Raw genomic sequence first — 72,089 nt, 5'->3', positions numbered from 1 at the left:
CCAACTCTAACCCACCAAAACCAATTCTCCAACTCCTTTAATGGGAGGCTGAGGCCTCCTTATATAGCAGGTGGCTGGGGTTGATTGACCTTAATTGATCAATCGCCCCAGCCACCTGCAGTCCATGAGCAGGCAGGGAGGGACAATTAACCCCCTCCCACAGGCAGTAATAGTAATTTGATTTCACAATATACACTCACCTAAAGGATTATTAGGAACACCTGTTCAATTTCTCATTAATGCAATTATCTAACCAACCAATCACATGGCAGTTGCTTCAATGCATTTAGGGGTGTGGTCCTGGTCAAGACAATCTCCTGAACTCCAAACTGAATGTCTGAATGGGAAAGAAAGGCCATTTAAGCAATTTTGAGCGTGGCATGGTTGTTGGTGCCAGACGGGCCGGTCTGAGTATTTCACAATCTGCTCAGTTACTGGGATTTTCACGCACAACCGTTTCTAGTGTTTACAAAGAATGGTGTGAAAAGGGAAAAACATCCAGTATGCGGCAGTCCTGTGGGCGAAAATGCCTTGTTGATGCTAGAGGTCAGAGGAGAATGGGCCGACTGATTCAAGCTGATAGAAGAGCAACTTTGACTGAAATAACCACTCGTTACAACCGAGGTATGCAGCAAAGCATTTGTGAAGCCACAACACGTACAACCTTGAGGCGGATGGACTACAACAGCAGAAGACCCCACCGGGTACCACTCATCTCCACTACAAATAGGAAAACGAGGCTACAATTTGCACAAGCTCACCAAAATTGGACAGTTGAAGACTGGAAAAATGTTGCCTGGTCTGATGAGTCTCGATTTCTGTTGAGACATTCAGATGGTAGTGTCAGAATTTGGCGTAAACAGAATGAGAACATGGATCCATCATGCCTTGTTACCACTGTGCAGGCTGGTGGTGGTGGTGTAATGGTGTGGGGGATGTTTTCTTGGCACACTTTAGGCCCCTTAGTGCCAATTGGGCATCGTTTAAATGCCACGGCCTACCTGAGCATTGTTTCTGACCATGTCCATCCCTTTATGACCACCATGTACCCATCCTCTGATGGCTACTTCCAGCAGGATAATGCACCATGTCACAAAGGTCGAATAATTTCAAATTGGTTTCTTGAACATGACAATGGGTTCACTGTACTAAACTGGCCCCCACAGTCACCAGATCTCAACCCAATAGAGCATCTTTGGGATGTGGTGGAACGGGAGCTTCGTGCCCTGGATGTGCATCCCACAAATCTCCATCAACTGCAAGATGCTATCCTATCAATATGGGCCAACATTTCTAAAGAATGCTTTCAGCACCTTGTTGAATCAATGCCACGTAGAATTAAGGCAGTTCTGAAGGCGAAAGGGGGTCAAACACAGTATTAGTATGGTGTTCCTAATAATCCTTTAGGTGAGTGTATATTATGGACTACTGTTCCTTATTGAACACATGAACATAAATAAACTTGAAATGCACTTCTCTCAAAGTTAAAATTGGAAGTCAATTTAGTGCTCCTCTTTTTGAGTTGATCGTTGTAAAAAGTGCTAGATTGTTCATTCCACCATTAATATCTACAGGGTTTAAAATGCCCTATACAGAATTTACCCTCCCTTCATTTTATATCAGACTATTTGGCCCAGTTCCTGATGTTGTACTTGTGAATCTTTTGTCAATACAGATCAAGGAGGAATTCAGGAGAATTACTACAATTTCCCTGGAGCAGAGCTTCATGTACACACTTGATCACTACACACCAAAACTTATTGCCCTGATGAAGGCCAAGGGAGCTGTCTTGGGGACCAAGCTGAGGCCGTTCCTGGACAAACTGAGTCAGGTGTGTTTGTTCAAAATTGTGCTTGTTCACATTTTTTTGCAGGGAGATGGACCTACTGTCTTTCTCACTCTCACACACACACACACTGCCCCATGTGTACACATACAACTAAAATCTGAGTGACTCCAGCCAGGCTTCCTAATCAACCAATTGACCCGCTTGATAGGGAGGGTTACCCTCCTCGTGGTCGCTATAATGTGGTTCTCGCTCTCAGTGGGGCGTGTGGTGAGTTGTGCGTGGATGCCACGGTGAATCGCGTGAGCCTCCACACGTGGTACGTCTCCGCGGTAACACGCTCAACAAGCCACGTGATAAGATGTGCGGATTGACTGCCTCAGACGCGGAGACAACTGAGATCCATCCTCCACCACCTGGATTGAGGCGAGTCACTACGCCACCACGAGGACTTAGAGTGCATTGGGAATTGGGCATTCCAAATTGGGGAGGAAAATGGGATAAAAAAATAAAAATAAAATAAATCCTCGCACTGGAACACTGATAAAGGCCAACAAGATGTTATATCATCTAGAAGAACAAATTAAATGGATATTTGTCAATTATTCAAATTCAGTACAATTACAAAAATTAAACGTGCTCTAGAGTTACAAAGCCATAGGGTTTCCTGGCACTGTAAAGGTGCAGAGGCACACAATTTATGGCTGAGAGCAACAGCCAAGCAACATTCATTTGGAGGCAACAATCTGTGGAGTGCAGCCATCTTGCTACTTGTTCTACAAATGTTCTAATAATGCTGTCTCACTGTGAAATAGACTCAATTTAACGTAATCTGAACTATGTTTAATGATTGTCGTTTTTAGCATCTATGTGTTCATTCTGGCCTGATACTGAAGTCACTTTGAATGATTCAAGCAATTCTAATTTTATTTGTTTCTCAATAGAATTGTCTTAATTTTTTTTTAATTGTATGCAGGAGGACAACCGCAGTGACGCCACTCAACATGTTCTCAAGATCCTGATTGTCCATGGTGCTGATGGAGAGGATCCAATGGATGTATTCATCCTTCCTGAAGGCAAGGAGATGTTGCAAGGATGCGGCAGTACTGCTAAAGCTTGTGCGTTGCTTATGGGTCAGATTTATGCCCTCAACAAAAATGTATGCTGCATTTGTGCCGTTTCAGATGGCAGTAAGATTTTATTTGAATATTTGAAAAACACCAATCCAGTTCTGTATTGGATGCAGTAGATTTCTCTTTAAGAGCAAAGTAATATGGACACAAACAAATCCTTGCAATATATACTGACAAATCAGTAACTGTTTTAACTTTGATAGAGTATAATACTTGGTGAAAATAACATTAGGTAGGGGTGGGATTGGGTGGGTGAGGTACTGATATGGATTTGACCAAGTAGTTAGGAGGCATTGGTTGTTAATGTTGCTAATTCTAAAAATATTTCTATTTAGAACTTTGGTCAATACTACCTAGCTCTGTCAAGTTAAAACTTCATCTCCTGATGTTTTTGTTATGTGATATGCCCTTCTATATTGTATGCCTCCTGGGGTAAAAAAACAAAAACATTTTGAAATAGTGCATACTGTAGGATAAAATAATAATTAGCACTGATATTTTTATTTTGTTTTTGATAAATTCATATTGATTAATGGAGATTGAATTGTTTTACAGGTCATGTGAAGGTGACTGATTCATTGTTTAATTTTGACAAAATAAACTGTTTAATTGTAATGTATTTTAGTTGTGTGATTTGTGATAAAAGTATATTAAATACATAGAGAAAATGATTATATTTATTTGGTAACACTTATCTAAAGAACATTAGCAACACTTACATATTATTAGTGAGTAATATAACTTCATACAACTAAGTAATTGAAAGTGTCAAACAGAAAAAATATAAAAAAGCTACTTATTTACTCCATAGAAGTAAATAGTAAGATTTACATAATATTTTGATGACAGCGACATTCCTGTAAATTGACTTTAAATACATATAACTTATAACTTAAATATAATTAAGTAACATGTACTTAATATCTTCACGAATGTTAAGTTTAGTGTTTAGTAGATTTTACTTGATATTACAGCAGTAGAATTTTCTTAAAAATTACTAGTGCAAATTGTTACGAGGATTTTATCAAGTATATCCTAGAAGTTATTTCTTTCAGTGCAGAGGAAAGCCAGATTAGTGAAGTGGGGTCTGAGGAGCCCATTCCTATGCAGAGTAGAGTAGAGGACTCAGTCCAGTCAGTTGCTGTTCAGCTTACTAATGAAGGAACTGTAGAGCAACATACAGCTAGAATGGGATAAAGGGAATTTTGTGCCCTCACTGTGGAATTATAAAACAATTAGTATTTCTGCATTGAATATTGTTTGATACTGTATTTTGCATGATTGCTATCTGCCTCCTTAGATTTGTTACCTAGAAAATATATATATACATTTAAAATAGCTTCTAAAACATTAAAACATTGCCAGTTATATTAGCGTGTAAATTAGCACTTGAATTAGATGAAAAAAATAGCTTGCATGTGATGAAATTAAGCATATCAGTGATACGTTGGCCTATTTATTTATTTTTTGTAGAATTTTGTCAAGTGTGACGTTTCTTGGACCTATCAAATAAACACCAAAGATATAAAGTGACAGTTGCTAAAATGAAAAGGAGAGCAGGAATCCCAGAGAGGCTTGGGATGTCACTGCTGATGTCATATGTCCGAGAAGATAAAAACAATGCTTCAGTTTCTAAACAAATTACAGAATTGTGGCATTCAGTTTAAAAACTTGAAGGCCAATAAGTCCAGGATAACAAGATTGTGAAGGTATTTTATTGAAAGTGTTTGTATATCGGTATTGTGACCACACCTTGTCATTTTTATCCCACATTGAATGTGTATGTTTAATTTAAATACACTAGTGTACTGCAGTTTATTGTTGAATTGTTTTTGCATACCTCCCCACCAATAAAGACTCAAACATTGAGAAATTCTAAGACTGATGCAATTTTAATATTGTACAGCAAGGATTATGAATATTTCAGTTGAAAACACCTTTCATACCACTTTACTTAGCAATTAATCTGAAAGTTCATATTGAAACGAGCACTAAAATAATGCAGATGATTTGTCACAGTTTGTATAATCATAATTAAAGGGTTGGGTATGTGTTATGTAGTTTGTACAAAAAAAAAAAAAAAATACACTACAAGATTAGGCACTGAACCTTTTCATGCTTTTTACAGTGAAGGGAATAATAGCAATGTGAGGTAGAGGTTCGCTAAACCCGAAATTCCGAGACCCGACCCAGGACCCGAGCAGGTCTGGGTCCAACATTTTTATTTTTGACTCGGATCTGGGTCGGGTCTGAGATAATTGCGATGGTTCTCAGGTATATGCAATTTAATTGTATTTACTAACTGGACCCGTTCATTAATTATTAAATATGTTTACATTAAATTATATTACTGAGGTCATGACAACTGTGCAAGCTTGGTATCTTAAATTACTCTGTCTGTCAATTAATTGTAAAACTGTAGGCACGTGTTTATCTCGTGCGTCTGGTAGCTGCTGGAAAGAGAAAGAGGAGGAGATGCACGCGCAGTACTATGCAATACGCACTGGTATAGGCTACTGTTGATTGACAGAAAATGGAGGGTGAGCCAGCTAAGGCCTTTTTCAATAATGTAAAAAGAAAGTTAGAAGAGAATGAGTACACAGAAAAGAAGCCAAAAAAAGCAGTGTAGTAAGTATGGGAACATTTAAATATTGTAGTGGACAGAGAGGATAAGAATGTTGGCACTGTCAAATGTACCGCGTGTGAATAATTTTAAAAATTTGATGCAATCAAGACAGGGACCTCACATCTATTGAAACATCTGAGGTCCTGTCAAAAGAAAACGACTGTGGTTCAAATGCCAATGACTAGTTATGTCAAGGTAGGTGGAATACCTGCTAAATGGAAAGAGGCAATTTTGGACATGGGCGTCGACAGATATGTGGACGGACGATTACCGAAAAGTCAGCTACACGTGCATTACGTTGCATTTTATTGATAATGAGTGGGAGTTCCAAAGCAGAGTTATATGCACATGTGCTTTCCCATATCAATCAAAAGAAGAAGGGGGAAAATGAGGATAAGGAGGAAGATTTGCAACCGGTAAGAGTGTGTCTTCAACAGTGCAAAACTTATTTCAAACATTCAGGGTTGCAGCTGCAACTCTCGTGATCCCTGAAACAAGAGTGTGAAACAAGGTGGAACACTAAACTTGCCATTGTGGAGTCAGTATTGCACTCTTTCGAGGATGTCCAACAAATTCTTCTGTCTAGGGGAGAAATTCAAAAGATAAGCAGCATCACCAAAGATCTGCTCCAGACTTTGGTTCATTTTTTGTTACCTTTTAAACAAGCCAGTGATGAGCTGAGTGGATCAAATTATCCTGCCATAAATCTTTTGGCACTGTGGAAATCCACAGTCCTACACACTGTGAGATCGCTCCCACTGACCCGAGACCACTGGAAATCCTCAAGTTCAGGTGCAAACGCCTACTGAATGACCACATTGTCCTGGGCCTGCATGCAAAACTGGGAGTGATGCTGTCACCAAAGTTTAAACAGCTCAGAATGTTCACCAGAGAGGAGAGAACAGAGATCTATCAAATAGCTCGAGATAAGGTGGCCAGCTTTCCCAGAGAGCCTGTCATCCCAGCAGCTGAAGGCACAGCTCAAGCCACAGAAGAAACAGAAGGAGACCCAGAGCCTTCTTTTAGCCAGTGGGAGGACGTGGAGGACATGGCGGGGGAGAGAGAGAGGATGAGGTTGACGCATATTTGAAACACAAATCAGTTATGCCAGAGGAAAGAGACATTTTATCATTCTGGAAGCACAATGGAAAAAACTTCCCAGGCCAGGTTGGCACGAAAGATTCTGTGTGTTCAAGCTTCAAGTGTAAGCTGTGAGTCAGCTTCTAGCATCTCTGGACGAGCGCTGGAAAACAGGTGCACCTCTCTTGGGACAGCGAGTGTCAATGCGTTGCTTTTCCTAAACAGCAACCTCGAATAAGGTAAGATATGTAATTCTAGTTTAGGCCTAAATAATTGTATTATCTATTAAAATATGTTTTCTTGTTTGATCATAATTTGTAATGCTTTTTTTAACATTGACTAACAGGGATTTTATATTGTGTCACCTCTCATTAGATGCGCACCAGCTGAGGGAGATAATTTTTTGTTGAAAATGTATGATAGCACAGGCCTAACATTATTTATAGGGCAAACAGTTTAACTGTTTTTGTCAAACTTGCAGTGCAATTTTTCAAACTATTTAATTCTTTTTTTTCATTATTCTTAACCTACACAATATGGGTAGGGCTATTTAAGTTTACACAGGGCAACTGTTCACACGGTTCTCGTTAAATGTGAAGTACATCTTCGATTTGTACTTTGTTTTATCATGGCATATTCTAAAGGCAAATTGTATACACCATTTTTGTAAAACCTGCAGTGCAAATTCCAAACTGTATTTTATTTTCATTTTGTTTCATTATATTGTTACAGTACCTACATATTTTAAGCATAATTATTCATATTTTCTGGGGGTTAATTAAGCCAGGCCAACTGTTTATACAGTTGATGTACAATTGTCGATTTTTCTTTCAATTTCCTTTTCTTTTATACGTTTTGCACTATTCCTTGTCATAGGCTATTGTTGGCGTTGCCTGTTGCTGCACAATTTTAAGGTTCTGTTTATGCTTTCAGTACTGAACCGGCCTTTTGGGCCCGAACGGGCATGGGTCTGCTTAAAAAAAAAAATCCACGGTATTTTTCGGAACGGATCTGTTTGTCGTCGGGTGAATTCGGAACGGATCTCAATTTTGGGGGGTTTAATTTATGCAAATTGGGTCGGGTGAAAAAGGCTTTGGTTCATTTCGAAACGGGTCAAATTTTTCGACCCATGAAGACCTCTAATGTGAGAGGTATAATATCTTGGTTTCAAAATAATTACCTTTAGCTCAACAGTTTTTCATTGGATTCTGTCGTCACATTGCTTTTATAACGTCATAGTGTTCTTACTCTCAAGGAGAAATCCATGACATGTGCAAGACCCTGCAAGAAGATGCCACCATTTACTTTCCTGTGTAGGAATTTGCTGAACATCTTCAGAGCAAGGCGACATGCAATGTCAAAGAACAGCTGTTCAGAGTAAAGAGTTCACAGTAAGTTCTATATAACTCTAGCTTGTGTTATGAGGCTTTCATTCTGCAAGCACAGTAATACAAATCACCATGTATTCAATCTTTAAACATAAGCTTTTATACTTTGTATTTCTAACTTTGTACTCATTTTAGGTATATTCTATTTTACAGATGCCTGATTCAAGATGTACTGGAACTGATTGAGGACCAGAAACTGCTAACAAGATACAACCTCTTCACCAATAACATGGGACAATCAATGCTCGTTCACCACCTTAACCTGATATTAAAGGAAGAAGAGGCAATTGTTCAAAAACTAATTTAGTGCAGGAACCTTTTTTACCATACCAAGTGTATAAACTAATAATCAGTCTCAGAAATATTCTACTTTTTTAAAAACTGTCCAACTGATATTAAAAGTTAATTTGCATTTTGAGGCTGGTCTTTTCTTTGATAAACATCTTGCTGCAATATAACACTGATTGATATTTTTAAATTTTGTAAAATGACCTGGCCCCTTATTGTGTTCTAAAACATAGTTGTGCTTGGAGCTTCTGTTTAATGTAGAACATGCTCTGTGTATTGCTTTTCTGTATGGATGTAATGGTGTAATCCTCCTTTTATTCCCCTTAGAAATAAAGCAATGGAAAGCAGTTGTGTGAGCCTTGCAGAGTGCTGAATGTAATTCTCTACTTGCATGGAATTCATAAGATTTACTCCATTGGTCCTCAAGCATACTGATGCATTTTCCACTGCGGTCAGTTTCTGTGGAAGCTTGGTAATCACTGTGTTCACCGATAACTGATTTCACACTCTGTATCATTAATATCTGGTAATGGTATGCGTGTCTTTTTCAAAATATTTACCAACTGAAGACAGCTACATGGCATTTCAAAACTGCTGGCATTACACGTGCATTGTCTTGATCTTACATCAACCACACTGTGTAGTCCACTAAAAGGGCTCTTAACAGTGAGGTGAGTATCATCCATCATGTAATTTTCATTTTCTAAAATAATATGTGCTGCACTTTCACAAAGCTCAAGACTGGGACCCTGGTGCTCCTTCATCTGAGCAGATGTAGATGTTTGCATTGCCTCCCCAGTCCAGAATGAGCACAGCTACAGATCTGTTCATGAAGTATCACAGTGTACATGAAATCAGGCTTCCAATAATTTGGAACTTAAGCCTCATATTCCGAAACCCATTTAGCATTTCTGTAGCCTTAATTACACTTTCATTTAATTTAATTTCCCCGTCATTCCTCACCCTCTCTGCCTGTTGGAGCATGTTCAGTTATCCAAAGTAACTGAGGACCTTGTGGCAAAGCAGGTACAGAAGATCATCCAAGCATCTGTTTCTGCATCCATGAAGGAACTGGTATTTTACAGTTAAAAAGAACCTAAAGCCAGAGTATGTAGTCAATTGCAACAGTGAATAATGATCCTGTGGTTACATCTTAGTTATACTAAACTACAACTAGTGTAGTGCTTTAGTACAGTCTTCGGGACTAAACACAGGATCTTCCACAGCTCTCTGTTGCATTTCACCTGATTAAAAGGTTGGTATTTAGAAAAATAATAAACAAAATGGACAAAGAGAAAACAGGCCCTCTCCAACCCCCTCCCAACCATCCCCCCCAACTACACCTAAAGGCTCATGTCAAAGGTATATTATTTTAAATAGGTGATTCAGCACTGATTTTAATGTATTATTAATGTTTTATTGGTTAATGGCTAAATGAATTTTACAGGGAACTACTTCATTTCAAACTACTTTATTACTACAATTACTCAACGAAGGCTACTTATCATTTTAAAGAAACAGTATAAAATCTAGGATTGTAATTTTTGATCAGGGATGTTAACATTAGCAACCTTTCAGAAATGTCGTTAGTCTCTGATTCTTCATGATTAAATATTCGTCCAAAGTTTGCCCAAAAGATTACCACAGCTGATCCAGTTTTCCCAAAGATAGCGTTGAACTCCATCAGGATATCCCACGGATGCAAGTAAACCGAATTATTTTATGAATTATTCTTTCTGTCAAAACAAGATACAAAGAGCTATGTATATTCCTTGCTCCCTTTCCAGTAGCCCTTGACTGTGACCCTACATTTTGACACCACTTAGCTTTCACCGTCCAGGATGTAGGACCTCACTTACTGTACTTGTGTAAATTGTAAATTGGAATTTGTAAAATGTATTATTTTGAATTGCTATGTTTTAGCTAAATTGAATTTGTAATGATTGATGCCTTGTACTTAACTGTATTTTTGCACTTATGTTGTAAGTCGCCCTGGATAAGGGCGTCTGCCAAGAAATACAAAAAAAATTAATAATAATAATAATAATAATAATAATAATAATAATAATAATAATATAGCTTTAAACTTTAACATTGCATATATTCTCATTTTGGATAGGTGAGGTAAATGTTATTTTAAGCTGTCCACCTAAAGTTGAGAGAACAGCATAAAGAGGAGAGAATTGCTCAAGAGCTGTAGATCAGGCAGGATGGATGTGGTTATAGAACACTTACAGTATTTCAGCTCTTAAGTTTGTACATGGTTTTGGTTGCATCCTTTCAAAGTCCACTGTCTTGAGGCCTGCTTAAGGTGGACTCTTTTTAATTCAGCCATCGGTGAACTGCCTGAGTATGATAAAATTGTAATTATTGTGATGAGACATAAAGAGGATAAATAAAACACATATTGTACATTTATATAATACAATAATACAAGCTACCTTCTAAAATGGAGAAAAGGAAAGCCATACCTGTAAAACATGGAAGCAACAGAGAAGCACAGATGTGTTTGGAAAAACCTGTTGTATTGATTTAATTAACTTGATGTCCCTGTCAACCATCCAGCCTCTATAAAGAAACAATATTGTCAACAAATAGATACATACTTAGTACAAGAGAAATAAAGAGATGTATCAGCCTTATTGCAATAGACATACATATTAAATGGTGGAAAATGTATTACAAAATTAATAATAAAAATAACCTTGTGCAATCATATCCTAAACCAAAAATATAAATAGAACAATTATTTCAATTTGGTATGAATTTGATTCATGATTTGCATAAGTATACTTTCTTTGAAAATAAAAATACTACTTTGAAATATATTTTACCTTGGTAAAACCCCTGCATTTCAACTTTTAATAACTTCCAAACGAATTTGAAGATGTTCCCAGTGTTTGTCATATTTGATGAAAACCATATTTCCAAAAGGATCAAGAGGGAGGGATCAATAGCATTTACTTTCTTTTTATTTATATCTTCAAGGTTGTGAGCATAATGTTTCCACTTTTCACGTATCACAAGGGATTGATTGGATCCCTTTGAGAGGACTTGAAAGGATATGTATGCATCACAGCCGTTAGCTCTCGTAAGGGTGGGATTACCAGATGATGAGCCTCTTGATTTTCGTTGCTGCTCACAAGGATAATATGTCATACCTCCTCTTTTGTTTAAATGAGAAAAAATACCCTTGCCATCTTCCAACAAACTTTGAAGTTTCTCTTCAATTAATTTTGGAACCTCATTGGAATCGCCTTCTGTTTTAAATGTTTTTGGCGGACTCTGGTACATTATTAGACTGCTAGCGGGTAAGAGGAAGATTATAAACTGCCATTTTAGACTATATATATATATATATATATATATATATATATACACTACCATTCAAAAGTTTGGGGTCACTTAGAAATGTCCTTGTTTTTGAAAGAAAATAAAAAAATGTGTCCATTAAAATAACATAAAATTGATCAGAAATACAGAAATACAGTGTAGACATTGTTGTAAATGACTATTGTAGCTGGAAATCTGGAATGGAATATTTACATAGGCGTACATTATCTACAGAGGCCCATTATCAGCAGCCATCAGTCCTGTGTTCCAATGGCACATTGTGTTTGCTAATCCAAGTTTATCATTTTAAAAGGCTAATTGATCATTAGAAAACCCTTTTGCAATTATGTTAGCACAGCTGAAAACTGTTGTGCTGATTAAAGAACCAAATAAACTGGCCTTCTTTAGCTTAGTTGAGTATCTGGAGCATCAGCAATTGTGGGTTCGATTACAGGCTCAAAATGGCCAGAAACAAAGAACTTTCTTCTGAAACTCGTCAGTCTATTCTTGTTCTGAGAAATGAAGGCTATTCCATGTGCGAAATTGCCAAGAAACTGAAGATCTCGTACAACGCTGTGTACTACTCCCTTCACAGAACAGCGGAGACTGGATCTAACCAGAATAGAAAGAGGAGTGGGAGGCCCCGGTGCACAAGGCAAGAGGACAAATACATCAGAGTGTCTAGTCTGAGAAACAGACGCCTCACAGGTCCTCAACTCGCAGTTTCATTAAATAGTACCCGCAAAACACCAGACTCAACGTCAACAGTGAAGAGGCGACTCTGGGATGCTGGCCTTCTAGGCAGAGTTGCAAAGAAAAAGACGTATCTCAGACTGGCCAATAAAAAGAACAGATTAAGATGGGCAAAAGAACACAGACACTGGACAGAGGAAGATTGGAAAAAAGTGTTATGGACAGACGAGGCATTTGGATCACAAAGAAGAACATTCATGAGACGCAGACCAAATGAAAAGATGCTGGAGGAGAGCTTGATGCCATCTGTCAAGCATGGTGGAGGCAATGTGATGGTCTGGGGGTGTTTTGGTGGTGGTAAAGTGGGAGATTTGGGGTAAAAGGTATCTTAAAGGAAGGCTATCACTCCATTTTGAAACACAATGCCATACCCTGTGGACGGCGCTTGATTGGAGCCAATTTCCTCCTACAACAGGACAATGACCCGAAGCACAGCTCCAAACTATGCAAGAGCTATTTAGGGAAGAAGCAGTCAGCTGGTATTCTGTCTATAATGGTGTGGCCAGCACAGTCACCGGATCTCAACTCTATTGAGCTGTTGTGGGAGCAGCTTGACCGTATGTTACGTAAGAAGTGCCCATCAAGCCAATCCAACTTGTGGGAGGTGCTTCAGGAAGCATGGGGTGATATCTCTTCAGATTACCTCAACAAATTGACAGCTAGAATGCCAAAGGTCTTCAAGGCTGTAATTGCTGCAAATGGAGGATTCTTTGACGAAAGCAAAGTATGAAGGACACAATGACTATATTTCCTATTCAAACTAATTTCATGTATGTTTGCATGGAAAACAAGGACATTTCTGTGTATGACAGAGATCCTACTAGATCATTATTAAACTCGCCTCCAGAGATCGGCATTGTCACCAGTTCTCAGGAACTACTCAACTTCTGTGCAGATTTGCGCAGATCTGCAGAACCCATCAACCTCATTGGAGGAACAGTGCAGAACTGCGGACATCTGCGCCACAGGAACGTGACCCGCTGCGATTCACTGCGCAGGCATGACGTGTGTCACCTACAGAACCGCCCCCTTCGGCCCTGCCCCTTCACCCATGACCTCCACTATCAGGTATTGAATCTTTGTAAGGAGCAGAAGCAATTTTGGAAAGAACGTGTAACCTATACATTTAAGTTAGGTAAACATCAATTCAATTAAATAAATTCAATTAAAAAATATGTTCAAGTAAAAATGACAATCCTTCAAGCGGGAAGGGGATTTGAGCCTTGACATTCCCGGCAAGCTGGGCCTGTGTCCATTGCCATATCCCCTCCCACTCCCACACAGTACTGACAGTATATGAGTTATTGTGATTTATCCTGTATTCATTTTTCAGTTTCAATTCCCACGCACTGTTAACCATAGAGATCCTCCTCGATCATTGCTGAACTCACCTACAGAAAGAGAGAACTCACGTCCTTCCACATACATCTGTTCCAGTAGATCCAGTCTTCACACACAGCTCAGACAGGATGGGTTCAGTCTTTTCCCATTGGCACCACTGCATTCAAATACACTTTGCTTTAGCTAGGAATGCAGGTGGAAAAAACGGAAGTAGTAATACAGGGCCTGTATATAATATCCTCAAAGTGTTTTTCTACTCCTTAACTATGTCTCTGCTTTCTGTTTTTCCTCTCGACCTTCTCTGGCTCATTCCCAGTGTATTTAGCGGCAGACAGGAACTGCCAGGTGCTCACAATAAAAATCAACAATATAACTTTTAAACTCAACATTCGATCTGTGTGCCATCAGGAGCCAATAAGGAGACTCGATTCTAATTGTGATTGACACATCTCCTACAGCACCTCTGTGATAAAACCGGCAAAACAGTCTCTAAAAACATTACTAGACATGAAAGACAATGTAGGCAGGAAGGGGTTTAAAAATAATAATAACCACCATTTGTGACTGGGTGTTACATGTGACTTTTGTATTTGAGCTGTCTATAAATTATTTTTGGGTGGGGGGTGGGGGCATTTATTCTCTCAACATTGGGGGGACGCGTTCCTCCTGTCCCCCATAAACCTACGTCTATGATGGTAGGCATAGGAGAAGTTGCAGTAAAATGTGCTAATATATAAATAAGTAGGCGGGAGCACAGAGAAGCATAGCTAATATGAAAATTACACCTCCAACCCATCCAAACTAAAAACATACATTTTTTTTTAACTGTGGCAGCATCAAGCCATTAACAATTTTAAATTAATTTAAATGTTCATAAATGTATGCTTCAGCCACATCACTGGGGAGTTTGTTCCAGATTGTGACAACTCTCTGTGTGAAGAAGTGTCTTCTGTTTTCCATCTTGAATGCCTTTTGTGACCCTGGGTCCGTGTCTTCCTGCTGATCTGGAGAAGCTCCTCTGGTTTGATGTGGTCGATGCGTTTCATGATTTTGAAGACTTGAATCAAGTCCCCACGTAGTCTCCTCTGTTCCAGGGTGAAAAGGTTCAGTTCCTCAGTCTCTCAGTAGGACATTCCCTTCAGATGTGGAATAAGTATGATTGCTCTCCTCTGAACTGCCTCTAGAGCAGCGATATCTTTCTTGAAGTGTGGAGCCCAGAACTGTCCACAGTATCCAGATGAGATCTAATTAGTGCATTGGGGTTCAACTCTGCTTGCTGAGAATTTGGAAAATAATTAGATTTCTTATCTTCCTAAGTGTTGACTACATTTCCCCAATCATGGTATTCTTCCTGATTCTAAATACTTTTCTGTTCAGAAAAAACATGACAATATAATCTCTGAGCTGTCCTTTAATAATCGTATTGAGACATATTTAATCATATTAAATTAACATCCAGGCATTATAGTAGTAGGCACAGTAGTTCACTCCAAAGAGTTAATGTAAATAATCTTATTAGAGTCCCGACCATCACAGCTACACCTTCAGTAGTTGAAGATGTAAAATTATGCCTTGGCTTACTCAATATTTGCTCGTTGTTAACTCCTTTTTTATCAATTACTTAATTTCACATTATAAACTTGACTTTCTGTTTCTGACAGAGACTTGGCTTAGTTTAGATGATAACATCTCCTTGATTGAAGCCTCTCCTTTAAATTATACTTTTGTTCAGAAAGCTCGTTCAGAAGGGCATGGGGGTGGGCTAGCTTCTATTTACCAAAATTACTATAATTGCAGTCAAAAAAATGGTGAGGAATTTTCTTCGTTTGAATCCTTGTCTCTGGTATTAGCTAGCCAACCACCTATTTTAACTGTAATAATTTATCACCCACCTGAACCTAGTCAGTTATTTCTGTCTGAATTTACTGAATATATGTCTATACTGTCAACTAATTATGATAGGATTATTTTACTTGGAGATTTTAACCTTCACATTGATAATAAAGCTGATTCAAAGGCTATTGACTTTTTAAGGCTCCTGGATTCTCTTGATTTTATTCAGCATGTTTCAGGGCCTACCCATAATCATGGCCATACCTTAGATCTTGTCATCTCTTGGGGTCTAGTTGTTAATATCTCATCCATAATTGATCCTAATATCTCCGATCACTCTTGTATTTTATTTGAAGCCATTGTATTGGTACCCAGAAAGAGTGGGGCCCACACTATTAAAAGTCGTGTTATTAATTCTTCAACTGTACGAAGGTTTTCTGAAATAATAAGTTCAACTCCATCACCTCCTTTGCAGTCTCTGTCTACTGAATTACTAGTTGACACAGTTAACCACCTTTGTTAACCACCTTTCTACTACTAATCTTCATACAGTTGCTCCAGTCAAGGTTAGATTAGTTTCACTTAAACAGCATGCTCCCTGGATTAACAATACTATCCGTCAAATGAAAAGAGACTGTCATCTATTTTCATATTATGAAAGATTATTTATCGAGGTACAATGAAGCTATAAGATCTGCAAGATGTGCATATTTCTCCAAATTGATTGAGGAAAATAAAAATAACTCCAGGGTGCTTTTCTCAACAATAGATACATTGATAAATCCTTCATTTTCACCCATCCACAACATAGAAGTGTCTTCTAAGTGTGAAGAATTTCTCAATTACTTTGAAAATAAAATAAAGATTATTAGGGAACAAATTCAGTCTGGGTTTCGTTCAAATCACAATACAGAAACTGCCCTGGTAAGAGTAATAAATGACTAATTAAATGATTAATAAGTGCAGATTCAAATGCTATATCCATTCTTGTTCTTTTGGACCTTAGTGCTGCATTTGGTACTGTGGATCATTCCATCTCAATTGATCATCTTAAGGGATGGGTGGGCTTAGATGGTAAAGTACTGAACTGGTTTAGATCCTACCTTACAAACAGACAGTCTTTTGTTTCACTGGGGGAGTCTGTGTCTGGTTTAGCAAATATTACCTGTGGTGTCCCTCAGGGTTCGGTTCTGGGTCCAATTTTATTCTCTTAATACATGTTACCTTTAGGTCAGATTATTCATAAACATGCTGTAAATTTTCACTGCAATGCTGATGATACACAGTTATACATCTCTGTGAAACCTGGGGACATTAGCACAACATCAGCTTTACTTGAGTGTATCACTGATATTAAAACTTGGATGTCATAATTTTTTTTGCAGTTAAACTTTGATAAGACAGAAGTGTTGATAGTAGGCTCTCAGCAACAAATTGATTTATAAAAAATACATTTGGGGGACTTAACTCCTAATTTGAAATCTGAAGTTGGAAATTTGGGTGTTATCTTTAAGTTAAATATGCGACTCGAAAATGATTACAAAAGTATGTTTTTATCATCTAAGAAACATTGCGAAAATTAGATCATTTCTGTCTTTTTCTGATGCTGAAAAAGTAATCCATGCTCTTATCTCATGTAGACTGGACTACTGTAATGCTCTTTTCTCTGGACTTACTAGCCAAGCTTTATTAAGGCTGCAGCTTGTGCAAAATGCAGCTGCAAGGGTCCTTACCAAAACCAAAAGTAGAGCACATATAACTCCTGTACTTGCTTCTTTGCACTGGCTTCCAGTGAAATATCGAATTGATTTTAAAATTGTATTGCTTACATTTAAAGCATTACATGGAATGGCACCAGATTACCTCTCAGAGTTGTCCCTTTATCAGCCTCAGCGTGCTTTGAGGTCGACTAATAGTGGCCTCCTCTGTATTCAGATGGTGAGGCTCAGGAGGAAAGGAGAGGTTGCTTACTGAGTTTTTGCTCCGCAGCTGTGGAACTCTCTCCCCGAGCATGTCAGAGGCTCACCTACAGTAGCTGCTTTTAAATCTAGACTTAAGACCTATTTTTATAATTTAGCTTTTTGATTTTATATATTGTTGTTTTTAGTGGTTTTAAATTGTTTTGTTTTTTTGTGTGATTTATGATGTTTTTTTATTTTGTTTAATTTATTTATTAATTTGTCATGTTCTTAATTCTGATTGTAATCTTGTGTTCTGTTAGCTTCTATTTTTGAACCCTGTGGTATGAAAGGCGCTCTATAAATAAATTATTATTATTATTAAAATTATTATTGTACCGTCTGAACATTACTGCCCTTGTTCTAAATTCTACACTTTTGACAATATACCCTAACATTCTGTTTGCCTTTTCTATTGCTTCCCCACATTGCTTGGATGGAGAAAGTGAGGAGTCCACATAGACCCCTAGGTCTCTCTCATGCGCTATAAACTTTACAAAACCACAAAGTCTTAAAAGGACACACGGTTATTGAAATGACTCTTATGGGAGGTTGGCCTTGTTTTGGGCTTATTTCCTCAAAAAAATTTGGCAACCCTGCGAGAGGGGAATTTCCCAAATGAACTTGATATTCACTGCAAACACCTCCACTCACTATCTTCTCTCTTCTTTTTCTTTGCCATGTTGGATCATGGATAGCAAAAGGTCATAGGATTGCCCAAGACACAAGGAGCAAAGAACGGAGTAGGGAAAAGGAATGGAAGTATTCAACTCCTTTGGATTTTTTCACATTTGTTGTGCAGGCCCTACAATCTGGAATTTGTATGCATTTAAATGTCTTTAGATGTTTTCCCTGACACAACGAACCCGACATTCGGAAACAAAATGTGAAAAGTTCCTGGGGATGAATACTTCCTATAGCCACTATATGGAACATCAGCAGGGGGGCTACGGAGAGGAAATGAGGGCTGAGCAGCATTGTGGAAGAGAGCAGCCAGACAGATGATATTTAATTATAATTTTACTTAAAAAAAAAAAAAAAAAAAAAAAAAAAACTTCCTATATTACAGCCTTGTTCCAAAGGGTACAAGTATAAGTAACAACATGGTCATATATTTATAAATAATTCTTAAATACATACATATATATGGAATGAGTACATATTTGCTCTTATAGTTCAAATTATTTCTCATGATTCTTTGTCTGGCGTCAATATTGGTTTAATATGTACATTAAAGTCTTCCTTTTACTATAAGCTAATACCAATAAAACCAGATGTATTCAAATTAACACATATTGTAACACCAAGCCTAATTTCCTGGATTAATGTCTGTATTTTTCCATGTTTATTCTGATTTCTATCTGGAGAATTGGCTGACACAGTGAAACTGGAGAGCCACAAGTTCAACCACCATCAATTCTCTTCTCAGTTACAAAGGGGGAAATAACTACACTTAGTATAGTGTTTTCACTGTATTTCAAGGTCCATTTAAAACAGATGTACTAACAAACCAGTGAATTTCAATTAAATTAATGTAGTAATTCATTTTCAAATGGAACTGTCATAGTGAGTGACCATATGGCAGGTTCACATAGGGCTAAACCAAATCACCACTTTGACCTACATGCAAATTGCGAAGTACAAACCTGTAACCTATCATTTCTTAATTTATTGTCAGAAGCCACTTTCTACTACTTTTAAGGAACAAGTGTGTAATTTATGATTTGCAGGTGGGTCAAAGTTTTGATTTGGTCTAGCCCATACAGTAGCTAAGATCTAGACGTCTTCTGTGCACATTTCTGTTCCCTTTTATGGTTAGTGAGTAAGACTGTGTCAGGATCTTATTTACTATCAAACTATTTCTTATTTGGAAACTCTATATTTGTATTTTTCCATGCAACTATACATGTGGAATATATTGGACCCATGAGGAAAAAGTATAGTTAATTATGCTCCTTGACATTTAATCATAAATCCCATTTCAGGCATTGACATTAACTTGGGAATGTTTTCTGTGTAAAAAAAAAAATGCAAACCGAGCAGAACTTAAAATGACCCCTTGTATATTACAAAGTGCCATGAGAGTCAGAATATATATATATATTATTTTACATATGTTTTATTGTTAATAATAGCACAAGAGTATGGTCTCCAAGTTCAGACAGTGAAACAGAAAATAATAAAGGATGGCAGGAGCCTATTACTTCCAAATCCCTTTAATTGAAAACTGCAGTAGCCTAGTGTCCCCTAACTATTTCAAAAGTTTCTGACAAAAAAAGAAAGTACTCGCTACATGTGAAAAAACTGGAAATGGTCATCTTGCTAAACTTGATGGTGTTGGAAATGTTTATTTTTCATATAGTGAATAGCTAAGTCAGTAAGGAAAAAATTCTCCTTTGAAAATATGGGTAAGGCAGTTAAAACAAAATATAAATACATTAATTTGAAAAGTAGACTACAAAATTGCACATGGAATTATGGTATTATTGTTATTTGGTAATCCTGAGACAAATGTTAAACAGGTTTTTGAAGGGGCTCCAAAATGACTGAGCTGGTGAAGTCTTGCAAAGCCTCATGAAATCCAGCAATTTCTTGAAGCTTCTGCGAATTGGTAATTTCTCCCAGATATCCATGACTCTTCATATAAATAAGAGCCTCTTAATTTCAGTCCTTAATTTAGCTCCTCTGAATTTTCACGTGACCACGTGTTCTTTCAGTATTTATATTTGAAATAGTCCTGTTGACTTTGAAATGGTTGACTTTTAAATAATTTAAGACTTAAATCACATCCTTTTCACGAACCCATCTAATAAAGACTGCATCCCTTTGACCATGATAGTGTGGGACATTCCCGTGAGACCCAGAATTTTAATGTCTAGGACATCAACATCCTTTTTTTTTTAAATCTGTAATGTGGTAATCAGAATTGAACAGCCCAAATGAAATCTTACCAAAAATTGCAGTGCCCACTACAATTAATGTTCCAACCAATATCTCTTATTGTGATTTTCTTTTTTTTTTTTTCTTACTGACCTGCCAAAAGTGGAGGAAAGGTGTGTTGGCGTTGGTGAAAAATACTCCTGGACCACTAATCTGTTATCATTATAATAACTAACTGAAAGTTGATGCTTCTGAGATTTGTTGTACAGTATGAACACCCTTTATATATTTTGGAAAGACAACTGAGTATTTCAGCTTTTCCTTGGCTATTTATGCATGGAGCTGACTTGTATCCATAGATTCATATTCTGAAAATAAATAATACATTTCCGGAATAATAAAATAATAATTCTGTTTTCAGGAGAAAAAGTACATGCAGTGAGGGAAAAAAGTATTTGATCCCCTGCTGATTTTGTACGTTTGCCCACTGACAAAGAAATGATCAGTCTATAATTTTAATGGTAGGTGTATTTTAACAGTGAGAGACAGAATAACAGCAAAAAAATCCAGAAAAACGCATTTCAAAAAAGTTATACATTGATTTGCATGTTAATGAGGGAAATAAGTATTTGATCCCCTATCAATCAGCAAGATTTCTGGCTCCCAGGTGTCTTTTATACAGGTAACGAGCTGAAATTAGGAGCACTCTCTTAAAGGGAGTGCTCCTAATCTCAGCTCGTTACCTGTATAAAAGACACCTGTCCACAGAAGCAATCAATCAATCAGATTCCAAACTCTCCAACACGGCCAAGACCAAAGAGCTGTCCAAGGATGTCAGGGACAAGATTGTAGACCTACACAAGGCTGGAATGGGCTACAAGACCATCGCCAAGCAGCTTGGTGAGAAGGTGACAACAGTTAGTGCAATTATTCGCAAATGGAAGAAACACAAAATAACTGTCAGTCTCCCTCGGTCTGGGGCTCCATACAAGATCTCACCTCGTGGAGTTTCAATGATCATGAGAATGGTGAGGAATCAGCCCAGAACTACACGGGAGGATCTTGTTAATGATCTCAAGGCAGCTGGGACCATAGTCACCAAGAAAACAAGTGGTAACACACTACACCGTGAAGGACTGAGGAAGGACTGCAGCGCCAACAAGGTTCCCCTGCTCAAGAAAGCACATGTACAGGCCCGTCTGAAGTTTGTCAATGAACATCTGAATGATTCAGAGGAGAACTGGGTGAAAGTGTTGTGGTCAGATGAGACCAAAATCACGCTCTTTGGCATCATCTCAACTCGCCGTGTTTGGAGGATGAGGAATGACCCCAAGAACACCATCCCCACCGTCAAACATGGAGGTGGAAACATTATGCTTTGGGGGTGTTTTTGTGCTAAGGGGACAGGACAACTGCACCGCATCAAAGGGACGATGGACGGGGCCATGTACCGTCAAATCTTGGGTGAGAACCTCCTTCCCTCAGCCAGGGCATTGAAAATGGGTCGTGGATGGGTATTCCAGCATGACAATGCCCCAAAACCCACAGCCAAGGCAACAAAGGAGTGGCTCAAGAAGAAGCACATTAAGGTCCTGGAGTGGCCTAGCCAGTCTCCAGACCTTAATCCCATAGAAAATCTGTGGAGGGAGCTGAAGGTTCGAGTTGCCAAACGTCAGCCTCGAAACCTTAATGACTTGGAGAGGATCTGCAAAGAGGAGTGGGACAAAATCCCTCCTGAGATGTGTGCAAACCTGGTGGCCAACTACAAGAAACGTCTGACCTCTGTGATTGCCAACAAGGGTTTTGGCACCAAGTACTAAGTCGAAGGCGTCAAATACTTATTTCACTCATTAACATGCAAATCAATTTATAACTTTTTTGAAATGCATTTTTCTGGATTTTTTTGTTGTTCTTGTGTCTCTCACTGTTAAAATACACATCCCATTAAAATTATAGACTGATCATTTCTTTGTCAGTGGGCAAACGTACAAAATCAGCAGGGGATCAAATACTTTTTTCCCCTACTGTATATATATATATATATATATATATATATATATATATATCAAGGTACAAGCCAGACACCTGCACCACCGCAACACAATGCATAATGAACAAACTATATACAGGGCGGCCTCAAAAGGCAATGTGCCTGTAGGCCACATGACAGACCCTGGGACACATTGCTGGGCTATCAGTAAATCCAGGAGCAGCTTGCGTGGGTGCTTGACTGGAAGGCACTCGACTGGAAGTCCGGTTGAAGGGAAGACATGGTTCAAATAGCTCCATCAGGATATGCTTAACAGGGGCAGACTGGGAGAGGAAATCAGGAGCCAGAGCTCGTAGGCTACTGGGGCTTGACTGCAGCCAACACCAGAAAATAGGGTAGTTAGGAAAGAAACCATGAAATATGTGAAGTATAGAAGATAGGACAAGCAAAAGACTGCAGAGTATAACTATAGGATAAGGATAGATAAGAATTAATATATGGTAAAGGACTTGGTAAAAGGTAGAAAAGTACTGGGAATATAATAGGAGAAAAAATAAAGAGAATAAAGGGTTGAGCTGAAGACCCTCTGAGACAGACAACCCAACAAACACACAATGTAGAAAACAAATAGATAAATGGGATTTAAATGGATGCAGTCCAGGAAATGTAATTGGGAACAGGCTGAAGAAAAGTAACAAAATAACGGTGAAATGAACTGTGCTGCAAAGTAACAAAATAAATTAGTAATGTCCAAGTGTTGATGAAAATAATCCTGGAAAAACAAATCAATGTCAAAGGAATGGAGTGAGCAGAAGTCCAGTGAAACAGCAATGAAGGTTAAGGAGTTTGATTGGAAAAATTGAGAGTATTGCAATTGTCTTGGTGAATAATCCAGGAATGATGAGTGAAGGTGAATGCAGCAGTTGTGATGGAAGTCAAAAACAAAGCAACACACAAACTGTAACACAACACTCGACAGGATCCCACTCAAGACAAAACAATAAACACCTACATAAACAACAGTGCTACTAGAAAACAAAAAAACAAAGAAGTATATACATGTCTGACTGCACTTTTGGTAGGTTTGATCAAAGTAAATACAATAGAAATAGGATGACATAGAAAGGTTAGCAAAACAACAATAGTAATGGAGTCAACCCAGCTTTGACTGCCCTATATATACTAAACAGGTGCTGCCTAGGCTGTGATTGGATAATGGAGGATTTGAATAAGCCAATGGGGGAAGAGATAGAACCAGAGGACTGTGGGAAGTGAAGTTTTTACCTGGCCAGGCTGCTGTCTCTAGTTAAAAGGACAGGTGGGTGTTTAATCACCCACTTGTGTAACATTGTGAGTGTTACAAATGTCCACAATCCAATGCAAGAGGCGCTGCTTTCCAAGAGCCTGGCCGTGTGTCCGTGCTCCATAAGACACAAACAGTTGGTCTGAGTGCCGAATGTCCTTAGTGCGTTCCAAATAGGGCCCGCACAGGGCAGAGCAGAAGAAGCCGACTCTCTTGCTCCGAAGCGAAGGGAGGAGGATGAAAAGCCATCAACTCAATAGGCCTGTTGATATTAAATGGAGACAGCACTTTTGGGAGGAACACAGGGTTAGGCTGCAGCATGACCCTGGAACCATCTCCCGCAAACGGACACACGATGGGTGTACGGACAGGGTATGTAACTTGCTCACATGTCTTGCAGGGGTGATTGCCAGCAAAAACGCAGTCTTAAGTGACACCAGCTTCAGCTCAGCTGAGTTCAGTGGCTCAAATGGGGCTTGGAAAAGTGCGTCCATGTGAGCAGTGAAGGGGTACGAGGAGGCCGAAGCCGTCGAACTCCCTTCAGAAACTGCGCAGCCAGGAAATGAGACCCAGGAGGCTCGCCATCAATCCGGACATGACATGCGGAGATGGCTGCCAGATACTCATTTAGCATGGACTAGGACTTAGCTTGGTCCAACAGCTCTTGTAAAAATTGTAATATGACCTCAATTGGACAATTAATTGGGTCTTGACCACCGTCTTGGCACCAGGTGCTAAACGTCTGCCAGCGGTAGGAATACTGCGACCTCGTAGAGGGAGCTCTCACTGACTGAATCGTGGCAGGCAATCAAACGCTCCCGTTCAGGGACCAGGCCCAAAGCTGGAGGAGGCCTGGATTGGGGTGCCAAAGCGTGCCCTGCACCTGGGACAACAAGCCCGCTCTCACTGGGAGCTGCCAAGGATCTCTGTTGAAGAGGGCAATCAGGTCTGCAAACCAGAATCTGAGAGGCCACCGTGGGGCTATCAGCAGAACTGTTGTTCGTTCTCTCCTGACCTTCTCCAGGACCACTGGGAGAAGGGGGAAGGGTGGGAACGCGTGAAGAAGACAGTGTGGCCATGCTTGGGCTAGTGCGTCGATCCCTAGGGTTCCTGAGTGTGTGGACTCTGCCGAGGCAAAGAGGCGCCATTCCGAAACTGGGGGGCCTCCCAGATAGAGGAGGTCCGCCACCATGTTGGATAGGCCGGGGAGGTAAACTGCTCTGATGGAGCGGAGCCGTAGCTGCGCCCACAGAAGCAGATGGCATGTTAGACAGTATAGTCTGCGTGACCGGAGACCTCCTTGCCTGTTGATAAAAGCAACAGCCGCTATGTTGTGCATCCGAACCAGCACGTCTGTCCTGTAGGACTGGAAGGAAATGAGACAGTCTGAGGAACACTGCTTGTAACTCCAGGACATTGATATGGAGGGCCCGTGCGGGCTCTGTCCACTTGCCTTGGACACCACGTCTGTCGCAGACTGCTCCCCAACCTTGTTTCTTCATCACCACTCGGTGGCAGACTGGTCCCAGTGGCGCACCAAGGGTCAAATTGTAAGGGTTCCACCATCAACCGAGCACCTTCCAGCACGCCGGAGTGACTGTGACTTGGGATGCTCGATCATGGTGAAGATGCATCCTGAGAGACCTGAACCACCACTACAGCGTCCTCAATCAGAGGAGGCCAAGGGGGGGGGGTCTGTGATGCTGCCGTTAGGAGGCCCAGCAGCCTCTGGGAAGGGGACACAGTGATCCGAGCTCTCAGTCACAAGAGGGAGAGACACGCGTGTATGGAAGCAACTCTCTCTGGCGCCATCGCATAATTGAAGATGTGGACCTCCTGGCAAGGGGGCGAACACGTGTGTGGGGCTAGCGACAGGCCGAAGGGGAGAACAGCAAACTCAAATGCTAGGCCATCGTAGGCGAAGTGGAGGAACTTCCTGTGTACCTGCGCAATCGGGATGTGAAAGTAAGCAACAGATCTACCGTAATTAACCAGTTGCCGGGCTTGATGGCCTGGGACATGGTGCGCAGGTTGAGAGTGCTGAAGTGCAACACCCTGAGGCGGCAGTTCAAGTGTCTCCAATCCAAGATGGGGCGGAAACCAACATTTTCCTTGGGTACTAGGATGTGTGGGGATTAGAATCCCCCGTGCTTCCCCAGTGGGCGCGCTTCGCAAATTGCTCACTTGTCCAGGAGTGTGGCGATTTTGACGCAAAGTGCCAGACACTGCAGCGGGTCCCTCACTCAAGTCCACACCACACCTCAGAAGGGGGGTGGACAGGCCTGAAACTACAGGGAGTAGCCAACTGTTATAATCTGGAGTTGCTGGGAGGTGTATGGGTGGGCCAGAGACTACATGAATGTCACAAGGCCGAAGCACAGGACGGGAAGGGGGCGGAGGTCCGCCAGCCGTCCTCCTGACACATGCCATGCCAGACTGCCAGGGACCAAGATGTAAGGATTAAGACTTGCATCGTCAAATGGTTTCAATTCACAGGCACAAACCTCTTTAATGAGATAAAGAAAGGACACCACATCCTCCATTATAACATCACGGAACACTTTATAGACAAATGGAAGAGAACCTGGAAGAACAATATAATTCTGTCTGACCACAATTGACAGACTTCAAAAGAAAAAAGCAAATTTCACGAGATAATAATCAGATAATTTTCCTTAAATGAAAAAAAAAAAATCTTTAAGTTATTTTTAACCCATTATATGTCTGTTTTTATCCCTGTTTTTATGAAGTGTTCAAAATATTGAAATCCACTATTTTTGGCTTACCAGAAAATAACCTTTGTTGATCCTCTCAACATAAATATTCTCTAATGATGGATTTTTGGCATCAGGTTTGGGAATTCATCAAAAAAAAAAAAACTACTTAAAAAAGAAACCAAAAAAGCAACACCATTGACATAATGATAGATGAGACTGAAGTCTGTACTAACCAGCACCAAGGTTAAAAAATGTTAAATGTTACCTTGATTGCTGTCAGTGTTTGTTACATTTTCCCTTGTTAGAAAACAAATTCCATCTCACATTCAATGCATTAACATTACTTACACATTTGAGAGGATTGCTCCTGACACAAATATTTAAAGATGGTCCAAAGGTACTCGTCCAAAGGGGATTACATAATCATGAATGACAGAGAGTGAAAAATACAAAAATTGCAATCTTTATCCACAAGTTGCACAAGTTGAGTGTATCTTACATTTTTCTCCATTGAGCATGTTCAAATAAAAATGTAATAATTGGTTTTGTTGCATAATCACTATTTGTCAAAAGCTTAAACTATTTCAAGTTAAAAACAATCCACTGTTGCATGTTTGATCCATACAATCAAAAGTAAGACGCAGATCAAATAATGGGAGGAAAAGAGCCATGTGGTGAACAGATCTGCAATCATGTAACATTGTTTCTCAGAAAGCGAATGTGTAGCCAGTACAGGTCTGTTTGGAATATGTGCAAATCAAAGGCATGCTATGTGTTATTCTACCTCATTTCAGAGTATTTGTTTTTAAAATATTAGCTTCTTGGCAAATTCAGCAAAACAACAAACCGCTTCTTTGAGGAATACACCTTGGTGGGAATTTTCCCCATTACAGAATAATGTGGAACACATTATATTCACTTCTAACAAGTCAAATTAGACAACAGGTATTCCCCCTTAAAGGACTCTGCTGCAAAAATAAAGCTGTGGCGGCTGGAAGGGCTATTTTGCAGAAAATCAACATGGAGTCTCTTAACGAGTATATCCAAAACCTGTATCGAAATCCCTTGACTAACTTAGACAGAGCACCAATGTGACAATATGACAATGTGGTAAGAAAAAACAAGACATTGCACTGCAGACAAGGCAAAACAACTTCAAAAGAAATGGCTAGAATACTTAATTTCCATGGGACAGAACAAATCACAGTGTCATATGGTCCCAACCATAATTCCTGTGGATTTCATAGAAAAGTTTAAACTAGGATAGTACTAGGGTTTGATTCCAGCCTTGAGTGTCTGGGTACTCTGGTTTCCTCCCACTACCTAAAGTCATACTGCTTTAAGGAAAGGGCCAACTAGTTCTAAAATCATGTTTGTATGCCTGTTTATGTGTTGTCATGGTGTATAAGTAAGATACAGATACATACCACTCTTCCAGATTGAGTCTATCATATAAGCAACTTTAAAAAATGTAAAGTTCAAAACTTACTAAATAATGGCGGGTGTCAAACGTCAGCATATAAGCTCTTTCAGGTTAGTTTAGATGTGTCATGTCATAGCATCCTGGATAGTGGAAAAACTATGAATCACCAGATATGTCTTCCCAGTGGCAACTAGTATTATCACATGAATCCAGTCAATTATTTTTTTACCTCCAACAACAGAGGAGATTCATCTGTAGGGGAGATTGCAAGTAAGCAATCACACATTCAAAAAATTAAAATTAAAAAGCAATCTCCAGCGATCACTTTGATAGCCTATGTTGGTTTGTAACAATTGACTAATGCACAGTATTGTATCTTAGTGTGTGTTTGTGTGAGTGTACGTTTGGAACATACATTTATAACTAGTTTTTTTTTCATTGTGTGTTTTTGTTCTGTTTGGGAACCTACAGAACTATTCATGCTGACATGAAGAAGAGAGTAATAATAATAATATGAATTATGTTATTACTATTATTGTTATTGTTATGATTAGTTAGTGTAATAATAGATGTTGTATGTGTAAAGCTGACAGCACAGCTATTCCCATTATTGCTTTTCATAGGCACTATAGCTACTGAGGGTTAATGGAGCTGGAAGGGAAGGCACTTGATAAAACTTGTCAGAATTAGGCTGTGCAGTCACACAACCTGTCTGAATCACTATATGATAAAGCAAGCAAAAATAAACCAGGATTGGCTGTATATCTAAAGCATTCACTATTGTTTCCTGGGACAATAAAATGTGCAAAAAGGCTTAATACAAACATTCATGATTTAGGTATTGTTACATTGTACTAATTTATAATTTAACATTTTGTGAGTTAATTCAATTACATGTTGAAATATAGGGAAAAAACATCTATGTAATAATCAACACAGATTGTACAATGTGTTAAAAATTACATTACATTAAAGAGCGCCATTCAAGTAAACTTACTTTATTTTTTTTTTTTAACTGAGTCATAAATACAATTCCCTTTCAAAAACCCATATATTAATACTAGCCTACTGGGTAATGAATTATAGCCTATGGTAATGTTCTAAACCACAGGATTATGCATTTAATCACAAATATGCATTAAAGTATAAATTAAGCCTAAGAACAAATGTAGCCTGTTTTCAACAAAGGCACTCTCACTAAGCAAAGATTGTGTTCTTTATTGGGGGGAAATGGAGGAAGTCTTAAGTTATTTCATGACAGTCTCATGAATTAGTTTGCGTGATTGTTGAATTTGGTGCTTTGGAACCAACTGAATAGCGCTCACTTTAACGTGCTTCACCAAAGAAAAATTACACTTTTTTCCAGGCACTTGTGGAATGATACGTCATGAATGCACACTCATCATAGTGTGATTTAAACTTGAATGTAAATAGCCCCATTTTGAAGGACAGCTCCTTCATGTGGACTGTCAAACCGGTTGCCAAGTCTGAGCTGGTAGATAGGCTGAAACTGTTCTAAATGGTCTGAAATATGTGACTTGGATTCTAAAGTGGAGAATCTGCTTATTTAACAAATACAATTAAAGAGGTTCTATTTATAGCAGCACAACACACTATCATACTTCGACAGAGTGTTTAATTTTCAAACAGCAATAAAATTATGAATTTACTGCACGCTGAACACAATGTCCAACACCAGATATAGAATAGGTGTGTAGACCTTATCCTTACATCAAGAACCCCAAGATAGATCTGCATCTTGAGGAAGGAAAAGTGCTCCAATGCAAGCATCAGAAAAGAATGAACAGGTTATATTGATTAGTTAACGGTTAGAACATAATAGAGTAGCTATTGTGGACAAAGTGCACAGAGGAAACGTTTCAGTCAAAGGTTGACCATCATGAGTTGAAGCATCTTTTTGATGGCGTGAGATCAGTTCTGCACAAACCTCTCTAACTATAATCTATTCATATACATGCTATTCACTGACACCAGGAGACTAAAGACAGTGCTATGTACTATTAAGGAGATAAACAATACAAAATAGTATATATCATGTGTGTGTGTGTGTGTGTTACTGTAATTAAACGTATGGTTTGTATTGTTATTAGCTACTGTATCCAAAACGCAGATATAAATTATTTCGCTTTTGCTTCTCTCTCCTCTCCTGTCCAACTTCCTGTCTGCTATTCAAGGTTCCCCGTGACCTCATAGATGTCATGTGACTCCTTCTTGCTCTCTGATTGGATAATTATTCAGGGTGATTTCATACTATTTAATGCGATTTCATAAAAATATGGCTCGGCTCTATTGTTTAAAATAGCATGAAATTGCAAGAAATCGGATTTCGTATGATTTCACTGAAATTTTGAGGAAATCGTGGGTTGTATTCGGATTGCGTGGAAATGTCATAGTGTATAAAGAGCAGATTTCCAATAAAATCTAGTATCTCTGGTGGCATCGGCGTTGTGGGTTCGATCCTGCCTTACCCAGACCGCAGTCCCACAGAGGTGTGATTTTTATTTCTTAGAAGATATTTTATTATATATATATATATATATATATATATACACTCACCTAAAGGATTATTAGGAACACCTGTTCAATTTCTCATTAATGCAATTATCTAACCAACCAATCACATGGCAGTTGCTTCAATGCATTTAGGGGTGTGGTCCTGGTCAAGACAATCTCCTGAACTCCAAACTGAATGTCTGAATGGGAAAGAAAGGTGATTTAAGCAATTTTGAGCGTGGCATGGTTGTTGGTGCCAGACGGGCCGGTCTGAGTATTTCACAATCTGCTCAGTTACTGGGATTTTCACGCACAACCATTTGTAGGGTTTACAAAGAATGGTGTGAAAAGGGAAAAACATCCAGTATGCGGCAGTCCTGTGGGCGAAAATGCCTTGTTGATGCTAGAGGTCAGAGGAGAATGGGCCGACTGATTCAAGCTGATAGAAGAGCAACTTTGACTGAAATAACCACTCGTTACAACCGAGGTATGCAGCAAAGCATTTGTGAAGCCACAACATGTACAACCTTGAGGCGGATGGGCTACAACAGCAGAAGACCCCACCGGGTACCACTCATCCCCACTACAAATAGGAAAAAGAGGCTACAATTTGCACAAGCTCACCAAAATTGGACAGTTGAAGACTGGAAAAATGTTGCCTGGTCTGATGAGTCTCGATCTCTGTTGAGACATTCAGATGGTAGAGTCAGAATTTGGCGTAAACAGAATGAGAACATGGATCCATCATGCCTTGTTACCACTGTGCAGGCTGGTGGTGGTGGTGTAATGGTGTGGGGGATGTTTTCTTGGCACACTTTAGGCCCCTTAGTGCCAATTGGCCATCGTTTAAATGCCACGGCCTACCTGAGCATTGTTTCTGACCATGTCCATCCCTTTATGACCACCATGTACCCATCCTCTGATGGCTACTTCCAGCAGGATAATGCACCATGTCACAAAGGTCGAATCATTTCAAATTGGTTTCTTGAACATGACAATGAGTTCACTGTACTAAACTGGCCCCCACAGTCACCAGATCTCAACCCAATGGAGCATCTTTGGGATGTAGTGGAACGGGAGCTTCGTGCCCTGGATGTGCATCCCACAAATCTCCATCAACTGCAAGATGCTATCCTATCAATATGGGCCAACATTTCTAAAGAATGCTTTCAGCACCTTGTTGAATCAATGCCACGTAGAATTAAGGCAGTTCTGAAGGCGAAAGGGGGTCAAACACAGTATTAGTATGGTGTTCCTAATAATCCTTTAGGTGAGTGTATATATATATACATATGATTTACTGGAGTTAAATAGTATCAGAGTAGAACGAACAATTAGAAGGCGATTCATAAGCATTTTAAACACCTTCCTTATTTAAAAGGTACTACAATAATAATAATAATTTAGCCTTACCGCAATATCTTTGGTGATTTACGCAATTTTTTTAATGAAGCGTTATTACATTCAGTGCATATGTGGATGACTTATAATAATAATAATAATAATAATAATAATAATAATAATAATTATTATTATTATTATTATTATTATTATTATTAACGAATAGATTTCTTGTATTAAGTTTGGCTAAATTCGATTAATGATCCACTGTAACTGGATATCAATGAGTTAATTTGCCTTGCTTTGTGTGACATTTCCTACTAGTCTGAACCAAGTTATTGAAATGCAATTCTGATTAGGAGAAGCTAAAATGCTTATTAATCACCTTCTAATTGTTTGTTCTACTCTGATACCATTTAACTCCAGGAAATTGTACATATATATATATATATATATATATATATATATATATACACACCAATCAGCCATAACATTATGACCACCTGCCTAATATTGTGTAGGTCCCCCTTTTGCCACTAAAACAGCCCTGACCCGTCGAGGCATGGACTCCACTAGACCTCTGAAGGTGTGCTGTGGTATCTGGCACCAAGACGTCAGCAGCAGATCCTTTAAGTCCTGTAAGTTGCGAGGTGGGGCCTCCATGGATCGGACTTGTTTGTCCAGCACATCCCACAGATGCTCGATTGGATTGAGATCTGGGGAATTTGGAGGCCAAGTCAACACCTTGAACTCGTGATTCATCAGACCAGGCCACCTTCTTCCATTGCTCCATGGTCCAATTCTGATGGTCACGTGCCCATTGTAGGTGCTTTCGGCAGTGGACAGGGTCAGCATGGGCACCCTGACTGGTCTGCGGCTACGCAGCCCCATACGCAACAAACTGCGATGCACTGTGTGTTCTGACACCTTTCTATCAGAACCAGCATTCACTTTTTCAGCAATTTCAGCTACAGTAGCTTGTCTGTTGGATCGGACCACACGGGCCAGCCTTCGCTCCCCACGTGCATCAAAGTTCACCGCTTTTCCTTCCTTGGACCACTTTTGATAGGTACTGACCACTGCAGACGGGGAACACCCCACAAGAGCTGCAGATTTGGAGATGCTCTGACCCAGTCGTCTAGCCATCACAATTTGGCCCTTGTCAAAGTCGCTCAGATCCTTATGCTTGCCCAATTGTCCTACTTCTAACACATCAACTTTGAGGAAAAAATGTTCACTTGCTGCCTAATATATCCCACCCACTCAGTGGTCATAATGTTATGGCTGATCGGTGTATATATATATATATATATACACTCACCTAAAGGATTATTAGGAACGCCTGTTCAATTTTTCATTAATGCAATTATCTAACCAATCAATCACATGGCAGTTGCTTCAATGCATTTAGGGGTGTGGTCCTGGTCAAGACAATCTCCTGAACTCCAAACTGAATGTCTGAATGGGAAAGAAAGGTGATTTAAGCAATTTTGAGCGTGGCATGGTTGTTGGTGCCAGACGGGCCGGTCTGAGTATTTCACAATCTGCTCAGTTACTGGGATTTTCACGCACAACCATTTCTAGGGATTACAAAGAATGGTGTGAAAAGGGAAAAACATCCAGTATGCGGCAGTCCTGTGGGCGAAAATGCCTTGTTGATGCTAGAGGTCAGAGGAGAATGGGCCGACTGATTCAAGCTGATAGAAGAGCAACTTTGACTGAAATAACCACTCGTTACAACCGAGGTATGCAGCAAAGCATTTGTGAAGCCACAACACGTACAACCTTGAGGCGGATGGGCTACAACAGCAGAAGACCCCACCGGGTACCACTCATCTCCACTACAAATAGGAAAAAGAGGCTACAATTTGCACAAGCTCACCAAAATTGGACAGTTGAAGACTGGAAAAATGTTGCCTGGTCTGATGAGTCTCAATTTCTCTTGAGACATTCAGATGGTAGAGTCAGAATTTGGCGTAAACAGAATGAGAACATGGATCCATCATGCCTTGTTACCACTGTGCAGGCTGGTGGTGGTGGTGTAATGGTGTGGGGGATGTTTTCTTGGCACACTTTAGGCCCCTTAGTGCCAATTGGGCATCGTTTAAATGCCACGGCCTACCTGAGCATTGTTTCTGACCATGTCCATCCCTTTATGTCCACCATGTACCCATCCTCTGATGGCTACTTCCAGCAGGATAATGCACCATGTCACAAAGGTCGAATCATTTCAAATTGGTTTCTTGAACATGACAATGAGTTCACTGTACTAAACTGGCCCCCACAGTCACCAGATCTCAACCCAATAGAGCATCTTTGGGATGTGGTGGAACGGGAGCTTCGTGCCCTGGATGTGCATCCCACAAATCTCCATCAACTGCAAGATGCTATCCTATCAATATGGGCCAACATTTCTAAAGAATGCTTTCAGCACCTTGTTGAATCAATGCCACGTAGAATTAAGGCAGTTCTGAAGGTGAAAGGGGGTCAAACACAGTATTAGTATGGTGTTCCTAATAATCCTTTAGGTGAGTGTATATATATATATATATTTATATACATACTCAGCAAAAATCAAACGTCCCTTTTCCAGGATACTGTATTTTAAAGATAATTTTGTGAAAATCCAAATAACTTTACAGATCTTTTTTGTAAAGGGTTTAAACAATGTTTTCCATGATTGTTCAATGAATCATAAACAATTAATGAACATGCACCTGTGGAATGGTTGTTAAGACACTAACAGCTTACAGATGGTACGCAATTAACTAGGACACTAAAGAGACCTTTCTACTGACTCTGAAACACCAAAAGAAAGATTCCCAGGCTCCCTGCTCATCTGTGTGAACGTGCCTTAGGCATGCTGCAGGGAGGCATGAGGACCACAGATGTGGCCAGGGCAATAAATTGCAATGTCTGTACTGTGAGACGCCTAAGACAGCGCTACAGGGAGACAGGAAGGACACCTGATCGTCCTCGCAGTGGCAGACCACGTGTAACAACACCTGCACAGGATCGGTACATCCGAATATCACACCTGCGGGACAGGCACAGGATGGCAACAACAACTGCCCGAGTGACACCAGGAACGCACAATCCCTCCATCAATGCTCAGACTGTCCACAATAGGCTGAGAGAGACTGGACTGAGGGCTTGTAGGCCTGTTGTAAGGCAGGTCCTTACCAGACATCACCAGCAACAACGTCGCCTATGAGCACAAACCCACCTTCGCTGGACGTGATTTCCTGCAAGACAGGGGTGTCAGTGTTCTGCCATGGCCAGCAAAGAGCCCGGATCTCAATCCCATTGAGCACGTCTGGGACCTGTTGGATCGGAGTGGGAGGGCTAGGGCCATTCCCCCCAGAAATGTCCGGGAACTTGCAAGTGCCTTGGTGGAAGAGTGGGGTAACATCTCACAGCAAGAACTGACACATCTGGTGCAGTCCATGAGGAGGAGATGCATTGCACTTAATGCAGCTGGTGGCCACACCAGATACTGACTGTTACTTTTGATATTAACCCCCCCTTTGTTCAGGGAAACATTATTTCATTTCTGTTAGTCACATGTCTGTGAAACATGTTCAGTTTATGTCTTAGTTGTTGGATCTTTTTATGTTCATACAAATATTTACACATTAAGTTTGCTGATAATAAAAGCAGATGAAAGTGAGAGGATGTTTATTTTTTTTGCTGAGTATATATATATATATATATATATATATAAAATATATACACCTTCTGTTTTAAATGTTTCTGGCCGACTGTGGTATATTATTAGACTGCTAGCGGGTAAGAGGAAGATTATAAACTGCCATTTTAGACAATATATATATATATATATACCGTTCAAAAGTTTGGTGTCACTTAGAAATGTCCTTGTTTTCCATGTAAACATACATGAAATGAGTTTGAATAGGAAATATAGTCATTGACAAGGTTAGAAATAGTGATTTTTAATTGAAATAATAATTGTGTCCTTCAAACTTTGCTTTCGTCAAAGAATCCTGTGAGGAAAGAAGAAGATCTGTGAGGCGTCTGTATCTCAGACTAGACACTCTGATGTATTTGTCCTCTTGCTCAGTTGTGCACCGGGGCCTCCCACTCCTCTTTCTATTCTGGTTAGAGCCAGTCTGCGCTGTTCTGTGAAGGGAGTAGTACACAGCGTTGTACGAGATCTTCAGTTTCTTGGCAATTTCGCACATGGAATAGCCTTCATTTCTCAGAACCAGAATAGACTGACGAGTTTCAGAAGAAAGTTCTTTGTTTCTGGCCATTTTGAGCCTGTAATCGAACCCACAATTGCTGATGCTCCAGATACTCAACTAGTCTAAAGAAGGCCAGTTTATTTGGTTCTTTAATCAGCACAACAGTTTTCAGTTGTTCTAACATAATTGCAAAAGGGTTTTCTAATGATCAATTAGCCTTTTAAAATGATAAACTTGGATTAGCAAACACAATGTGCCATTGGAACACAGGACTGATAGTTGCTGATAATGGGCCTCTGTACGCCTATGTAGATATTCCATTACAAATCAGCCGTTTCCACCTACAATAGTCATTTACAACATTAACAATGTCTTCACTGTATTTCTGATCAATTTGTTATTTTAATGGACAAAAAAATTGCTTTTCTTTTGAAAACAAGGACATTTCTAAGTGACCCCAAACTTTTGAATGGTAGTGTATATATATATATATATATATATATATATATATACAGATAGCAATAAGTACAATCTATGCAAAAATTCAAAATGAAATACAAAACAAATTGCAAATTGCAATACATATGTATACAAACAATACTAATATTTGTTAGAGATAAGAAGCTAATAAAACAGTTAAGCATTAAAATAAATATTTTTAACAAAAATAAGGATAAACAAAAGCTGTTTAACAAGTTTAGCAATACAATAACTGCTAATTGATGTTTCTGCTTTTCTTCAGGTTATTGGTTTCTTATGTTCTATGTGACCATAGTCTTGCCTTATAAATTCTCATAAATCCAATGTTCTTCCTTCAAGAGATGAAAGCAAGTTCAGTTCAATTTGTTTGAGTATTGTATGAAATAAAATACTTTCCAAAACAATTTGTCATTAAAAGATTGAAATGCTTACTCCTGTTCCATGCATGATTGTCCTGATGAAATCATTTCAAACATGTTTTCAATCTTTTGTCTTTTATATAATACTGCAATGTGAAGATATTTCCAGTAGAGTAAGCTTACCCATTATATAGCAAATGACCAGTAACACCGTGCTCTTCAAACAGATGATCAGGGATTCATGCACTGGAACTATTTGAATTGTCTTTGAATACCTTCCGTTATATTTTCTGCAACTCCATTTAGAGAAAACAAACAAACAGACAAACACAATAAAAAAAGTTTTAATTCTAAAGAGCTAAAGTTATACATTTTTTTTTAAATCCCTTTTGAATGCTTTTATGTAATTAATTGAATATTATGACTGTATAAATCAACTCCTAATGCTTGTTGGGCTAATTTGCTATATATATATATATATATAATTATATAAGGTGCAAACGTTTATTTGATGTACTGCTTTGAGAAACATAGGTTATAGAACTATGAATCCCTTTGTAAAGTGAAAGGGAATTGTATACAATGGCAAATTGTATGGATACATCTGGTGTACAGATGCTTTTGGAAGACACCTCACAAAGGTGAGAGAAAAATATATAATACATGCTAGTACCTATGATTATAATTTAAAACACATGTATGCTATGCTTAACTATTTGGATCAGGCAGGTTCACAGTTTAAGTGCCTTCCAGGTCACTTTTATTCAATAAAAGCTGAGTTTATAACCTGATGGAAACTTTTAGTTTCCAAAGAAACTATGTATAAAGTTTTGAAGCCATCAGTCTTTTTTGTTTTCTTCTTCCTAAAGCTGCCTACCAGCTCTTATACTTTAGTTAATTGCAAGCCAAAGGGACTTCATTATTTGTATTGAATCAGTTTATATGTGTCCAACTTGGCATTTCTATGTTTTAACTGGTGCCAAGGATATTATCAAATTTCCTGTTATTATTCCCAATCAACACATTATAAATACATTAATCAAGTGTTTAAAGCATTTACATACACCTTACAACTACCAGGTCATTTATTTTTCTTGTTTATAATGGTATGTTATAATGGTTTTCTTTCTTCACTGTGAGAGCCTTTCAATCTGGCAAAGGGGGCTATTGCAATGGAGCAGATGGTTAAAGCATTGTAATAAAAAAGGAATAACATAATAAGGTAGTTAAGTGTTCAAAGGGATTGTCTTATTAGTTGTTTTCTAAAAATTTGGGGAATTAAATGAAAGGCAGCTGCATGTTATACCTCCACAGTGCTCTGTGTGGACACCTACTTTCTGAAAAGTGAAGGGAATTCTATATATATTCAAGTTCAAAATATTCAATATTCAAGCAAAACACAGGACTCAATGTCAGTCAATGCCAATCATGATGCTAAACTTGATGACTATCAAATAAACACACATACACTCACCTAAAGGATTATTAGGAACACCTGTTCAATTTCTCATTAATGCAATTATCTAACCAACCAATCACATGGCAGTTGCTTCAATGCATTTAGGGGTGTGGTCCTGGTCAAGACAATCTCCTGAACTCCAAACTGAATGTCTGAATGGGAAAGAAAGGTGATTTAAGCAAATTTTGAGCGTGGCATGGTTGTTGGTGCCAGACGAGCCGGTCTGAGTATTTCACAATCTGCTCAGTTACTGGGATTTTCACGCACAACCATTTCTAGGGTTTACAAAGAATGGTGTGAAAAGGGAAAAACATCCAGTATGCGGCAGTCCTGTGGGCGAAAATGCCTTGTTGATGCTAGAGGTCAGAGGAGAATGGGCCGACTGCTTCAAGCTGATAGAAGAGCAACTTTGACTGAAATAACCACTCGTTACAACCGAGGTATGCAGCAAAGCATTTGTGAAGCCACAACACGTACAACCTTGAGGCGGATGGGCTACAACAGCAGAAGACCCCACCGGGTACCACTCATCTCCACTACAAATAGGAAAAAGAGGCTACAATTTGCACAAGCTCACCAAAATTGGACAGCTGAAGACTGGAAAAATGTTGCCTGGTCTGATGAGTCTCGATTTCTGTTGAGACATTCAGATGGTAGAGTCAGAATTTGGCGTAAACAGAATGAGAACATGGATCCATCATGCCTTGTTACCACTGTGCAGGCTGGTGGTGGTGGTGTAATGGTGTGGGGGATGTTTTCTTGGCACACTTTAGGCCCCTTAGTGCCAATTGGGCATCGTTTAAATGCCACGGCCTAGCTGAGCATTGTTTCTGACCATGTCCATCCCTTTATGACCACCATGTATCCATCCTCTGATGGCTACTTCCAGCAGGATAATGCACCATGTCACAAAGGTCAAATCATTTCAAATTGGTTTCTTGAACATGACAATGAGTTCACTGTACTAAACTGGCCCCCACAGTCACCAGATCTCAACCCAACAGAGCATCTTTGGGATGTGGTGGAACGGGAGCTTCGTGCCCTGGATGTGCATCCCACAAATCTCCATCAACTGCAAGATGCTATCCTATCAATATGGGCCAACATTTCTAAAGAATGCTTTCAGCACCTTGTTGAATCAATGCCACGTAGAATTAAGGCAGTTCTGAAGGCGAAAGGGGGTCAGACACAGTATTAGTATGGTGTTCCTAATAATCTTTTAGGTGAGTGTACGTAAATGTAAATAAAAGTAAATAAGGAAATTGATCAAATAACAGAACCTAGCTAATATAAGTACTGTGCTATTATAAAAGTAAATACTGTACAGTTTATCAGTCTCATCTTAACCTGCAATAGATATCGATTGACATAAGAAAATAATCTCACATCCAACCAAACAAGCTATGTATAAATAAGTCATACATTTTGGCTGTACATTTACAATAGTGCTTGTAAAGATAAGCAGAGTTATAATAATAAAGAAAGAAAGAATAATCAGAATTTATAAATGTATACATTAAAATTCTACTCTGTGGTCTAATCCAGGCATATATGAGGTGCTCTGATTGATAGTAGCACCACCTTGTGGTAAAGAAAATAAACTAAAATGAATACACATTGCACTGTGTTGTTGAGAAAAGAACAAACCTCGTTCCGTTCTGTGTAAAAAAAATGTAAATAAATAAAATAAAGGACTGAACACCCATTGATATTTTTTACATTCACAAAATTACTTGATTAGATCATTCAAAACTATTTGTTTGTTTCTCATGCCATACTGATGAAGGCCAATGAACCAAAACATAAAATAACATGTTCAATTTTAATCAAAATAAATAACTAAAGAGGCCTCCACCCAGCAAAACAAGTGCTGTCTCGAGGCTGTGGACATATACTGTTGCACCACGGGTAGTATCAGTGCACAATCCTCACAGACTCGCTTATTGTATTCAGATAAGTGTTATTCTCTAGTCTTCCTTAGAATTGATTTCTCTAAAGTTTGAAATACTATAAAATCCTTCTCTATGATTAAACGTGTTACATAAACCCGACAAGGTTGTTGTATGTTCAGGAGAGCTACTGTATTTACTTTGAAATGTTTCTATTGATGGGATTGATTGAATGATTGATTGATTGATTGATTGATTGATTGATTGGAAGATATTGAAAGCAGGAAGTGTCAGTCAATAGGACAAACAATGTATGCACATTCCCCATCAATATATTCATTTTGATTATTACTACTACTATTGCAATTGTCACACAAAGTATAAAATGGAGATAGACATTTGAAATCACTTCCAAAATAAGCTGCCTCATCCAGCCAAAAGAGGATGTTTAAGATATAAGTTTCAATGGAAATATCTGGCTTGGTGGACTCTCATTCCTTTAGCCGAAACTGAACTCTCTGAAATGCACACATTTTCCATATCTGAATTAATTGTTTAAAATCACTAATGCCATATTTTATTGTGGTATTAGTTTACTATAAGGTGCTAATGCTGTTAATATCAAATGCACTGATATTAGGAAGCATGGGAATTTGAGCATTTGTGTAAATATTCACTGATTGTACTTTATACCATTTAACTTTTCTTCAGTATTTTACACGATTTATACTGCCAATACTGATAACCATTTAGTTGCGTATACATTAGCTTAAATCATTTAGGGTAAAAACACAAAGTTGTATCTGTACAAAAAATACAATTCAACTATTGTATAGATGCCATGTTAAAAGTATTTTTATTGAAAAGTCTTTATCCTGAATACAATCTTAATTACTGTATGACAATTCCAATTAAAGATAATTAAGTGTGAAGTCATGAGATTCTGTAACAGCACAATCGTGTTTATTAAAAATATCCATTATAAAGAATTATTAAAGCCCATAAATACAAATAAGATTGTGAATACAGTTCCCCCAGTATATCCATGCAAAAAAGAAATTGAGTGGTCAAAAAAAAAATATATATATATATCCCTGCAACTTTTCTTGCAGATCACTCACAAACAGGATACCACAGTGAACAGCAAATGAAAAAATAATAATAATCTGGGCTGAGCATTACTCTGAGTTACAGCACAATGCACAATACCCCAATTTCTATATGTGAATAAAGGGAGGACCTTTTCTAAATTTTTAAGGTAAACAATGCAGATTATAGATAAAATATATGAAACCAAATCCTATTTTACCAACTCAACCTTTGAAGAAAGAAACATGGCCCAGCACTTCGCTACAAGTCTTTCTTCCAGAGAAAGAAGAGGAACAAAATAAGAGTTATAACATACTGTTACAGTACAACCTCCTAAGAGGATTTCCTATTCATAAGTCTTAATTGAACATACAGTCTTATATTTCGTATGACTCATTACAGAATCATAAAAGGAGGCTTAGATTATATTACACAGCAGTCGCTATGGAAGAAACCAAATAAGCAAAGCATTTTAATTCATGACACAGGCAAGATAGGCACTTAGAACATAGAATTATCATTTTAAAAGTAGCAGACACAGACATGTAAAACAACACGTAAAGCTGACCTGATTGTGCATGGAAGAAAGCGTGAGGTAAAAGGCACTCTACTTCAAATAAGTCAAAACTTGCCAAATGAAGATGTCGCAAACGATTCCTCTGAAATATAAAGTGCATCGTGAGACTACCATTTGAGAAAAAACACGAGTCAAGTTTTCTGTGCAGTTCTGCCTCAGCTGAGAGCTAACAATACAATGACAAGTACAGAACTGGGCCCGGACTTGCATTGCACTACTTTATCGAATATGGCTTTTTGTGACATTCCTAGTGATCCTGGCATACAGGTCCCTGTTCTGGACAAGTGTTTAGCTCCATTGACGAGGTGCAACGAGGTCAGTAGCTGAGTTTTTGGTTAGTGGCTATACAAGTGAACATCACATCTTATGTAAGAATTCCTATAGATGTGAAGATGGACCATGTATTATTACTTACAAAAATCAGCTTTGATTATTCCATTCCTGACCACTGTTAATCACAAACCATGTTAATCAATCAGGTAACTTAATTATCTGCTTGATTACAACCAATGCATCCATTTCCAGAAGATCTTAGATTAGTTGTTTTGGGGGGAAGGGACCTTAAAACAACATACTGGAATACTGAGTTGGAGGAGCACTGGATTAATTCATGGACCGTATGGCTTTGGGAAGCTGAAATGCATACAAAAGTAAAATAAACCCTGATCTGGGCTAGTCAACATAAAAGGAAACAAACAATATAATTTTCATTGTCCCAAAGTGGAAGGAATTTCTGTGAATTCTAATGTAACTTATTCTGGAAGTCTGAATAACCCTTTTTATCGTGTAATGTGGTTAAATATCAGTAACGGTCTGCGTGGATGTTCAATGAGGTGACAGAGTAAAGCGTATTTACTGCAAATTATACTGCAGTCAAGGCTCCACTCTGCTAGCAACTACAACTTGACAGTGTGAGATATAATTGATTGATTGGGATTGCCCAATCAATCAATTAATGTGACAGGGATGAATATTCCACATCATCACTGTCTCTTAATAAATAAGATGTACTGTAAGAGCCCTTGTGAAATATTTATACTCTGCTCCTTCATGCAGGTTAAATGTGGGTGGAAAGTTTGTAAGCTTTCTACTTTGCAAGCAGTCGTTAGCTCGAAGGTCTCAAGTATCCCAGTGTTTGAAATACAAAATGAGTCAGTTATATGATCTATATACAGGTTATTCAATGGATACCATTCCAAAGATGTAAGATTTCAGATGGCTTTAAATGCTACTTTTAAAACATTCTAAAACTGAAATCCTTTTATGGAAGGATAAAAGGTTTTCTGTTACTTTAAGGTTCACTTTGTGTTCAGTAGAACTTGACAGGTTTTCCGTGTTTTAGTGCAAGCAGCGCAATAAAGAGCAGAATTTGAAAGCTTAGCACAGAATTACAAACCACATCCAGGAAAATCTGACAATCCAAACAAGAGAAAACAAACAAAAATAGACCATGTTTATCAATAATACGCCACCACAATGGCACAATTTGTATGCAGCCATCTATTGTGGAGAGTGAAATAAATAGTGAACATGCAAAACAAAATGTCCATTTTCATATCAGTGGCACCTGAAGCCACTATGTCATCATTGGTTTAGGTCAGTCTAATAGAGAACTATTTTAATTAATTTCCAAATTGTCTGTGAATTGATTTCCTCTTGTGGAAAACATGACTGTTATACAAAAGCTACAGACATGTCAAACAAATCCAAATTCTGCTTTCCCCAGAATTGTGCATGTATTCAATATGTTGAGCATTAAAACTGATTATCATAATGACACAATCAATTTAAATCAACAAATCTTTTAATCTGTTCTCCTGCAAGGCTCTAAGATACTTAAAATAAGCGTCTTCTAACTCTTCCAGGGAACTCAATCTGTTTTCCCAATTAATCAATTAAACGCATTTGCTTCTGAATTTAATCAAAGAGCTTGACTTTCAGGAGAACGTGCTGGAAGTCACTCTTCTGGCAAAAATACAGCAACTTGATAAAACTGGTCTTTTTTTCATGTACAAGTTATTTACAGCACTGGCAGTGTAAAGCAATGTGGTGCGACAAAGACGATTACTGGAGACTGAAGGAAAGTACCATAAGAATGTGTGCGTTTCATTACTAAATTCTGGCTGGTCTCGAAGACGTTCTGAGGCTCACCGGAGTTAGACAGAAAAACAGGCCCGACCTATCTAACAAGGGAAACACACAGATGAACAACGAATGGCTTGAAAAGTGAAAGGATTAGAAGAGCCCTAGCCCTCATATCATCTGAGAAATTCCAGGTAAAACAGCTCCTCTCTTCACCCCTCTTTTGGCGATGCAGAGTCAGAAAAGTTCGATGCAGTGAAGTGGACAAAGGCGGAAGCCAACCTGAAGCTTTTCCAATTATGCTGGATCTTGACTCCACAGCCTTTGTAGTGATGAATGTGTCCTGAAGCTGCTAAAGGGGAGTAGTAATCAATGCTGTGGAAGTGTTTCTGCCACCTGGGCCACCTCGATCGCAGGAGGAGAGCTGCCCCCTGCTGGACCGCACCAGCACGCTGCGTGGTTCAGGCTGCTGGACTGTACCTCGGAGCTACAAAAAAAAAAAAAAAAAACAGAGTGTAGGGTGTTTACAACCAAGCGGCACTTCCTCATGCATGACCTGCTGACGTCTTTCCGAACTGGCTGCATTAATGTGTGTAATGTCCCTGTCAATGTCACCAGCATTCCAGGTCAGTGTTCAGTTCTCTGGCTGTATGCATATTAACATTATTTTTTCTGAGAGAAAAACAACAACGTTAACTGTAAGCTTATAGTGACACTAGCTGAAAGTCATGCTCCCCTAGAAAGTCACAGCAGCCTTTAGTGACAAGACACAAATATGCAACAAATAAGGAATCAATTACATCAAACCAGCTACAAAATGCAAATCCTGTCATAATCTTACCTAGAGTTCCATATGCTTACTAACAAAGGAAACAGATTAGCTGGAACACAGGAAGGAAAGTGTTTTGTAATTATATTGGTATAATTGTATCTATTTATTTATTATAAAGTAAAATAAAGATGTTTTTCACAAAATTGTTCCTAAAATAATGAAGATTTTTGGCAGTATTTTCAAAGAATGCAGAGAGGACACTCAATGTCGGGGGGAAATAAATCTTGTCAAATTTGTTTTACAAAGAATTCCAAATATGAATAAAAAAAAAAAAAAGAGAAGGCTTGTAAATAAATCGGTAATACGAATTACCCATTTTCCTCTCCCATTTCTTGGTCGGCTTCTACAGCGGAGGACTCCACGTCTCCGTCCACACTGTACTCGCTGCCCTGTCCTGGGGAACTGCAGACTTCCTCTGGACTGAATGATGTCCCCCTGCCAAACACAGATCTCTTATTATGCAAGGAAGTGCCTCTAGTTATTGCAGCATCAGACCCAGCCATGGTGTTTTAGTGGAAGCCTTTACACTAGGCCGGGCATCCACATGAATGTGCAAGGCCTAACTCTCAGCCAGGGGCCTACAGCGGCTGCTATACAAATTCCATCTTTAAGAAGAGAAGAGTTTTGACCCACAGTATTGTGTGGCAATAGTTCCCACTTTACTCTCTATAGTTGACTGGGTCATTTGAAGGGCAGTGGTAATGGGAGAAGCTCAATAAATCAAATTAACCAATCAAACCTGGCAGAGAAATTTGAAAAGCCATGAAATGAATAAATGCTATGTATTGTTTTGTTGGAAGAAAAACCAAATTGAATATAAGAAGGGTTTGGATGTGTAAAAGATTACTTCATACCTATATGTGGATTTACTCCATTCTTCGAAACATCCATGAAACATAACAGAAGTATCATATGACAAGACTGAAAGGATGTGGGGAGTTAACAAGTTAAATGAACTCTCCTGAAGGGCTAAGATTTCTTATTCATACATAGCTTATAAAGCAAAAGCAACTTCCAAAACAATTGTCATTTTCACAACTTGGTTAGTGTTGAAGCCTTTCTTGAACTTGTGGACAGCCAACCTCTCATTCAAAAACTTTATAATGAAATCTATAGAAAATTGCATTATTCTATTTGGATTGTAAACATCGTGAAATGTTAGCTTATTGTTATCAGAAAAAGGTCTGAAAAGAAAGGAAATTACTTTATCCTTTTCTCCAAAACATTGATGTGAAGTTGCTTTTGTTCCAGCGTCTTCTTCAGAGACTCTATTTCCCTTTGTTTCTCAATTACTTCCTTCTGCAGCCTGTAGTTGGTTTCTTCCAAAGTTTCACAGAAAGCCTGAGCACAAGAAAATAAACGGATCTTAATAAGCTGCATCACCGACAACCAACAAACAGGTTTTTCAGCTGCAATTCTTGAAAGCCTTCCAGCGTTTCACAGCACAAGGCTATGCATTGTTGATTTTGTCACTTTTCCAAATTATTTTCCATTAGATGCGACAACTAATGCATTCACATGATATCAGACACTTTTGAAAAAATAGTGACTTATATGAAGCTACTGTTATGGAAAAAAATACACCACTTGTGAAGTAATTTTTAAATTGTTTAAATATAAATAATAAAATCTATACTCATTTGTTTTGAATAGTGTCAAGTGAATAAAAAAAAAACTAACTTATTGATAGCATGTCTATCTTGATTTTATATTTGTCCCACATCACACAGTGTAATCTATTACTATAAATGCACTTGTTCTTGCTATTTTAATATTCTAAAACATGTTTGTTAGAAAACAAAAACAATTAAGGCAAAGTCTTATATGGTTTAGGGTAGTGTACCTATCATAAATAATCACACAAAAAACTTAACAGTGTTTTTTCATTTGCAAGGAGCATAATCCCTTTATTTACTTATGGTATTATAGATTACGCTGTGCAAATATTTGTTCACAAACCAGTTCTGCTTTTCTACCAAACTGCAGTAGGGAAACAATTAAAGGCAGGGCTTTTGATTGGTTTTAAATTCATGAGATAGAGCCCTCGAGCGAGAAAAGACTTACTCGACTCTCCTCGAGACTGTCAAATGGACCTGGTGGGTCGTCCAAGCACAGGAACTCCCGCACAGCAAGGCTGAGAACGACAGGAGTGCGGTCACAGTCAGGGTGGGAGGATTACGGGACATAAAGAAAATTAATTATAGACTTCATGAGTTTATACAATATCTCCCTAAGACAAGTGCATACAGTTTACTGTGGGATCAAATGAGCTTATTTTTTAAGGTGATGCAAACAACTGTCATTACATAAAATAGATGGGAAGAAAAAAAATGACCATTGACCTATTTGCGGAATTGGTTGACACCCCCTATAAACAAAAAAAACAAAACAATATTGGTCTGAAAGATAATGCATAAATAAATGCACAAATTAAACAAATACTTTAATCAAATCAAACTAATTTATATGTTATATATTATAGTTGTACATAAGAAGCATTAAACATTGGATGTCATGACATGAATTTTGAGCTTGTCAGACATTATTGCCAAGGCCTTTATGAAATCAGAAGAAACAAAGGTGTTCATGATGTCCAAGCTTTAGAAAAGTTTTAAACAGAAAAACAAAATATGCCATCTTTTCGTCATGCGAGTCTTATGAGAAGTTTATGCCAAGTTGTGATATACCTGGCAAACCTTTAAAAAACAACAAACTTCCAATCATTTGAACACAGCCTGTTTTGTTGTTTCATGTTCACTCTTAATATAGAAATCTCCGTTTGTACATTTTCCTACAGTTTTTGTAATGACCAACTGTCACTAAACTGGGCTCACTGCTCCAAGCCTCACACCAGTAGGGGGGAGAGAAAGCAAGCGTCTGTGAATGGCCATAAATACAGCTGTCAGACCATCCACTTTGTTTTCCCTCACACTATGTCCAATGCACAGACAGAATAGATGTCAGGGTGTCAGGTGGATGATTGACAGAGCTGTTGCTGATAGTGCTGCACAAAAAGATCGATTGATTACTCAGATGGTGTTTAGGAGTATAAAACAACACTGACCGAGATGATTGACAATGAAAAGACAGCCGCACAACTTTGTACCGATTAATCTGCACCACGGGAAGACAGGAGGGAAAGTGATTGACCTGGCGAGGGAGGAGAGAAATTCTTCACATGGCCATGCTGTCAGGGTTTATCGGACTCACTTGTCAGGTGACACTGATTTTTCTGATTGAATCAAGAAAAAAAACCTCCTGCCAGTATTCGGCAATTACCAAGTGTCAGTCGTGTCAGTGTGTGTCACTCTCTATTTCTTCCAGAAAACATAATTCAAACAAGCGCATAATCGTTTTTGTGCAGCACTTTTTTGCTGATAATGCTGCAACCTCACCCTGCAAATCCATCCAACACCCCGCTTTCCAATTGCGTGACTCACCTTGGAGAATCAAAGTCAGAGTAACTGAATGCCGAACAAAGATGTGAGCCAGGACTATAGTAGGCGAACCAATCTGCACTTTTTTCCAGTTGAGTCATATGTATTTTTAAAAGCTTCATTCCAATATTTAATCTTTTCAAAATATTTTAAATGCTAATTTACTCCATACCATTTACCAAGCCTTCAAATAAGTGTTCCAACAGTTAAGGATTATCAGGGAGACTCTGCTCATGTAGAACATTTTAAGGACTGGGTTAGATGTTGGATTAGATTCATTTCTGGAGAATATGGGATTTTCTATAACACAGCCCAATTACTTGAGGAGAGCGGACTTCTTTAGAAGAAAAAAGTCTATATTGGTACATTTAAGCCTTTAGCATCCATACGTTCTTAAAAAAAACAGTATCGTACTAAAGCTCCACTACATAGACCCCTAGGGCATTCTCAGGTCGGGGTAAAATTGAAGATACAACCAAATTAAATCAGCTGAATTACATAAATCAAGATGTGCAAAGAAAAAAATATGACAGTGCATAACATTAAAGCTCAAACCTTTCAGATCTGACTCCTTTCTGACATGATTTCCTTATCCAGTGGCTCTTTTATTTCTCACAGGTGAAATGTTTATTAAACTCTACTGGCATGGAAGGACTGACTGTATTCAAATTTAATTTCATTTGAAATGTAATTTACTCTCAATGACTAGTCAGTGCAGATTGGATGCTGAAGTCCAGACACTGCTGGGTTGATTCAGGCATAAGTCATTGCTGACTGGTATACATCAAGGGGTGACACAGCTTTCAAATCAGAAAAACATTAGTCTTCCACTTAAATCAGTTGTCTTTACTGTGAACTGGCTGCATGGATATAAGTAGATCGCTTTACAGTGCATCTTCTAAAAGGGTTCTAGAAATAAACCAATTTCACTGACAGATAGAGATTCCAAGGGGGGAAGGAATAAAGAGTTTCTAATTTGGAGAAATAATTGAAGTAGGAAGAGATGGAAATAAACTTTCCCATAACTTCAAGTCCGCAATAGGAATCTGCATAAAACTTATGAACAAAATAAAAATAAATGTAATCAATGTCATCAGCAGAAATTAATCTGAACTATTTGTCAGCAGTTAAAGGCACAAGTGGCTCCCTGCAGTTGTCTCATTTGCCATTATGTCTGTCACTGCCACCATCTGTTACCCACTGCTGCGACATTTTCCACAGCTGAGTTTCATTAGGCTTGAACAAACAACTCGATGCCTGTGATGTTTGGGCTACATACCAGTTAGCGATGTCTTTGTGAGCGACCAGATTCTGTAGGAACGCCTGCAGCCCCAGTTGTCTGTCCTCTAGGAAATCTGGGTCATAGTTGTCTTTGAACCAGCGCTTTGGAGGGAGTGAGAGACGGAAGCCAGGGAACATCTCCTTGAGCTGAAAGGCAAAAAAGTAAATCACTGAAAAAGCACAATATAAAATATATACAGCTCTGGAAAAAAATTAAGGGACCACTTAACATTGATTTCTGAACTTGGAGCAGTCTCTTAATTTTTTCCAGAGCTGTATATACATATGTTTTAAAAGGATTACGGTGAAATGTACCAGACCAAAATATTTGTCCAGCAACAGTTGTGCACAGGTAAATAAGTGAAGCATATAAACTAAAATAAAATAATAACTAAAAGACACTGTTTATATCAAGAGAATCTACCGGAAATTCTGAAGAGAATTCTGAGCTACGTTTTTATTGATTATATTTTCTCTGCAGGAAGCATTCAAAACCTTCCCCAGTCTCCAGCTGAGGAGAAAGTTGCCAACACTTCATTAAGGGCACAGAAAATGCTGAAGACAACATCCCAATCCTGAAGAGCAAATTCAAGGTGAATATTCAATATCATAGTAAGATAAGTAGATCTGTCAAGGCAGCTTCAAGGAGATGGAATAAATCAATGTAAAAAATCCTTGGTCCTGTAGCATGAGGCAAAGTTGTCTTTGAAAGGTACACTTGTTGACTCTCCCAAAATAATCTGCTGTTTAACATCCTGTTCTACATGGGCCTTGCCTTAGTGGAGCTAACCACCACCATCATTAGATTCTTGCACGTTATCTGTTACAAATACCTAACTATCTGTACAGTGAGGGAAAAAAGTATTTGATCCCCTGCTGATTTTGTACATTTGCCCACTGACAAAGAAATGATCAGTCTATCATTTTAATGGTAGGTGTATTTTAACAGTGAGAGACAGAATAACAACAAAAAAATCCAGAAAAACGCATTTCAAAAAAGTTATAAATTGATTTGCATGTTAATGAGGGAAATAAGTATTTGATCCCCTACCAATCAGCAAGATTTCTGGCTCCCAGGTGTCTTTTATACAGGTAACGAGCTGAGATTAGGAGCACAACGTACAAAATCAGCAGGGGATCAAATACTTTTTTCCCCTCACTGTATGTGCACTCAGTGAGGTTTTTATAGGCAATAATACAAATATTTTCTTTAAGATTCCTTGAGTGAAAGAGTTAAATGACCGACTCTCCCTAAGCTTGGCAACTAAAGCTGTGAATATGATCCCTGGCTAAGGATGACTGTTATTTGAAAGGTTGTTCTGGGAAGAAAATAAAGACAACACGTCCTGAAACCTATCAAATCAGCTGGGTTGAAATGGGCTACTAAACATGATCAGGGATTTCCACAAGAGAACCCTTTGTCACTTTCCCCCCACACTGTATACGTTTTCAGAAAATGTCAAAGATTGACATTTTTTATGGAAATGTTCTTGGAGAAAACAAACAAGAGCTTCAGCAGTTGCTTTGTGAAGCTTGTTAATGGCAAAGTTACACCCCCATAAGTGTAACATGCATGGCTACTCTTGTTGTAATAAGATAATGGCTTTGCAAAATGAGAAATTATATCTATATGTTTATACCAAAGAATCAGTACACTATTCCTGTATTTTGAGGAGAGCTATGTACTATATGGTGATATACTCTGATGAGATACAGTATGATTTTGACAGCTGAATCAATATATATATATATATATATATATATATATATATATATATATAATGGACCCTGAATTAATGAATTTAAAAAATAACGTTCAAATTGTCTGGTTCCAAACTGCATCTGTGGAGTGGTTTAAATGCTTTTGCTTAGAGAAGCATTTTAGGTTCCTCTATACCCTCTAAATATTAGAGGAAATGTGTAACATTATTTTTCTTGTACACATAACCACTTTCACTTTCATGCAGGTTTAGGACAGAAAGCCCAATGGATTTATCATCACGTATCCAGGGGTAACACAGACACACCTTCGTTCCTCAACCACAACCTTTGAAATGGATGTAAAACATTAACTATAGCAATGAAAGGCAAATAATTGTTGTACATATAACAACTCTGAAGACAAAAAAATAAAAATAAAAAAAGTATTTATTCTCATGGAAGAGAAATCTAAGTTTTTGTAAAGCCTCCACATAACAGTTTAACAAAGCTTTCAAACCCTTCAGACCGTTGCCAACTCATTTGTAAACCTGGTGGAGAGAATATGTTTAATATGCATAATAAATTTTCACTGGTGCATCTCATTAACATGATGAAGTGCTGTAGAAGATCCTGAAACCATAGGCAGTTGTTTTTTTTTCTATTTCTGAACATTATTACTGAAGCGAAAACAAACCCACTGAACTGTACAGAGTAATACATTCCATGCTAGTTTAATCTTTTGCGCTTCACAGATCTTGTAAGCAGGTGTTCATTCAAGATGTTTCTGATATATTTTATATTACCAAATTCCCCAGTATCTTCACTACAGACAATTAAGATAAAACCACGCTGAATACACATTGCTAATTTCTTTGTGTATGTTAAATTAAAGGTTTTATTAAATGAAATATACAATATACTGTAGAGCTTGCAACTTGACGATGGGACTTCATTTAAAGAACATAGGCTACATGAATGAAACACACTCTAAAATAATTTATGTTCTGCCACTTCTTAAGCACCAGATTGTAACAGAAAAGCAGTTCAGTGCATGTGCTTAGACCAGTTGCTTAAACAGATGCAACAAACCCAAGTATTTTCTGTTTTTCTCATCACTGCAGTGAATTGCCATTGCCACTATTAAGGTTTCTTTAACTCAGTGCCCAACAGTGACCCTTGTAGTGTAATCATTCTAAACAGTGTTAGACTTCACACCTTAACAATTCAGTTTGCTTTGTGAGAGCAGCATGTAGCAAAATGGACAAGCATAAGAACATACATTTTACAAACGAGAGGAGGCCATTCGACCCATCATGCTCGTTTGGTGTCCATTAATAACTAAGTGATCCAAGGATCATATCCAGTCTATTTTTAAATGTTCCCAAATTTTCAGCTTCAACCAGATCGCTGGGGAGTTTGTTCCAGATTGTGACACCTCTCTGTGTGAAGAAGTGTCTCCTGTTTTCTGTCTTGAGCATTGTGTCAAAAGCATTGCACATTTTTGAAAACGTGTATTTTGTCTTCATCTCTCCCCATCAGCCAAGGGTTGTAGCGTAAAGTCAAGTTGATTAACCACTGACAATTTCAAATTTAGGAACAACACACACACCAAGGGACTTTACCACTGTGTGAAGCTGTTTGTCACATCTCCCACCATGACTCAATTAAAGCCTGCCTCAGGTTAGAATGCTGTTGAGCTCAGCACACAAAATGTCTCTCAACACAAACTGACATCCTGTCATTTGAAGTTATATACTTAAACTCCTGGAGAAGAAAAAAACAACAACATCAAAAACTTGGGATATTTAGATTGGAAAATTAGGACCGACCTTATCATTCAGCCGTGAGAAATCTGTGTAGCGTCTGAAAACCACCCAACTCTCCTCCTGGCTCTTTTTCACCAGGACTTTATAAACCTGAAGTGGGGAAAAAGGAACACTATGAATTTCAGTTATTCTGTTTAATTTCAAGTTGTACTATACCAAAAGTAAGTTGCCACAGACAGATTTTAAAAACAAAACAAAACAAAAACAAAAACAGCTGTATTACACGCTTGGGCTGAAATCCTTTTGACAGAGGGACACTGAGTTATAGATTACTGTGCCAGTCTACTTGCACAAGAGATGTAAGAAACTGTTATCTGGGGGTCATTTCCTGCCTGTTCCAGTTCATCCCGGAGGAGCTCTACGGGATTAAGGTCAAGACTCTGTGTAGACCATGAGATGTTTATAATTCTACCCTTGAAAATGCCACGATTTAATTACACTGCGTGCTGTCCTAATGGAAGATCTCACCATAACCGTCCATCAAGGCTGTCAGTAGAATGCTGTCCAGAATGTCACAAAATACTTGTGGTAAGATTACATCCATATCTGGCACAATATGTTATCAGCAGCTTGTGAACTGAGGACAGACATGGATTTCACATGCTGTGGTGTAAAATCTTTAACCAAAGGAATCTGGTTAAAAAAAGAATGTCTCAAAAAGGAGATGGAAATGTACTCATGCAAACTATGAATCGGAATTACTCACAAATCAGAAGATAGTGACTGCACTGAAAATGACTGGCTTAGTTAGTGTTGCTTTTGTCTTTTATTTTTCCACAACTAGACTAAGAATTGTCACTGTATAGGTGCAGAGCTCAGAAATGTCAGATTGGTTTGTACATTTCAGAGCACACAGTGCCTAGATTATGATTTCCACTGAGCACTTGTGTACTTGTATATTAAAACAGTTATAGAACTAGACCTAATACTTTTAAAATAGCAAACAAAAGGGACTATAATACATTTTTAAAACTTACTGGGCTAAAATCAGTGCAGCTCCATTGTCTTTCCTTCTATGTATTTAGCTTTGTTAAGCAGTAACTGGTCTTTTTACGCAATAATAAATGTTTAATTGACCTTTGCTGCCTCTGATCTGCTGAAACACGATTTGGAGGCATATTTACATTTCAGGCAAAAGTAAAAACACTTTAAAAATACTATATGTAATTTAATTTAATCACAAATACAGGCAGACAAAACACCCCATAAGATGTTAATCCTCAGTAAGTGGATAATTTCTCTTCAATTGCATGCCGTTTCTACTAAATGTACTCTCCAGCACGACTGTACAGGTGTCACACCAGTGACCCAAGTGGAGCAACAATACAGAAAGAGGTCATGTTTGAAAAACTCAATTTCACAGATCAATTTAAGAAAAGGAAGTAAGCTTCTAATGCAGCACTGACTGACAACAAATAAGCTCTGCCAATAATAGATATTGTAATAAGAAAATGTACAGCATAATTGTTGGCACTCAACAGCAGGTCTGGCCTGCCAGCAGCTGCCACTCTTGTTCTAGTTGGACTTGGGAGTTAAAACTGTGTGTGTGTGTGCGTGTGCACGTGCATGTGTGCGTGCATGCGTGCGTGCGTAATCAGGTAGTCATTGATACTGTAGCCTTCACTCTAATCTTGTTTTTTTTGTTGGAACCTCAATGCAGCAGCAACACAGACCCACCTTCCTGTTTGATATCCAGCTCCCATAATGCACTTCAAATGTTCTCAAGTTACTAATATATAAATAGCCCAATATTTTAACAGCAAGTTATTAATAAAGCATATTTGCAGAAGGTAAAGGTATTTAAATATGGAACACAGTCTATAGATTCATGCTGACGATTATTCACATAATTAACAATATTTGTTACACCTCATGGGACTGTAAGCTGCAGGGCTAAATTCAACAAGCTTTGACAAAGAGATGAGGATGAATGAAACAAAACAAAAAAAAGAAAAGGCTATAAGGATATTAGAACCATTGTCTAAGATTTAACTGGTCAAAACAGCTTTTCAGTCATATAAAACTGCTCATTGACACTCACTTGCTTTCTAAAATGGGTACTAAAAGAAACCTTATTAAAGCACTCCCTACAGAGCCCCTGAATATATCACCTCATGAAACAACCAACATTTTTGGAAAATGAAGCTAAGCATTTTCCATAAATGAATCTGGAATTTCAAACATTTTTGGCAGCTTGTCTGTCTGAATAATACATTGTCGGGAATCAAAATGTCTCTTCACAGATGAAAATCAAATTGAATAGTTCCCTCAAATAGTTTCTCCCTCAAAGAATTCAGAACTTAACATGGATGATTAAAAACAGAATCAGAAAAGTTGTACATTTAAAAATACCTAGAGCTATTTTCAACAAAAAAAAAAAAACAGATGCTTCAAAAACACTTTGTTGACTAACTGGCAACCAAACAATGGCAACCGTATTACTGTTGCTAAATATATTTTACAAACCCCATAAAATGTACAATAATTATAATTCATCCCAAATTCAATTCAGTTTAAATAGGTATGAATGCACCTCGGTAGAAAAAAGAAAAAAAAAGGCTAAGGCATTTCAAAGGGTATTTATATGCCTTACACAAGTAAAAACTGTGACAATTTCATTTGCATTTATTAGCCTACTCTTTCTTTCATTTCTTTTACATATTTTTTCCAAGCACTGTTACTTTTCTGTGTGAGTGGGTGATTCAACTGCCAACCAGTTCAACAAACGGGTTTGTCAGAGAATGTAAACAGTCTCATATGCGCTTAATGGCACAACTCAATTGGCTTGCACTGAAATCAGAGGAGGTCAGGTGAGAAGGATCTTACGAGGCGTTTACATAATGTGTTTACTCTGCAGTAAACTCTGTGCATCTGCCAGCCACATTTGCAATATTGCTTGTTGTAAACGTCCCTTACAAACAGTGGTGGATGTTTTGTGAACAGACCTATATTTCTGTTTTCATCCAACGTCATCCAACCCCCTTTGGCAGCTCTTTAAAGATCTCATTGTCTGTGTATGTGGGTAACTTTAATCTCTTCGGGGACTGAATCCTTAAACTCATAGATTTTCACATTCTGAAGCTCAGTTTGAGATGATTATAGGAAGACACATTTGCATATCTGTAAATCCTCCTAAACTGAGCTTTAGAATATGCAAATGCTACTTGAAAACATGATTTTATAGCACTATTCATCAATGTAGGCATACGAAGGTTAGCTGAAGCAAAACAGCACATAGCCACTTAGAATTACAATCTGTGATCAGAGATTAAATCTACAGAATTAGATCCCCCACTTCCTAATGTGGGACCCAGTGAAAATAGATTAGTTAAATGAATGCTGTTACTTTGCCAGACTCTTATGGTCGGTTTCAAATGCCATAATGGACACTTTTAAATCCTCTACTCACTAATATTCAAGTTCCTCCCTCACCATCCTACATACAAAGTTAAAACTGTGCTACATTTTTAGTAAGGAAGTAAACAAACAAACAAACAAGACCTAAAGGGAGTTTCCATACAGTAACCACAGATATGAATAGCCTTACAGTGAACTTCGCTCGCTCCTCCATGACTTCGTAGCCCAGTACAGTGGGTGTGGTGGGTCGGTCTTCCCAGCTGGACTGATCTGGTAACAGCCTGTGGGAACAGCTGGAGTACTCAATGGAAGATTCTGCCCCGTTCATCTTAGTCCTGATAATGGGGCTTTGGCACTGTGGCGGTGGAGTGGAACTGGACTGCTCAGAGAGGCTGCTTTTCTTGCCAGAGCCCCCATCATCCCCCGGGCCCTTGGAGGAGGTGGAGCTGCAGGAGATACTCCCGAAAGATGAGCTCCTTTGGCTTCTGGGTCTGGCGGCTCCCGGCAATGTAGCACCCTCCATGGGCATGGGCACAGGCACAGGGACGAAGGGGGTTGCCATCTCCTTCTCCTGCAGAAATATTTTCAACCCTCAGAGCAACTCCCCCAACCATAGGGGATAAAATGTAAGCCCAAGGCGACCTGTGTACAGCCGATGTTTCTTAGATGTCAGCTGCAGGAAACGGAGAGACAAAATCAGTACCCTGTTCAATTAAAAGCTTGGAAGTTCACATGCTGATGCCACAATTCAAAGAATCTCATCATGCAGACTCTAATACAGTAGTCTGTCACACACATGGAAAGCCACGAGGCTTGCGGTATGCAGTCCTGCAGGATTTCGGGGTGTTATTACATCCACAACTCCTTGAAAGTGGGACAATGTTAAAGTTGATACATCCATTAAATTATTAGTTCAATTAGACAATTAAAAGCTCAGGTGGAATGAGAAATCCAAATTCCGATGATCTAATCTGTGACTAATCTTTGATGATCAAAGATTCCCATCACTGCCCCACTGCATGATAAAGTCAGGAAAAGTCTCAAGGCTTTTGGTAATTGAATTCAATATGCACATAATTAAAAGTGTATAGTTTTGAATACATTATAATCAAATGATAAGGTCACATATGAAGATAGATAGTATTTATTTTAATTAACTACAGAAATACAGGTTTCTGGCTTCAGCCCATTCGTACCAAGTCTGGGCCAGGCTTCTAAAGAGAAAGGCAAATCATTTTAAAGGTGTGTGGATAAAGACAGTTATGGCTGAAAACTGAGCTCATGTATAACAGAAGGTAGCTGGCCAGACTTGGGATCAAATGTGAAAATACTTTAAAGACTGTAATCAAAGCGAGACCATCTAATCACTCATCTCTGAAGATGTAAAGAATTCAAACTCCCCACTTCAAGATCTTCTCAAGCTTACAAGGTCACAGTTTTGAAATGGGTGAAAGCATTATGAACAGGTGCTTTGATTGAGTCGATTGAAATGTTATTGCTTGAACTGTGGTTCGATGCAAGGTCTCTCCTTTGTAATTCATGAACAGGGGTGAACACAATCTTAAAAGTGCTTCAGGGGCATTGCCAATGTAGTTGATCCCAAGCCTGTATCTGGCATCCATTTAGCTGTTTATATTTGGAAAACAAGTTCAAACACCCATCTGGAATTGCTTTAGAGGCTACCAAATGATCACCCATGACAATTAACTTACTAAATCACACTAAACATAATTAAGTTATGGTCAGAACTCAATATAGCCTACTAAACAGTGACATACTACTGAACTTAGCACAGAAGAGCCTCTACCATAACAACACCAGCAGCCTAATCCCCAGGGCTGCTCTGCACTCTTCTTATTAAACTCTGCTTCCTTATGCTCCTGCCTACTTATGTATTGTTAGCACTTCCTTTGATTTAATGCAACTTCTCCTATGCCTACCCCTCCCTTTAGCACATAGGACTTAACTGTATGTTGCCTGCACTTGTTAGCTATGATGTTAACTTATTGTATTTTGTACCCATTGCATTACTGCAATTAGTAATGCTTTGAAATGCTACACATTTTGCTGGATAAAAATAGGTTCTAATAAAAATAATAACACCATGTTTTAAATAATGTTAGGCCTGCATTGTAGGAAAACACTTCCAAAATGCACTGCTAATATACTACACAGCCCTGAAACAATACATGCAAAATACCAATTTGTATACCTTCTTTCTAAATTCGTAAAGGGAAACACAGACTCAGTTTTCCATTCAAAGCACATTACTCATTTCTGTCTCATTTCTCATCCAGCATTGTATGGATCCTCTCATGAGCATTTATTCATCACATTCTCAACAGGAATTACACCTGAAAGGCTGTGCTTGCTCATGAACTGTATACTTTATAAACTGACAGTTTTAGAACTACTAAAATGGTATTCATTAATATAATGGTATACATAGTAGGCCTAAAATTTACAAGACCATTTGACCACTTATGCATTTGTTTTAAATCATTATTTTACCAAAATGTCTATGACATCTTAACACAATACTCATTCTATAGTACATCCTTGATTAATCACAACACAACAAACACAAACTGCTCGATTGCTAAAACCTAGAAAGAAAAGCATACAACATGCTATGATTCATTATGGATCTGAGTTATGGTTCTGAATTTATGAGTTATGGTTCTTAAAAAAAAAAAAAAGTCTTATATATAAACATCAAGGGCTCTTCAGTTAATGAAAAACTGTAGATGATTGATTGAGTCAGCAAACGGGAACCATGTGTTCTGAGTCCATCTTCCCTTTATAATGAGAAAAGAGAAGGAAAAGTATCTAAAGAGCAGGTTTGTCTATCAAATTAAACAGGCTGCCCCTTAGCTTATAGAAGCACATTATAGGCCTACACGTCTAGCCTTTTTATTTTATGCAGATTCCTTTTACCAACTTCTAACTTTCCTCTTCTTAATAATATTAGTAACAACTGATTATCCAAAAACACAGTAAAGTAAATAAGATTTCAGTTACTACCTAGAGTGGATATAACTTAACATCAAAGGATGACTATTTCTTCTTGGTAACTAACTCTGAACACAATGCACACAATAAATAATACATCACCTCAGATTCACCCTGAGGGGAAGGTCAATCCATTTAAATGAATGAACAAACTACTATGCACAACTGAAACTACTACATTTAAATAATTATACTTGTTTGCTCTTAAATTATTAAATACAATTACTCAAAACGAATTAAAAAAAGTGTCCATTCTACAAGTAATTCTTAGTAATGTGCAATATTTAGTAGCAATAGTTAATAATGTAAAATATAAGCAAATCTATGACTTATGTTCAGTATTGTTACGTTTAAAATAATAAGTACAAGTAATAACTGATAAAAACAGATGTACAGATCGCAGGCGCGCTGTGATCAGGTAAAGCATCTTCACATGCAGATCCTCTGCAAAGTCCTGCCCTACACACTTGTATCAGTTGCACTAAGTATAGACATATAATGGCGACAACAACTGTATTGTACTATGATTATTATTACACACATAGAGTTGTCGATCTGGAAATGAGATGTGTCTTCAAGAAGTAGTATTTTCTTGAACCTGCCTGTCTTCCTTGTTGAACGAGCCCTTGTGACAGCAAAGTGCAGCGGCTCTGCTTCCTGTCACCATATAAACAAGACCATCTGCTTTTTCAAATCCCGTGCCCAGTCTGCTCTCCCAGCACACCCAAGCAAGTGAAAACAAAACCGCACATGTTTCTACTCACCCACTATTTCAATGATTGCATCGCTGTGTTTCTTTTTCACCGCCAAGAACCGCTCTTGCGTATCGACTGCAACTTATTTTTTCATTTGAATCCTCATGCTGCACAACACACTGCCATCTCACTCACACGCTCGTGTTCAGGAACGAAACGTCAGCACGTCGTCTAGGCCGGACCCGCGCCGCAGCGCGCAGAGCTCATACTAGCCAATCAGAACACAGTTAGGAGCTGCAAACACTTGCGCTCCGCCTGGGCGCAGATGTCCGCAGTTCTGCGCAGGTCTGCACTGCTCCACCAATGCGAGTGGCGGAATTCTGCAGAACTGTGCAGAACTGTGGACATGTGCGCTACACGAACGCCACCTATCTGTGCAGAGCATCCGTAATTAAGTGCTACAAGATACAAATGTAGCCTAAAACATCAGATATTCTGTATGTGCGATACAAGTCATTTTACTTAGTTATCTGACAAAGTTATAAGGTAGCAACATTTGAGTATACATACATGTTTGGTATCACCAGCCTACAGTTTGTAATTTATAATCACTAAATGTAGCAATCACAGTTCAGAGATTCTAATTTGCTCCATAAATAATCCGAACAATACAAATATATCATACATTTAGGTTCTAGTTAATTTTAAGTTCAGCTGGCAGATTGTAGAATTCCCCATACTGTTTACTGTGTTAATTAGTTTTGTCCATGGATAATATATATATATATATATATATGTATATATATATATATATAATATATATGTATATATATATATGTATATATATATGTATGTATATATATATGTATATATATGTGTATATATATATATATATATATATATATATATATATATATATATATAAATGACTGTTGTTTGTACGGACAAAATGCATTATAAGACTTACTACTGGCTTCTATTATTATTATAGCATGCATATAGAAATAAGCATTCATAGTATTCATACAGAAATAAGAAATAATATAAATGCAGACAATGTACCTATCATTTATGCAGCGATGTATATAATAATAATAATAATAATAATAATAATAATAATAATAATATCGCTGCATAAATATTATCAGGCACATACATTTTCTACATTTCTATCATTTCTATATAAATGCTGGGTGACACCTAGCGGTGATATTTACTAATATCTCCAATTCATATGTATGGGCATATATTATTTAAAGATTTATGTATTTATTGTAATAATTAATTGACAGTAATTATAATAATGTCAATGATAATGATAATATTTTAGTAAATATGTTTAATATTAATATTGTTTTATATGCATTTTAATTAAGCTCATAGTAATGTATTATTTATTATTATTATTATTATTATTATTATTATTACTAGTAGTGGTAGTAGCTGACTGCATTATTTCAGTATTTTCAATTGTAATCAGCTGTTTTTTGGGGAATGCAAGCTAGTATAGTATAGTAATCACTTAACCCTTTCCTGCATAAAACCAGTAGAATATATTGTTTATAGTTATCATAAGTCATGCATTGAAGGGTTAAGTAAATTAATTTTGGCAATCCTGTAATTTGTAAATGAGAAAAGTATTACTTTCCTAAATGAACTCATCACTCTCGTGCTGAGTTCATATAAATCTGCTATGGATGCACAGAAAGGTTTGTCACATCAGTCTTGTGATTCATCATATACTTTTGTTCACTGTATTAAAAAATACCAGGCTAATGATCCTATTAAAATAAGTTAATTCTTTAGCAGCCTTTGGAGATAACATTCTATTTCTAAACAGAATCAGTACTCTGTGTAGTAAAATAATCCCATAATCCACGTTGCCTCATGTTTAATGCAAGTCAGCAATAATTCTGTCTATTTTTCTTTCAAGCTCAAGTGCATGGACTGTGCATTGATAAGATGTTGTGATTGATGACATGCAGTGGAAGATGTGACAATGCTTGATTTTAATGGCCCCGGGGGGTAATCCTTTTACTTAATGAAGCAGTATGAAAAGGAAAAGCTTTGAAATGGAATATGACTGTGTGCATCCACCAATTGCCACGTGACATAAACAGTGAGTGCAGAACAGCACGATCTTCACTAAAAGAAGATCCATTAGAACTATGTTAAGGAATTCTACAGAAATGTTAAAATTAGTCTGACAGAACTGTATTGTACTGGAGTGAATCTCATCTGAGAATTTTGAAGCTGACAATACATATCTTAATTAGGAATCTTTTTGGGGCCACTTCTCAAATTAGATATTTTAAATCAGAGCAATTTAGAGACTGTAAAACTGGAAAGTAAATAGTATTGCACTTTGCATAAGTCTTTGGAGGCCACCTACTGCACAGAAAGGCATACATTCAGCCCACACAATGGTTACTCATTGTTGATGGACTAGAAACCTAGGAGTTAACTATTTCCCACGTCCCTTTGTAACATCACCCTTGCTTATCATCGCTCTTCTCTCTTGAAGGATTTTACACAAATGCATATCTGTCTCTCTCCATAGCACCCTTTTATAACAATTCTGCCTCTGGCCAATATGAACTTTAGATTTGGACTCTAAATCATTAATCTGACACTGTATATTCCCAATAATTATATACAGTTATCACCAACATACCTTAAAACAGTTCATCAGTGTTAATAATTACCTTTAGTCATCCCCTGTCCTAATCGTACACACACGAGACATTATATTGTAGTTGCAGCTTCTTTGAACAGTGATTAATGAACCACAATATGCTGCCATAGCTGTTTATCAGGGAAATATAGGTGGTACATGCCTGTGTTTGTCTATCTGCCTGCAATTTGTGTGTAAAGCATACATCTGTCCACTGTGTGTGGTATGTATTGGATGTGTGGGGTTTATATTGGGGTGTTTGAGAGGGTTAGACTGGTGTTCTATAGAAACATGCCTCCCACACACACCTCCCTCTGGCATATTCTGAAAGATTAAGCCATTATTATAAATCATACAGAGTAAGAAAAAACAGCCAATCAGAGAGCAGCAATTCCACACATTCTTATAACTATTATCTTGTGTATAAATATCATCGCCGGCATAGTTGCTATTTAAAACAATCACTGTAGGTCAGTTACATGCAATGGACCAAACCATTTTTAATCACAGAGAAGGGGGTTTGAATGTGATATTTAATGAAAATAAACATTTATTTCTACACTGTACAGATATTGGTGTATCTAATCCATCATGTGGATGGAGCTGCTTATTGTATAAGATATCATTTCACACATTGTGTACAGCCAGAACATAGGAACCCCATCACTGTATTTTGTCTTTGTCATTCACACAAGAATATTATATATTTTTTCTTATCATAGTTTATATAGGTGATTTGATACTTTTATAATTTATGATATTATTTGGCTCCTGTTTTCATTCAAACCTTTGATACAATACAAAAATACGAACACAGAGAAAGTTATGCCAACAGCTCCTTACTGTCAAAATAAAAACAAAACAGGATTATAGAAGTAGCCTCACCATTTTGGTTGTTCAGTATCTAATAGGAATACAATAGACCAAGCAGTTCTAAATTAGATATTTTTATATTCAACACAAATTAGTGGATTTAAGGAGCTTTTCTACAGAAATCTACTTTACCCTCTATTCACCCTGTTTACCCTTCCAGCCCCAGACCAATTTTAATAACACAATGAAATTAGCTGCAGGCAACTGACTTAGTAAGACAACTCTGAGGTTCTCAAATGGCAAATCCAGTACCAGCCATTGCCCATATTGCAGGATGAATAATGCAGCATTAGCCTTGTAGCTTGGAAGTGGTTGTTTGTTATTATCCAAGCTTGTGCATCCATGGAATTGCATTATCTGCTGAACAATCCAAGGGTTGTGTGGAAGGAATGTGGTTCCTCATCTTACAACACCAGAGGACCATTGTACAATTCCAGTCTTCGAGGTTCACCACACGGCAGGTTTTATACATCTCTCTGATCTATCAGTGCCTTAGCAACTGGGGACACACTGGTAAATTGGTCCACTCAATTAGTTGAATTAGCCAATAATTTGTTGAATTAAGCAATTAAGACCTCAGTTGGAATAAAAATCCAAAGACTCTGATGCACTCAAACCCCTGCTCTGGAGAAGCTAGATGAAGCGGCCTGTCTCTGTGGAATCCTGGACACCATAGACTCCTATCACTGGCCAAGATCCTGTGCCTTATAATGTTATAGCTGTGTCCATCCTCTGGCTGCCTTTAAAGCTCTGCAATCGGTGGTCCTGTACACCAGTGCTGAAAAAGCAGATGGTGTCTCACAGGATGCATGCATTTTATCTTCATGTCTCTCAGGTTGCTGTAGGATTGCAGTGGTAAATCTGGGGGAATAACACATTTGTGGGAATATAGTACGCTGAAACATGCTCTCCATGACCACTCAAGATGAAAAAGTGATGATAAATTAGGGCTGTGTTATGAAGAGAAGACAATATTTTGTCCAAGTACAGAGAAACCGTGACATCACACTTGGTGTCCTCCAAAGATGTATGCAGTGGGTATCAATATTTAATTTCCAGTGTTTTCCTGTCTGTCTAAACACCTGTGCATTGTGGGGAAAGAAATAGGATTCTCAACTGAAAAGTCATTGGAGAATTGACCCCAAAGCTATGATCCTGTTGGCAAAGCAGTTTGTAAAGATACATTTTCTTCCTGAAGGACTTTTGTTTTACACAAAGAGGTGTGGGTTGGAGGAAATAACCCATCGATAGTGTAGTAGTTAAAACTGACATTCTGGGTCCTTCAATAAATGTCCTGATAAGATTCTGGGACTGCTACAGACAACCACATTAGAAAAAAAAACAGCCTGCTCTCATTCTAGCCTTTCTTGTAAGAAACCAAAGTGAGAAATGACTGTCCTGTAATTGGGGGGAGGGTGACTTTAAGACTGGGACTTGATAGTCCAGAATAAAACAATATTGAAATTAACTTCCATGCTCTGATTAACAGTGTGATACAATTAAGGACAGTCGTTAAAGTATTATTATTAATAATAAGTCCTGAGAAAGCTGAGGTTCAATATCAATATCAATATCAACATACAAACCACTAGATGGTAGCATTTTACAACTGTGGTTTCCAAGTCTTAATGGCAAAAAAAAAAATGCAATACAGTAACAGTATATAATTTCAAGAGAATTCAGTACACACTTGACTGAAAGCAGACACCCTTGACATGTAACATCTATCGGTGTAACCTTAAAACTCATAGTAATTATTGAAACATATAGAACACTAAGAGTGGCAGTAATATATAAAAGGGTGGGTTATGCCAATCAATAGAGAGTGCACAAGGAGAGAGTCAGAGCAATGTCTAAAATGGTGTTTAGAATTATGTAACTTCCACTTTTGTAAGTTGTAAGAGCTTGTCATTGCTGGTCAGTGTAAAATAATATGTATTTACTGTTGTACTGTGTGTGATACCTTCTCCTGTGGCTGTTTCTTGAGAAATGTGTGACTTGGCTGTTATAGATCTGAGAAAAAATTGCTTTTCTAATGGGTAAACTAAAAAGTAATGAGAGGCAATTTGAATGTCAATGCATATTCTGGTGTAGGCTATATTTGTGAGTTTGAGTATTAGCTGATGATTAGTTCTAATGATAGCCAGAACCTCAGCCATAGCCACCCAGATATTAAAATATGCCCAATCCTTCACTCAACTACTCTCAGTTTAGACAGTAGAAACAAAATATTAACTGTTACTGATGTATAACGTTTGTAGGTAATCTGAATCTATCCTCCATTCATCCTGCAAAATATGTATATTTTTTGAGGAACTGTATGTATTGATACTTCATGCATTTCCCTATTAAGAAATTGCTCAATTTCTATAAAACAAGACCTGTAACAATAGGGAGACCATTTCTCCACACTTACATTTTTCATTTCATTTCACTAACACCAACAGGTATATCGACATCTAATTGCAGGAAGTCTGGTGCTCAGATCAGCTGGTTTAATTTTCCCCTGACCGATATGATTGCTTCAAAAATGAATTAAATTTCTTTCTGACTTTATTATTTTTTTGTCATCTTCATGTGTCTTTGAAGTATTTTTCTGATTTAAATAATTCTTAAAGGACTCATTTGCACATACTGTGACCTCCCCTACATGTTCAACACAAACACAATATTTAGGGACTCTGAATTAAATGATAAGAGTCTCTAATCCTTTTTTTAATATAGTTAATGCATGGAGCAACTGAAACTTGCTCTGTTTTCATTCAGTGACTTGCTGAATTCTTCATGGAATGGTATTATCTTGAGGGTTCATTTTCCTGATACATTTTTTTCAAATGCCAAAAGAGCTATCATCACATCTTCATTAGGTCTGGGTTTTAGATCCTAATGCCTTTTTAAATTACTTAATAAAGATATCTTATACAGCTGGCAAGCATGGGTAGGTCCCAATGGCAAAAGCTTTAAATCACCATTAGAAAGATATATATTAAAAAAATACATTTGCTTTTTCAGACAGATACTGCAATTACACTGGCCACTTTTTGAATGGCTCTGTGTGCCCACTAATGACTCCATGACTTTAGTGTCAATTTAGGCAACTCCTCAAAGCAGAAGAAAACAAAAAAAGACTATCAGAAAGATTACATTTCTCAAATATATTATATTTATATATTATATTTGTTGAGAACATATAAATAACTTTAAATATACATATAATTTGTGTAAATGAGAAATGAAGTCCCATGTATCGTATGTGAATATTGGAATATATTTTTTATATGCTGTATAACCACCTTTACAATTATTTAAAAACATAAAAGCTTGGTAATGATGCTTTCAAGTTAATTTGATCATTCATTTGATCAGCTATGTTTAAACCATTGCAAACTATATCAAGATATCTGGAAATACTTTTCAGATATCTTGATATGAATTTGAGAATTTGAGAATTTGTCTAAATTAAATTAATGTTTCTGTAAAAAGATATCTTCAAATATACTTTAAAATAAGATATCTCCAATTAATTTCAAGATATCTGGCAATCATTGTAAGATATCTCCAATTAAGTTCAAGATATCTGAAATACATTTTGAGATATCTCAAAATGACTTGATGTAACACAGCTGTCAAAGCTTAATCTGAGATATATAATTATTCTTTCTTCATTTTGTTTGTATGGATGTTGGGAGCTATATCATCTATATGTTCACTGTACACACAATTAGGCACAGAGGTATGTTGATGTATGCACATGTAACTTGTATTTATTTTACATTTGCTGAATGTGCTGTTTGCATTTTGGCAAAACTGTAAGATGCTTTTATACAGCTGTCAAGTTGTTTAAAACAACAAGAACTATGAGAGCTTTTCAGGTTGTTTTCTCACATACCAATATAAAATGACCACTCTGACAACATTGTTGTGCAAGATCTGAGAGAAGGGTCTTTGGCACTGTACATCATTTTAGATTTGATGCCACGAAAGTTAAGCAGAGCAAAATTAATTTGATCACCACCACGACATTGTTGTGCAAAACAAGATCTGCAGTTAGTTCCATGTAGTAGACATTTGAAGTTTAGCAGCGCAAGATCCACTTACAGTAATACAGCCAATGCTTCTGTGACAGCATGGACATGTTTTATTTAATCAGGCCCACCCGCTTATGAATGATCCATCAGCGAATAAAAACTGTACTCAGTTGCACCTTCACTTTTAGTAAATTGGGTCAAAGTTTGATTTAATCCAGTCCCAAGTCTAAGTATCATAGCACTAACCCACCCGGATCTGGGATTTCCAAATGCATTATCAGTCATAACTGGTGGGGTCTTGATTTATTTTGGAAACCATTACTGTATACACAGTGCATATATTTACAATGATTCTGAGCATACTACACTGCACAGCTCCTTGCTAGGAGTGCTATACACAAGTGATTTATCACTCAAGTCCTAAAAAGAAACAAGCTCTACCTGGCATAACTATTAATTTATAATATTAAAAAAAAACCTTGAAAAAAAAAAAAAAAGAAAACTTTAATTATTTAATGTGACCATTTACAAGAAAGTACATGGAACACATTCCTTTTAATATTCCTGTTAGTTTAGATTATGCAGAGAGATAAATATAGTGTATTATGCATTCACAGAGGGGCATAGGAGTTACAGTTCAGTGACTTACAGATCAAGACTTCTATCACACCATTCATTATGCTTTGCAGTATATAAATATACTAGGATGCTATTTTATTTTAGTACAGTTGGCACCAATTAATTACAAGATCTGTATTTCACCAGATTTCAACCCCACAATCCACCACACATACACATACACACAGAATCACAGATGTCCAATTGTTCTGCTGTAATTAGATTTTCCAATACCAACAAGTTATATTTTTAAAATAATCTATACTGGAGTCAAGCAACTGTCTATATTTTCAAGGATATATTTTAAAAAGAGGGACCTGGAAATACTTTTATTGGGTTTGCATCCTACATTCGAGTCTAGATGTAACAAAAGTATGTATTAATTTATCTTGAAAAGAAAGAAAATGGATTAATCTGGTGAAATTTTTTATGTGGATATTAAAATTATCTGAGGTAATGCTATCCGTGTTTAGGACAGACTATGGTTCAGGAAGCAACATTTCAACACTAACTGGAATAGCAGAAAAGACTACAGCTAAAAAGCATGGCATTTGTCTCCTTTAAAGCAAAGCTATGTTCAGTGGTACTGTGATTTTGGCTCTGTGTTCTTCCAGACACTTTGAGATAGGACAGGATTTTAAAGTGGACTTTAAGTGGACACATTTTAATCAGCCATTACATCATGGCAAAATTGATTGTTATACTTTAACTTTCTAAACCTTAGAGCACCCAGACTGTAGAAACAAGGTGGAAGTACTGTAGCTAAAAATAAATTAAAACAGGGACTCTAATTTAAAAGGTATAAAAATAAAAATCTTAGTTGAAGGAACAGGATCAATGTAAAAAGGGAAGCATTTTAGTTTTAGTTGGAAGATCCTCGGTTTCAACTTTGAAATCAGGTCCTTTTAAACTATGATCCTTCCCCTTCCTCCAACAACCTTCTTCAACTAAACTGTTTTCGCAAATATTTTCAAGCATATATTATCAAATACTTTTGCAGGCATGTAATGTACAAACCCTTGCATAACAGTATTTCAAATTCTATAAAGGTACTTAGGCTATACACATATATCTTATTCTATATTGTAAATTATATATTAAATTTCATATATTCAATTTACTGCAATGAAATCAATCATTCTGAATCGCTAACTGTCAAGAATGCCTTGACAGTTTGACAGTCAAGTCTATTATCCAAAACACATTTTATATTACAGGACATGCCATTCAAAAGCTTAGTAAATTATGTTAAGTGCTTTATTCTGCATTATACAATCAAGGAGTCTGCTTTGACTGATCTTGGTAAGCAGGGTTGATTGCAACTCCTTAGTGAAAACCGTGTTTGCAATCAATTTTCAGAATATGCAAAGAAAGGGCACTTTCAAGGGACCTCGGTGGGTCATGGCTCACAAAATGCATTACAACAAAAGCCTTTCTAGGCTTTGTGGCTGCTGAATGTGAACCAGCAAATGGCTTTCAGTAGCTAAACATATTTGTTGGAATTACTAAAAAATGTGGTTGTATTAATCACCCTTACTTAACATTATGGATGTTATAATAATAAATCAATGAATACATGTATTTTTAAATAATAATAATAATAATTATTATTATTATAACAAAGGAATGATGAAATGAAGTTCAGTTCAATTAAAAGGCCTGGTCCTTCTTGAATGATATGACATTGCCTTTAATTTCAAAATAAATCTTGTACTTTTATCTTAGATATTTCTGATAATCTGATAATCTACTCCTGATAAATAGTAATTAAAATGTATTACAAACCCTAGTAAAGTGTTTCTTGAGATTAGCATTTAAGAGGAATATTAGAAAAAGCTAATTTCTTACAGCCAATCTGCTAATGCTTCATGTATGTTTTTTTATGTATCTGAGTGATCCATATATCTCAGATGCATACAAATAAGTACCTTCCATTTTCTTTAACTTCATTTCGCCAGGGCTTGATTAGTGCTTGTTTCTACTTGACACAATCTACTCTTTTAAGACCAATTTTCATCTCTTAATTGCTTTGCCTGACCCTCATAGCCATGACAGTCTCCAGATCCTTTAATTGAAATTGCATTACAGAGACCATTTATCAGTAAACAGCACAGACCATTTATGGTGTCAGCAACAAAGGATCAATAATGAATTTGGCTTGGGAGGTCCTTCTTTTAAACTTTCCATCGTGGCATTTATACTGTTAAAATTGACCAGTTCTAAATTGTCAGGGAAAAAAGTTTGCACACTGTTTGTAATTAATGAGAACACTTAATCATGATGGGAAAATGGGAATGTGATTCTCAATTCATATGAAATGAAAGGATTTTATTCAATACCATTACAATAACAACCTATGTGTTTTTGTTTTCTGATTTAAAAAAAAACAAGTGTATACATAAAAGGATTATACTCCTGTCCATCTTTCTGCTCACATTTTTTTGTGTCATTGCTTCCGTGTAGAATCTGTGAAAAGCTACAGTGAATGAGGCCATAATCGGCATTACTAATTACATGATTCTTAGCGAAGTCACACAGCTGGTAAACTTGAACTTTGACACAAGACTGTCGTGAAAAGGCCCTAGTAGACATGCTAATGCTGTGCGACTGATGATGGTGATGTAGCTGGAAGCATAAAAGGTAACTCTGCTGAAGAGAGAAGTCAATTGGGTCTAAACGATAAACTTGGTGAGGGAGGTGGAAGAGAATGTTGAAAATATTGACTGTTTATGTCGCTTTTGTTAATTTGTCCCATCAAGAGGTTTTTCAACCAACACTGTACTTTTTAGGGTCTGTGTTGCTGTAGCTCTGTCGTTATGCAGGGTCCTCTTAATAACAGCCATAGAATGCCCTTCGAGCAGAATGATTAAAATGTCATTACAAAAGCACATGAAACAAAGCTGCATTAAAACGTGCACACAGACACCAAAATAAACTAAAAATAATCTCTCTAGGATCTGTTGGGGGTTTGACCAGTTTGTAAATGCTGTGTTTCCACCTCTTACCTCCTTCCAGCGTCGGGTGTTCTCTTGTGATCTGGTGCAGCCTACTTAATCCTTTGCCAGATGGAACAGTCCTAATTTGCATATAACGAGGTTAAAGAAAATGGCTGAACATGCTAACACATGGAGTACAAGTACAAGAAGATGGAAAACATTTTAAAGACATAAAAACATGTAGAATACTATGTACAAACGGATGAGTAGACTAAATGAACAAGTACAATAAACAAACATAAGTAAAATGAACAGACAAGTAAAAACAAAATGTTACAATTGAAGTACTTTGTTTACATTTGGGCATAACGGTAAGAGGCTTTCAGACAACTTCGAAGTGGTCAAGAACAAGAGGAGCTTTTGCAGGTTGCTTTCTCTTTCCTTGATTTAATACCGCACCTAGAATGGTGTGCGAAACAAGATCTGTGAGAAGGTAATTTATCATTTTTGATTTGATACCATGAAAGTTTAGCAGGGCGAAATCCATTTGCAGTAATGACGCTAATGCCTCTGCGAGTGATTCGCAGTGCACACACTCTTGATTTAATCAGGCCCTAAGTCTTCTCAAATACCTTGCCTTCTAGTTCTCAGTCTTTTAGAATGATTAAACGGCGCCTTTCTTTAGCCCCTATGCATCTGTTAAACTCAGTTCTTCCGGCATTCTCGTCTTTTACTCTGCCCATCTCTTGTTCTTCACTGCTGCCCATTCTGCATGGCTAGACTAGTAAACCCCCTGCCTGTTTCACTTTCCACCCCACTCCTAAATAAGTGATGATTTAAAGACTATATAGTGAATATATGCAATTAATAAATGCAATTAATTAAAGCTGAAATCTATAAAATTAGGAATTCCTAATGAATTCTTCATCTAGGTAGTGTGGGGAAGTGATAAAAAGTCTTATATATATATATATATACAGTAGAATTTAAAG

At 37.7% G+C, this 72,089-nt stretch overlaps 1 protein-coding gene across 1 annotated transcript; it reads right to left on the bottom strand.

The window, feature by feature from the left end:
- Window positions 1-40,918: 40,918 nt before the first annotated feature.
- On the bottom strand, window positions 40,919-60,184 carry snx16 (sorting nexin 16). The gene is made up of 8 exons (XM_066723302.1): window positions 60,038-60,184; window positions 56,452-56,934; window positions 52,908-52,994; window positions 49,376-49,524; window positions 46,724-46,793; window positions 45,864-46,000; window positions 44,972-45,094; window positions 40,919-44,314 (listed from the first exon to the last, which is right to left on the bottom strand). Exons 2-8 carry the CDS (start codon window positions 56,821-56,823, stop codon window positions 44,197-44,199), a joined length of 1,056 nt encoding a protein of 351 aa, XP_066579399.1. The 5' UTR covers window positions 56,824-56,934; window positions 60,038-60,184; the 3' UTR covers window positions 40,919-44,196.
- Window positions 60,185-72,089: the final 11,905 nt, after the last annotated feature.

The sequence above is a fragment of the Amia ocellicauda genome, chromosome 2, assembly GCF_036373705.1.
Source record: "Amia ocellicauda isolate fAmiCal2 chromosome 2, fAmiCal2.hap1, whole genome shotgun sequence".
NCBI classification, from domain to species: Eukaryota; Metazoa; Chordata; class Actinopteri; order Amiiformes; family Amiidae; genus Amia; species Amia ocellicauda.
This window is presented reverse-complemented; position numbering and strand designations above follow the sequence as displayed.

What these genes read in the sequence shown, in the direction of transcription:
- snx16 (XM_066723302.1), bottom strand. Translation starts at nt 56,823, where the DNA reads ATGGCAACCCCCTTCGTCCCTGTGCCTGTGCCCATGCCCATGGAGGGT. An exon ending in AGGAGCGAGCGAAGTTCACT is followed by an intron (nt 52,995 to 56,451) that starts GTAAGGCTATTC and finishes TCCCCACTTCAG; the next exon opens with GTTTATAAAGTCCTGGTGAA. An exon ending in TCTCACGGCTGAATGATAAG is followed by an intron (nt 49,525 to 52,907) that starts GTCGGTCCTAAT and finishes TTTGCCTTTCAG; the next exon opens with CTCAAGGAGATGTTCCCTGG.